The following is a 72,089-nucleotide window of genomic DNA, read 5'->3' as shown; positions in this document are numbered from 1 at the left end:
TATTACAATTTATGAGTGTTTTCTTTAAAAAAAGACCAAGTTCTTATCAAATGGATATAAAACACAACCCAAATGGGTTTGAGTGAAGAGTCAAAAAGTCATGACTCTTCAACTTTTAACATAAACAAACTGAGTCAATTGAAATAGGGTTTGTATACTAATAGTTTTTCATCCATATTTATAAACCTTTTGTAAATAAATAATGCACTAAGTGTGATAATTAAAGACAATATTATTACACTAATAACATGCATTTAGGAGTTTTATGCACAGTTATGATGAACCACAACTCAAATGGGGTTGAGTACCAGGTGAAAACGTTAAACAAGTCCTCTTAACACAACTTTTATTAAATAACCGGTGCAACAAAGATTATTATTATTACAATAATAGTTGTAATTAACTACCTATTTGATCCGTTTGAGATAAGAGACAAATCACATAGTTTAGCAACTCATCTTTTGCTTATTCTAGCATCTGTCAATTTAGGAAAACCAAGATTATAAAACATATTTCATTCCTATTCTTTGTAGGTTATCGAGAAAGTTTTGCTAGCCCTCAATGGTAGATTGAGCCAAATCGCCTTCCGTGTGACAACCATGGATGTCTCGGACTTGACCATGAGAATGGAAAGGTCGTCAACTTATGACTAGGACAAGGCCGCCACAAGCAACTTTTGAAGGTTTGTAAAATGAAAATAATCAAATTATCTTTTATCCGTTATATAAGGTTTAATGTCGTCGGGAAAGGTGATTTGATGAAGGTTATACGAAGCCACAAGGTATTGTTTCTCGAATGGTTGGTCTGCTATGGTTCGTGATGTTGGTCTGGAGGATAAAGATGTTATTGTTTTCCATGTTGTTGATGCTCAGATGCTAAAGTTCACTCATTTTAAGGCTGATTGTCTTTCCGGTGTTAAAAACAAGTTTTTTTTTTGTAGAGATGTTATTTCCCGAGAACGGTAACTTGGTAATTTATACCTTACTACTTAGGATGAAGAACCAACTGACCTTTTTATTGACGATTGCATTTATTCTTTATTTAGTGGTTGCCGAAAGAGTTTATGAACAGGTATTTCAAAACCGACACTTTGGACGATAAATTTACAATTCGTTTTGGAGGTACATACATGTGGAATGTCAAAGTGAATAGGCTCTGGGGATCGAACTACTTCATTCAAGATTTCTCACAAATCAATAAAGAACTTCATCTCATATCAGGTGATGTAATCGTTTTTGAGTTGGTTGCGAGACTTATTTTCAACATTCTGGTTTTCCGTCCTAATGGAATATAGTCTGTTGTTCCCGAGGTTGCCAATAGTGTTGGTGTTGAAGAAGAGGAAGACACATAACAAATGGATGTTAGTGAAGATTTGTTATTAGACGGCGAAAATCAAGACATGGAAGATGACATTGTAGACGTTGAACATGATGTGCCAGTCATTGTAGCGGATCCTCTGTTGGAACCAGACTTTGTTGACGTTCCACATATTCAGGCCGTTGTTCATCAAGCCAACCAATACGAACTAACATGGTGTCCATCTTTTCGTTTTGTAAGTTTTTCATACTCTAAATGCTTTATTTTAATATTATGTAACGCTTTGAAGTTTGTATTTTGTTTATTAGTTTTTTAATTTGTTTATTTTATCGGACAATAATGCAGCGGTTCCCAAAGGCATTTGCAGCAAATGTAGATATGTCTGTCCTTAATGAGATGGTAGTTCAAACTGAAGACGGGTTTTCAATGACACTAGAGATCCGGCAAGAAACGACACGTTGGAAAATGCTGCAGGCTGGGTTGGAAAATGGAGGTCAGTTTTTGCTGCGATATTATAGGGATCAAAACACGTTGCGAATTCTTAATCTGAACCCCTAGGTGATGTATCTATTGACAGATAGCATCAGAAGTAAACAACTAATATCGTTACCAAGCATGTCGTATGTGTGGTAACAGTTTTGGAACAATTATTACTATATATGTTTTGTTTACAAAAACTTAATGTGTAACGAACATTATGTCGATGTACTTTTGGGGCGTGCTCAAGTGTCTCAAAATATTAGGTTTAACAATCAAAGTTTAACGGTTCTACGTTTAAATTATTTTATGTGTTTAGTTGGTGTTTAGCCACCCGCGAAAGTCGCGGGGTCTTAGGCTAGTGTCTTTCTATTTTTTAAACGTTAATAACTTTTTTCATACGACATTGTATTTTTTAGAAAAATTGCACCGTAAAATCGAGTATCTTTTTATCTTTAATTTGTACACTATATTGTTATATAAAATATGAGATATAAAAATACCCAAGAAATTCTCTTAGATTTCTACTAGGTTAGAACCCCGTGTATTACACGGGTTGAATAAATGTAATTTTATATATTAAATAATAAAAAGGTGTATCTTTTTGAACCCCGTATATTGCACGGGTTAAATAAATGTAATTTTATATATCAAATAATAAAAAATAGTTATATCTTTAAAACCATGTGTATTACACATATTAAATAGATGTAATTTTGTATACAAAATACTAAAAACGTCGTATCTTTAAAAACCCCGTGTATAATCGGTTTGAATAAATCTACCAAATAATAAAAATATTACATCCTTAAAAACCTCGTATGTTACACATGTTGAATAGATCTAAAAAAGAGTTATATATTTAAAAACCATGTGTATTACACATATTAAATAAATATAATTTTGTATATTAAATACTAAAAACGTCGTATCTTTAAAAAACCTGTGTATAGTCGGGTTGAAAAATCTACCAAATAATAAAAAAATTGTATCCTTAAAAACTCCGTGTATTACACGTGTTGAGTAAATCTAATTTTACATAGCAAATGATAAAAATTTATATCTTTAAAAACTTCGTATATTACACGTGTTATATAAATGTAACTTTGTATGGTAAATAATAAAAAAATATATTTTTAAAAACTCTACGTTTTACATGAGTTGAATAAATATAATTTTGTATACCAATTAATAAAAAAAAGTTATATTTTTAATAAATTAGGATAACATTTAATATTAATTTATTATTTATATATTTAATATAAGATAAGTAGGAAAGAGAGGTACTTGTTTTAAAAATATATTAAATTAATAATTTAGATTTAAGGATAATATTTTATTAAAGTATGATAAGATTTAATATTAATTTATTTATTTATTTAGTTAATATAAGATAAGTATAAATTTGAGGATATCTTCTATGAATAACACGTGTTCAAAACTTGATTTTTTTATTATAGTAGATAGATGTTGTATAACAATTTTTACTAGATTTTTTGTACTAGATTTTTATGCTGGATTTTTTTTGTGCTACATTTATCATGCTATATCTTAGTGCTAATCTTTTTATGTGTTTCAAGATCAAAATACTATTTCATACTTAGGCAAAATATATTTTTTTAATGGATCCTTCACCTTAGTAAACTTACAAGAAAAATATTTATTTATTTTTTTCGAATTTAATAAGCACAAGGATTAAATTTGTTATCTTTTTATATCAAACGATAATACATATCCTACAATTACATTATCAGCATTTGATATATTTAAGCTATGTTTATGGTGGGAAAAGATCAAATAGAAAGTTAATTTTCGCTAGGAAGGATAGGAAGCCATAGGATTATGACATGTGGCAAATTTTAAAAAAAAAGAGAAAGGGTATTTTAGTCAATCCAACTCCTTCTTCTTCCTTTTTCAAAACCCAGTAAATTCAAAAACCCACCATTTTCAAAACCCACCATCTTCAACTATTTCTTCACTTTCTATCTCAATAATCACTACATTATAGTGTGATTTTCATCACCAATCAATGATTCAGAACCCGATCAACGTGTTCTTCAGCTTTTTTTGAAGAAAACCCAGTTTAATTTCATAAAAAAATCTCGTTTTTTCCGATGATTTTGGAGATAATCACTCGATTCATTCGATTTGAGCATTGATAAGTGTTTCTATCATTCAAATTTTGTCAATTGATGAAGAAATTGGCTTCGATCCATGTAAGAGATTCTTTAATTTCATTTTCATGATCTGGGTTTTTGATTTAGTCATTGCGTTTTACGATCTTTGCGGGGGTCCGGGGGTGGCAGCCCCCGGTAGCGGGGTCCCAGGGGCGGCAGCCCCTGGCGGGGTCCAAAGGGCAGAGCCCCTGGCTCATTTAGGTAAAACACATTTTTTAGGTGTTTTCAGTCCATTGCGTTTTAGAATGAGTCATTTTTAAGTGTTTTCTAGCCATTGCGTTTTACATATAAGACATTTCTTTGTGTTTTTGGTACATTGCGTTTTAGGTAAAACACTTTTTTATGTGTTTTCTGGCCATTGCGTTTTACAAATAAGACATTTCTGTGTGTATTCCGGCCATTGCGTTTTACAAATAAGTCATTTCTTTGTGTTTTTGGTGCATTGCGTTTTAGGTAAAACACATTTTTATGTGTTTTCTGGCTATTGCGTTTTACAAATAAGACATTTCTGTGTGTTTTCTGTCCATTGCGTTTTACAAATAAGTCATTTCTTTTGTGTTTTTGGTGCATTGCGTTTTAGGTAAAACACTTTTTTATGTGTTTTCTGGCCATTGCGTTTTACAAATAAGACATTTCTGTGTGTATTCTGGCCATTGCGTTTTACAAATAAGTCATTTCTTTTTGTTTTTGGTGCATTGCGTTTTAGGTAAAACACATTTTTATGTGTTTTCTGGCCATTGCGTTTTACAAATAAGACATTTCTGTGTGTTTTCTGGCCATTGCGTTTTACAAATAAGTCATTTCTTTTGTGTTTTTGGTGCATTGCGTTTTAGGTAAAACACATTTTTATGTGTTTTCTGGCCATTGCGTTTTACAAATAAGACATTTCTGTGTGTTTTCTGGCCATTGCGTTTTACAAATAAGTCATTTCTTTGTGTTTTTGACGCATTGCGTTTTAGGTAAAACACATTTTTATGTGTTTTCTGGCCATTGCGTTTTACAAATAAGACATTTCTGTGTGTTTTCTGGCCATTGCGTTTTACAAATAAGTCATTTCTTTTGTGTCTTTGGTGCATTGCGTTTTAGGTAAAACACATTTTTATGTGTTTTTTGGCCATTGCGTTTTACAAATAAGACATTTCTGTGTGTTTTCTGGCCATTGCGTTTTACAAATAAGTCATTTCTTTTGTGTCTTTGGTGCATTGCGTTTTAGGTAAAACACATTTTTATGTGTTTTCTGGCCATTACGTTTTACAAATAAGACATTTCTATGTGTTTTCTGGCCATTGCGTTTTACAAATAAGTCATTTCTTTGTGTGTTTGGTGCATTGCGTTTTAGAAAAATGTCATTTTTTAGGTTTTTTTTCATTGCGTTTTACGTAACTGGTGGTTTTCTATTGCGTTTTTTTTATTAAATTGCTGTACTAAAAACGCATCAGAAAAATTAATTTTCCATAAATTGGCTCATTTAGGTAAAACACATTTTTAGGTGTTTTCAGTCCATTGCGTTTTACAATGAGTCATTTTTAAGTGTTTTCTGGCCATTGCGTTTTACATATAAGACATTTCTTTGTGTTTTTGGTACATTGCGTTTTAGGTAAAACACTTTTTTATGTGTTTTCTGGCCATTGCGTTTTACAAATAAGACATTTCTGTGTGTATTCTGGCCATTGCGTTTTACAAATAAGTCATTTCTTTATGTTTTTGGTGCATTGCGTTTTAGGTAAAACACATTTTTATGTGTTTTATGGCCATTGCGTTTTACAAATAAGACATTTCTGTGTGTTTTCTGGCCATTGCGTTTTACAAATAAGTCATTTCTTTTGTGTTTTTGGTGCATTGCGTTTTAGGTAAAACACTTTTTTATGTGTTTTCTGGCCATTGCGTTTTACAAATAAGACATTTCTGTGTGTATTCTGGCCATTGCGTTTTACAAATAAGTCATTTCTTTGTGTTTTTGGTGCATTGCGTTTTAGGTAAAACACATTTTTATGTGTTTTCTGGCCATTGCGTTTTACAAATAAGACATTTCTGTGTGTTTTCTGGCCATTGCGTTTTACAAATAAGTCATTTCTTTTGTGTTTTTGGTGCATTGCGTTTTAGGTAAAACACATTTTTATGTGTTTTCTGGCCATTGCGTTTTACAAATAAGACATTTCTGTGTGTTTTCTGGCCATTGCGTTTTACAAATAAGTCATTTATTTGTGTTTTGGTGCATTGCGTTTTAGGTAAAACACATTTTTATGTGTTTTCTGGCCATTGCGTTTTACAAATAAGACATTTTTGTGTGTTTTCTGGCCATTGCGTTTTACAAATAAGTCATTTCTTTTGTGTCTTTGGTGCATTGCGTTTTAGGTAAAACACATTTTTATGTGTTTTCTGGCCATTGCGTTTTACAAATAAGACATTTCTGTGTGTTTTCTGGCCATTGCGTTTTACAAATAAGTCATTTCTTTGTGTTTTTGGTGCATTGCGTTTTAGAAAAATGTCATTTTTTAGGTTTTTTTTCATTGCGTTTTACGTAACTGGTGGTTTTCTATTGCGTTTTTTTTTATTAAATTGCTGTACTAAAAACGCATCAGAAAAATTAATTTTCCATAAATTGGCTCATTTAGGTAAAACACAATTTTTAGGTGTTTTCAGTCCATTGCGTTTTAGAATGAGTCATTTTTAAGTGTTTTCTGGCCATTGCGTTTTACATATAAGACATTTCTTTGTGTTTTTGGTAAATTGCGTTTTAGGTAAAACACTTTTTTATGTGTTTTCTGGCAATTACGTTTTACAAATAAGACATTTCTGTGTGTATTCTGGCCATTGCGTTTTACAAATAAGACATTTCTGTGTGTATTCTGGCCATTGCGTTTTACAAATAAGTCATTTTTTTGTGTTTTTGGTGCATTGCGTTTTAGGTAAAACACATTTTTATGTGTTTTCTGGCCATTGCGTTTTACAAATAAGATATTTCTGTGTGTTTTCTGGCCATTGCGTTTTACAAATAAGTCATTTCTTTTGTGTTTTTTGTACATTGCGTTTTAGGTAAAACACTTTTTTATGTGTTTTCTGGCCATTGCGTTTTACAAATAAGACATTTCTGTTTGTATTCTGGATATTGCGTTTTACAAATAAGTCATTTCTTTGTGTTTTTGGTGCATTGCGTTTTAGGTAAAACACATTTTTATGTGTTTTCTGGCCATTGCGTTTTACAAATAAGACATTTCTGTGTGTTTTCTGGCCATTGCGTTTTACAAATAAGTCATTTCTTTTGTGTTTTTGGTGCATTGCGTTTTAGGTAAAACACATTTTTATGTGTTTTCTGGCCATTGCGTTTTACAAATAAGACATTTCTGTGTGTTTTCTGGTCATTGCGTTTTACAAATAAGTCATTTCTTTGTGTTTTTGGTGCATTGCGTTTTAGGTAAAACACATTTTTATGTGTTTTCTGGCCATTGCGTTTTACAAATAAGACATTTCTGTGTGTTTTCTGGCCATTGCGTTTTACAAATAAGTCATTTCTTTTGTGTTTTTGGTGCATTGCGTTTTAGGTAAAACACATTTTTATGTGTTTTCTGGCTATTGCGTTTTACAAATAAGACATTTCTGTGTGTTTTCTGGCCATTGCGTTTTACAAATAAGTTATTTCTTTGTGTTTTTGGTGCATTGCGTTTTAGAAAAATGTCATTTTTTAGGTTTTTTTTTTCATTGCGTTTTACGTAACTGGTGGTTTTCTATTGCGTTTTTTTTTTTTTTTGATTAAATTGCTGTACTAAAAACGCATCAGAAAAATTAATTTTCCATAAATTGGCTCATTTAGGTAAAACACATTTTTTAGGTGTTTTCAGTCCATTGCGTTTTAGAATGAGTCATTTTTAAGTGTTTTCTGGTCATTGCGTTTTACATATAAGACATTTCTTTGTGTTTTTGGTACATTGCGTTTTAGGTAAAACACTTTTTTATGTGTTTTCTGGCCATTACGTTTTACAAATAAGACATTTCTGTGTGTATTCTGGCCATTGCGTTTTACAAATAAGTCATTTCTTTGTGTTTTTGGTGCATTGTGTTTTAGGTAAAACACATTTTTATGTGTTTTCTAGCCATTGCGTTTTACAAATAAGACATTTCTGTGTGTTTTCTGGCCATTGCGTTTTACAAATAAGTCATTTCTTTTGTGTTTTTGGTGCATTGCGTTTTAGGTAAAACACTTTTTTATGTGTTTTCTGGCCATAAATAAGACATTTCTGTGTGTATTCTGGCCATTGCGTTTTACAAATAAATCATTTCTTTGTGTTTTTGGTGCATTGCGTTTTAGGTAAAACACATTTTTATGTGTTTTCTGGCCATTGCGTTTTACAAATAAGACATTTCTGTGTGTTTTCTGGCCATTGCGTTTTACAAATAAGTCATCTCTTTTGTGTTTTTGGTGCATTGCATTTTAGGTAAAACACATTTTTATGTGTTTTCTGGCCATTGCGTTTTACAAATAAGACATTTCTGTGTGTTTTCTGGCCATTGCGTTTTACAAATAAGTCATTTCTTTGTGTTTTTGGTGCATTGCGTTTTAGGTAAAACACATTTTTATGTGTTTTCTGGCCATTGCGTTTTACAAATAAGACATTTATGTGTGTTTTCTGGCCATTGCGTTTTACAAATAAGTCATTTCTTTTGTGTTTTTGGTGCATTGCGTTTTAGGTAAAACACATTTTTATGTGTTTTCTGGCTATTGCGTTTTACAAATAAGACATTTCTGTGTGTTTTCTGGCCATTGCGTTTTACAAATAAGTTATTTCTTTGTGTTTTTGGTGCATTGCGTTTTAGAAAAATGTCATTTTTTAGGTTTTTTTTTCATTGCGTTTTACGTAACTGGTGGTTTTCTATTGCGTTTTACGCAACTGGGTTTAAATTTTTTTTTAAAATTTAGCAATAGTATACTCGTTTTAAAGATAAAAAAACGCTCGTTTTTTTTGTGCAATTTTTATAAAAAAATAATGTCGTATGAAAGAGTTTTTAACGTTTAAAAAATGTGGGGGGGGGAATTGGAGGAGAGAGAAACTATTTGCTTTGATTGACTAGAATGCCCTTGAACAAACTCACGCGCCTCTTTTTTTCCTTTCAATTTCCCTGATTTAATCTTAGCCCTTGATTAACTTAATGGATGGTCAAAATCACTTCTTATCCTTCCTAGCCAAATAAACTTCCTATTGTATCTCCACCCTGTTTATGGTCATCTGAAATATAAATAAAAGAAAAAAAGTGCCACATAATCAGTAGACGTTTCTACAATTACACTCTCACACACTCCTACACATCTTATAGGGTCACATGAAATGTGGTGGGGTGAGATAGCTTAAAAACGAGTTGATTGTAGTTTTAAAATATATGAAATGGAAATTGGAAACAACTGGGTTGGATCATGATATGAGGGGCATCCCCCTTTCACAAAGGTGTGTAGAAGTGTTTAACGTCTCAGCCGTCCTATAGGTAAGGTAAAAAAAATTTAAAAGTTTGTTTTTAGGATTTAACAAAAGCAATTATATGTATTGATTTCGAGGGATAATGAATGGTAACTTTATTTTTATAATAATATATAGTTTTTTATTATTTTATTATTTAATATATTATAATAGTTTATTATTATATTTACTTTTAATAACATATTTTTTCTTTTTTTAAACATATATTTCCTTTAATTTTTTTAATAATTGTTTTTTTTTTAAGATTTTGAGTGATGATAAATAGTAACTTTATTTTTATAATAATATATAGTTTTTTTATTATTTTATTATTTAATATATTATAATAGTTTATTATTATATTTACTTTTAATAACATATTTTTCTTTTTTTTAAACATATATTTCCTTTACCTTTTTTTAATAATTGTTTTTTTCTTTTTTTAAATATATTAATTTATCGATTAATTTGATACTTCTTTAAGAAGTTACGTTTATAACTTTTTTCTAAAAACTTAAATACGTAGTTGTGTTTGATTTCTTTCTTTGACATTCCGTTATAAGTTTTGTTAAAAAAAGGTTATACTCAAAATAAAGTATTTATTTGGTATCATAAAAAGGTACGATGATAAACTAAATCGTTCTAATGATTTAACTTTCTAAACAACATACTTTATTTTCAAATCACGTTTGTTTTACATTATCATTTGCTCGATTTCAATGCAACACGCGATATAAAAAAACTAGTAATACACTAATACATGAAAAGACACGAAAAGACACTCGGCGGTGTACAAAAATTAAGGGGATGGGCAATAAGGAAAAACATTAAAAAAATATCTATAAATAGAAAAGGCTTGTATTGATAAGAAAAAGATACAAACAGCTTATAATTTATTTATTTAATTTAATTATTATTTATATTCATGCATCTACAATCTTTCTGAATGACGATTTTTAGGGTGGTAGGGGCGCTCTTCAGTGATCTCTTTGGTGACTTCTTTTGCCGATTGGTTAGACGCCGCCAAGGGTTGTTCGGTGTAGGGCTATAAACGAGCTGAGTCGAGTCGAGCCGAGCTAGACTCGATTAGAATTCGAGCTAGCTCGGCTCTATCTAACTCGAACTAACAAAAAACCACAAAATTTACTACTTAAAAAGCCCTTAAAAATGAATAGTTTCATAGACTAAGGGTTATAATTGCCATTTGATTTAAATATATGGCTAAATATGCAAGTATATAAATAGTTAATTCACTTTGTATATTGTCTTTACCTTCTTTTATCGAGCCCTCACGAGCCGAGCTAGCTCGTTAACAATCGAACCAATTTCGAGCCGAGCTTTCTTCGAGCTTTTTTCTAGCGAGTTTCGAGCGAGCTGTGAGCCACGAGTTTTTTGAACAGCCCTAGTTCGGTGAACATGTTGCACGGTGACTAGTCACCAAGGTGAGAAGGGAGAGAGAAGGGATTAATGGTGGGTCGCATTCTCTTTCAACCAACCACACATTTATTTTATTTTTTTTAAAGAAAAAATTGTTTGGGTGAAGTACCTCTAGTGATTGAGTGAAAAGTGGAGAGTAAAGAGGAAAGTTCACATGACATGAGGTGATTGACTAGACGAAGAATTTACCACTCCTCATTTGTTAGAGCATCCCCTACACCCTTAATAAAATGAAGCCAAGCAAAATGCCAGGACAAGGTACATAATACAAATCATTTACTTACCACTTCACGTTTTATATATGATGAAACAATGGTTAACCGAAGTGGTTAACTCACTGGTCTCGTCAAGTAGGGTTAATCCCTTCTTTCCGAGGATCGTTGGCTGGATCGTCCGCTGGTTGATCTCCTGCACAAGGAAACAAACCGTGACTCGTAACAAGGAGGATGGGGTGGGGGGTGCTCCTTGTTACCACTATCCGGCGTGAGAATCAGTAATTTGCTTGGGAAGCAAACTGTGATAGTAGTAGTAGTAGTGAGAGCGTTGTGAAGAGATACCTCAAACCTGGTTTGGGGTGAGTATTTATAGCCGAGGAGTGAAGGAGGGGACAGACTGACGACGTGCCGCCTTTATGCAGGTGTGTCAGGCTTGTCGGTTGTGGAGGTGAAGCTACGTCCTACTGCAGTGTCAGTCTGTTGCTTACGTATGGACTGACAGGCGACTGCCAGTGGTGCCACTTGCTCTGTGGTGCCAGTGGTGCCACTTGCCTTATGGACAGGATGCGGTGCCGGGCCACATCGCTGTCTGCGGTAACTGTTGATGTTCCCGCGTTCCCTTTCTGACGAAGACATATGTGGGATGTGGTGCCAAGCCGCATCGCCACTTGTGGTGACTGTTACTGTTGCCCAGATCCCTTGTCGTGACGAAAATGTTCATAGGATGCGGTGCCAGCCGCATCGCTATGTACACCCGTTTTCATACACAAGGTAAGGCTTCTTCTTATCCCTGGACTGATTAGATTCGAAGGGTGCGTCCGTGCGTGCCCGCACGGACACAGATAAGTTCTTGCTGGTGGGGGGTTTTTGATAAGGGTAATAGTCACTCGCGGTCAGTTGACGCGAGATCTAGGACCATACCCCTTCAATATATTATTTGTTTTATGCTCAATATGTAGTTAACATTACAAATAAACATACAAGAGAGGAGAGGCACAATTCGGGTACCACTTCCGGGTCCTTATCCGATGAGGGTAAATGGTCGTCATTAATTCGGGTAGGGTGTATGGCTTGTGTTTACAGGTATGCATACCCGTTTAGGGTAGTTGTGGTAAGGGTGTGTCATTGGTGGATAAAGTAAAAGCCTGGGACCTTTAGTTCTAGGGTAGATGAAAGAAGTGTTGCCAGTTATTTAGTGGTATTAAGGTTAAGTCTGTAAACGAACCCAATGTTCATAAACTTGTTCGGCGGGAAGTTCGCTTATGTCCGTTTATTTAATAAACGTACAAACATGAACACAATATTTTGATTATTTAATTAAACAAACGAACATGAACACATTCTTTGTTCGTTCATTTAGGTTCGTTTATTTACATTTGTTTCAATTTAAATACATAAGAAGTTATATTTATATAAACATTAAACATAAAAGTAACTTTCTAACTATTTATAGAAATATAACTATTTGGTAATTGAACTTTCTAGTAATAAAATTGGTTTTGCAATGAAATTTATCGTAATCAATTATTAATTCATATAAAAAAGTTACTTTATGCTTAGTCAATTATGTTCGTTTGTGTTTGTTCAATTATATTCGTTTGTGTTGTTTATTGTTTGTTAAAATATGTTCGTTTAAGTTTACTTGTTTATGTTTGTTTACGTTGGTGAACTGTTCGTTCAGGTTTCAAACGAACACGAAATGCCCATTTTCTTAATAAACAAAAATATGTATTCGATTTTATGTTCGTGTTCGGTTAAAGTTAAATGAACAAACACAGACATGTCTTTGTTAGCATTCATTCGGTTCATTTACAGGCCTAATTAGGATAGTTGTGACTTGTCAGTAAAATAAGGTGACAATGCATGATGATGGGTTCAATGTTTACCGGTTTGATCATACGACCACATACAATCGGTTCGACAGATCACTTGATCATAACTTATAAAAACAATTAAAAACATTGCTTTTAGTTTTTTCAACAAAAGTAAAACATTTAATGAGATTTACAATTCAAACTGGAAAAGCAATTCTCCAGAAACCGAAGTGCGTAATCGTAATTTCATTTTCATGACTACTACATACAGGCCACAGGCATGATAAGCTTAAAATAAAACAAATTTTAACGTGAAATATGGTACGATTTCTTGCGGATGATAGCGATTCAACTGAATCTGAATCTCAGTGATAATAATTGAAAAGATTTTAATCGATTTTTTGGCAGAAAATCTCTGAAAAAGAAGGTTGCGGCTGAGTTTTGAATTCCTAAAGGGGTAAGAAATAATAATAAGTGACTGTGAGTTCAATTTCATGAAACGCGGGAGGAAACTGTATCTATCATGGTCCCATTTGTTCAACTTCACATCTCAACCGTCTATTTTGGGGTGGTCCTCCATCTATAAATGTTTTTGTTCTGATACGTTTTCTAAAAAGGTACAATCATTTTAATTTTAAGTGTTTTAACAAGTTATCAGTTTAGAGAATATTAATGGTCCTCATTCATTGTGATTCATAAACTAATCTTTATTAAACTTTTTATTTTTCTGATTATATTTTGGTTTAGAATAAGTTCAAGTTTCTGATTATATTTTGGTTTAGAATAAGTTCAAGTTTTTGAAAAGGGGAAACATTTCATAATAAGATTATGTTAAACATCATTGTTTTCGTAACCAGGCCGCTGGTTTGGTTACCCTTCAGACCGGTTGAATCCGCAAACCAGACCAGGTGGTGAACCGTTGTACCGGGTTCCAATGTGTTTTATTTTTTCTTTCTTAATCTTATTAATTTGTTCGTTTACTAGTCCAGTCTTCTTATTTGTTATTTTTAGGATTTCACGATTTATTAACATTAGAAATTCATGCTAAAATGTAATATAATTTCATATTTTTTTTTAAATTAGTTATATATATATACGTTTTAGAGTATTATAAGCAAAGTTGTTAAAAAACATCGCCTCTTACACCTATACTCATTTTCAAAGCGGGGTGAGCCAGTTGTGCCTTAAGTCAAGGCAATTGGGATTTAATTCTCCAAGTGGCAGTTAAGGCGCATATTCCTAGATTTCGTAGAGTTTCCGGCCAAATTCTCTAAACTCCGGCAAGATTTATACTTTTGTCTAACAAAAACTACTTTTCTACACTAATACATTGATATTTTATAACTTTTGGTACTAAATAGATGATATCAAATGTTGTATCATAGCTTTAGTTTATTTTATCTAAAGAATAGTATTAATTTTCTAATGCATAAAATATTTTAACTTTTTTCGTTATGCATTATTTCTTAGGTCCTTGCTTGTTTTGCGCCTTGCGCCTACGTCTCAAAGCGAGACCTATACGTCTTGAGTGCGCCCAGTGCCTTGTAACTATGGTTATAAGTTGTAACTTTGTTATTTAAAAACGATTTGACTAAGAACCGGTAAAATATGGCCCAAATAAACTTGATTGCCTCCAATCCATACCCAATAAACTTTGCTGGGCTACTCTTTCGGCCCAATTATATTGCACTTAATGATCCAAGCATCCAACTACCCAGTTCATGTTTAATGCGTGAATAACTGAGTGTATGTATGTCATGTCAAGTGAGTAACTGAGTGCATGTGTGTCTTGTCAACCATCAATACATGCGCGAGTATGTCATTATTACTAATAGACAATTATACAGAACAGGAAATGAAATTATGTGTTATATTTGTTATGTATATCTCTCCTCAACAATGTGAGGAGATTTGTACATAACAAATATAACACATACTCCTCATATTGAGGAGACATATACATAACAAATATAACATACAATTTCCTATTCTGTATAATTGTCTATTAGTTACAAATTTACAATACTATAATATATAAGATAAGGAAGCGATTAGTTAATACTATTGTTATAGCCACGATTTGGAGAATCTGGAGTGCGAGAAACGCGATGGCCTTCAAAGGGTGTTTTATCCCTGTTATGAAGACGGTGGAGTTAATTAAGGAAGACTCTTTTCTTTGGATCTGAAATAGAACAAAGATCAGGAAGCCGGCTTGGGAAAAATGGATAGCTTTTGATGTTTTAGACATTTTGTAATTCGTTGTTTTTTCTTTCTTGTTTTTGTTGTTCTGTTTTTCTTCCAGTTTCTTGCTGGCTCTTTATATTTATATATAAAGTGATTTGCCGTTAAAAAAAAAAAAAAGATAAGGCACCCTAGCCCCCCGCATAAGTCAGAGTTACAAACATTTTCACCATAACAATATAACTATTTGTAAGTGTAAAGTTTTAATACATGGGTTAGAATGCCTAAGGACTCACAATGAATGCTATAAGCTCGGAGGTATAACGATGAAAATGATAAGTTATTAATCAAGAACATAAAACCAATTCTACAATTACTATGGCTTTTATGGCTTCTGAAATAACACATTAACCACTACATTTTTACGTTTAAAAAACTCTATTCATCATCTATAGTGGGATAACCACGTTTTTGTACATACTGTACAAACCCATAATGCATGAAAAAATCATATCAGGCGAAAACATACATGCATAAGTTCAAAACTCAAGTTAATCAACACTAGGTGCCCATATCTATAAAGAATAATCATAGCTAAAACTTTTAAAGTATAAACTCATCATTTATACAAAATTCAAATACTAATAATTGGCGTGCAAGGTTCATCTACGACAAAATATGATATAATCATGGTGGTCATATACACAGATTTACTAACACTTGGTGATATAATCATGGTGTGCTCACAAATGAAAAACCAAAGGCAAGAAGCTTCATCCCCTGGAGTGGGCGTGTGCTGGTAATGGGTGAAGAGGTGGAATTGGATCGTTGCAAGTGGTGATGGGAACCTCTATTTATAGGGCAAAATTCTAATGGAGCACAGTCGTGCTCCATTAGGTACGACCTGTGCCATTATCTTTGTCTCTCTCAGTACTCGTACTTTTATTCAGACTTGCTTTGCACGGGCGTGATACATGCATAGGCGTGCATTAACGATTTATTTTGGCATGAGCGTGCTTCTCCATAATCTTTTTTTGGGGTTGTATTTGGAGGATACGGTTATACATTTGTTATGCTCGATCAAGCTTGGCTAAATATAGTGATTTCCTCGGGTCGGGTCCATGTCAACGTGACAGGTTCATGGTTAACCATTTAACACATTTATTTATCATTATATTCCCTTAATATGTGTTTTTTGTCGAAAAAAAAAACAGGTTGGGGTATGTTATGCTATATTCTAAAATTTAACCCCCCCCCCCCAACAACAAACAACAACAACAACCATACCCAGTAAATCCCACAAATAGCTGAACTATTGGTAGGGTCTGGGGGAGGTGGGATGTAGGCAAACCTTGCCTCTATCCTCAGAATAGAGAGGCTGCTTCCTGAGAGACCCCCGGCTCCAAAACAACCAACAGCTAAATAGACAAAAGAGAGATAAGTATATAGCGTAGCAGTAGTCAGATATATTATCAGCAAATAACATGTAGGTATAGATACAAGAAAGTCATCATACATGAGGTCTACGTAAAGTGAGAAAGAAATCTATCCCCCCTCCCTCCCCCCAAGACAAAGCTAGGGCACGTCCATACCCTCCCCTACAAGTCCTTAACCTTAATCCTAAGTCTCCACGAGCTCCTATCCTGAACCATGTCCTCGGAGAGGTGCAACTCTACCAAATCTTGCCTAAGTCGTTCATCCCAAGTCAACTTGGGCCTGCCTCTACTCCTCCTTCCTTCCACTGTCATGGTTTCCACTACTCTAACTGGTTCTGTCAACTGTCTCCTCTTCACATGCCCAAACCATCTCAATCTCTCCTCTTTTAATTTGTCTGATATACTAGCCACTCCTAACCATTCCCTAAAAACCTCATTTCTTATTCGGTCTAACCTCGTGTGGCCACACATCCACCTCAACATCCTCATCTCCGCTACCTCCATCTTACGTGCTTGTGTTTTCTTGATGGCCCAACAATCTGTCCCGTATAACATAGCCGGTCTAACTGCTACCCTATAAAATTTTCCCTTTAATTTTGTTGGGAACCTCCTATCACACAAAATCCCAGTGGCTGCTCTCCACCTACACCAACCAGCCTGGATGCGGTGGTATACGTCACTGTCTATCTCCCCGTCCCTTTGCACAAACGATCCTAAGTACTTGAACTTAGTCGTTTGTGGGACCACTTGACCCTCAATGGTAAGCTGGGGATCCTCGTTGTCATCTGCATCACCGAAATTACAATAGAGGTATTCAGTCTTTGAGCGGCTGATCCTTAAACCATTGCCCTCTAGGACTGCTCTCCATTCCTCTAGCCTCGCATTTAGGGTTTGTCTCGTTTCAGCAACCAACACTATATCGTCGGCAAAAAGCATGCACCACGGAACTGTCTCTTGAATCGACTTGGACAGCTCATCCAAGACCACCGCAAAAAGAAATGGACTCAACGCGGACCCTTGGTGGAGTCCTATTTCCACGGGGAAAGACTCTGTATATCCTACAGGCGCACGGACTGTAGTCACAGTCCTATCATACATATCCCTAATTAAGTCTATATACTTTCCAGGAACTCCCCTATCCTCCAAGCTTTCCCAAATCAGTCTACGTGGCACACTATCATATGCCTTTTCAAGGTCAATGAACACCATATGTAGGTCTCGCTTCTTCTCCCTGTACTTTTCCATTAGTCTCCGTAGAATATGGATCGCTTCAGTCGTTGAGCGCCCTGGCATGAAACCAAACTGGTTTACCGTAACCTGAGTATGGAGATGCATGCTGGACTTGAATCTGAAGATGGTAGTAAACTCAAGATGCCTATCAGCTACGTTGAAGATTTTCCCAATGGGTAGTTTAATTTGTTTATTAATTTGAACTCTGGTAATCTATTGATAGTACCTGTAAATTAGAATCCTAATTAATTTATCAAATCAATCAAAAGTACTGATTGTTGTGAATAATGTGATTTCATCTAGTAATAATAGTTAGAATGCAGATTCCTTTAGATAGGATGATAGGATATTGGTCAGTTAACGATTTATTCGAATTTTAACTAATACTAAAAAATTGGTTAAACCTAACAACCAAACTTAAAACAGAAACATATCCGATAACTGATCCAATAGCTGAATTCCCTATTCGGATTCGGTTAAAAACTAAGATCCAAAATCGCAAAAAAAAAAAAACAAAAAAAAAACAAAAGAAAACCCCCTACCCCACCCCACCCATGACTATGGAGATGCATGCTGGACTTGAATCTGAAGATGGTAGTAAACTCAAGATGCCTATCCGCTACGTTGAAGATTTTCCCAATGGGTAGTTTAATTTGTTTATTAATTTGAACTCTGGTAATCTATTGATAGTACCTGTAAATTAGAATCCTAATTAATTTATCAAATCAATCAAAAGTACTGATTGTTGTGAATAATGTGATTTCATCTAGTAATAATAGTTAGAATGCAGATTCCTTTAGATAGGATGATAGGATATTGGTCAGTTAACGATTTATTCGAATTTTAACTAATACTAAAAAATTGGTTAAACCTAACAACCAAACTTAAAACAGAAACATATCCGATAACTGATCCAATAGCTGAATTCCCTATTCGGATTCGGTTAAAAACTAAGATCCAAAATTGTGCTCAAAATATTGAACTTCTATATCTTAAATCTATACTATATAATAAAAGAAACCTGTTTTGAGACACTTGTCATTCTCTCATTTAATTGATTAAAATTATTAATAATACTAACAATAATAATATTTAATCTAAATTAATACAAATTTTTATTATTAATAATATTTAATCAAATCTAAAATCTAATCTAATACAAATTTTTATTATCAATAATATTTAATCAAATCTAATAAGAATTCACACGAATTCCAAAATAATAATAATATTTATGATAATAATTCCTTTCATCTCATCCTCTGCGTATGCATGTGCAGGTATATTGAGTTAGAAAAAAAAACTTAATTTCCTAGCCCAATTGCCACTTAATGATTATCGGTCCAACTCCTTTTGAGGACCAAATCGTCCCAACTCTCTTGTGTTCAACTGTTGGCGCATGCATGTTATTTGATCCGATTCCTCAAAACAAACTTCCGAACTTAAGGCCCTAATCCTCAAACCGCCCCAACTGCCAAATTAGTTTATAAATTACGTGAGAGCATGTTGTCTTCTTTATAACTATCCAAAACTCTCATCAAACCCTACCTGCAATTATACTAATCTGCGAGTATAAAAAATCTCTCTCTATCTCCCTCGCTGCGGAATTGGTCCCAAGATCACCACGCAATCGCTTAGTACAACTCACTCCGCAGTTTTTAATTAAGTTTTTGTTGTTTCGGTTTCGGTTCGATCTCAGCTTTAATTTTAGGTGCACTCGTGACATGAACTTGACTTGGTATGAAACTGTGACTTTGACTTGATACAGAAACTATGCTTATACGTACGAACACATGCTACTTGGTATAGAAACTGTGATGTGTATGTTATGTGATGTGCTTATATATGATGCTACTGTGATTATAAGGTTTTATGAATGGTACGAAAATAGTATTAACCTAATTTAAAAAATAATAAAAAAATCTATTTTGACTTAGAAAGATTTTTTTTAACAATAGATAAACCTGTGTAATACACAGGGTTTTTAATGATATAACATTTTTTTATTATTTGCTATATAAAAATAAATTTATTAAACCCGTACAATACATGAAGTTTTTTTTAAGTATAACTTTTCTATTATTTAGTATATAAAATAATATTTCTTCCACTCGTGAATACACAGGGTTTTTTTAAATATAACTTTTTTATTGTTTGGTACATAAAAGTACTTTTATTCAACCCGCACAATACACGAGATTCTTAAAGATATAATTTTTTATTATTTAATATATAAAATTATATTTGCTCGATACATGTAATAAAATGTTACTCAATACATATTACATGTAATATGTAATATGTAATATAAAATTAGTTTTAGGTGCATTCGTGACATGAACTTGACTTGGTATGAAACTGTGACTTTGACTTGGTACAAAAACTATGCTTATATGTACCAACACATGCTACTTGGTATAGAAACTGTGATGTGTATGTTATGTGATGTGATTATATATGATGCTACTGTAATTATAAGGTTTTATGAATGGTACGAAAATAGTATTAACCTAATTTAAAAAATAATAAAAAATCCATTTTGACTTAGAAAGATTTTTTTAACAATAGATAAACCTGTGTAATACACAGGGTTTTTAATTATATAACATTTTTTTATTATTTGCTATATAAAATTAAACTTATTAAACCCGTACAATACACGAAGTTTTTTTTAAGTATAACTTTTCTATTATTTAGTATATAAAATTATATTTCTTCCACCCGTGAATACACATGGGTTTTTTTAAATATAACTTTTTTATTGTTTGGTACATAAAAGTACTTTTGTTCAACCCGCACAATACACGAGGTTCTTAAAGATGTAATTTTTTATTATTTAATATATAAAATTATATTTACTCAATACATGTAATAAATGAGGTTTTTAAAAATATATTGTTTTTATTTAGTATATAAAATTATATTTATTAAACCCGTGCAATACACGGGGTTCTAATCTAGTAATATATATGATTGAATAGTATTAAAACTTAACAATATATCTTAAATAATATATGATTGAATAGTATAAAAACTTAACAATAAAAAATGTGGCACTGAGGTGTAGGTTTATGAATCACCCACATTGTGGAACTTGTTTTATATTTTTCTCCTATGTTTAATATTTTGAAATATGGCAAATATTATAAAAAAACACCATACTTTTTGGTTTTTCTCATAAAAAAGTCACTCCATAATCATTTGCATACAAAAAACACTATACTTTTTGTTTTTTCTCGTAAAATTTACTCAGGGGTCGTTTGGCAACTTCTGAATGGTGAAATGTTGAACCAGTAAAAGGTCTGAACCATTAAGTGCTGAACCAGTAAGAGGTCTGAACCATTAAGAGCCAATATAATGCTTAACCCTTCAGAGGCAAATGTCTGACCAATTTAGATTAGAGGTCTTAACCATTCAGACTCTGTATAATACTTAACCATTTAGAGGCAAATGTCTGTACCATTCAGACATCTGCTCACGAAACAAACAGTCTGAACCATTAAGTGCTGAACCAGTAAGAGGTCTGAACCATTAAGAATCCCATTAAAAGGTAAACAAACAGCCCCTCAATCTTTTTAACGCATAAAAGCCACTCCATATGTCAATTTGGAACAGAATTATGATCTTTTTGTATTAACTAACCTGTAATAAAGGTTTTTTTTATATGGCCTTACGGCCTTGGTGAAGGTCTACGACCCTCAGCCCACTTGTTAAAAGAAGAGAATCAATATTCTCATTCATATGTTTATTGGACTGATCTGTGTTGGGCTGATGGTGAAGCCTGGTAACTTTGGGCCTGTTACATCTTTGGGCTTATGTGCGAGTGGGATGCTTATTAAATAAGTGTTGTTTGTTTGAACTGATTTAATGTTTGTTGCAAGTTGTTAGAAACAGCTGGAAGTTTGAGGGGGAGTTATGAAACTTTAGAGGGATTCCGATCATCACATAGCATTCTTTTGGACTAAAGTGTAACTTTGAATGTGCAGCCATATAAAAGCAGTGTTATCAGTCATTTGTTAAAAAGAATTATTCCCCAAAATTCTCTCTAAGTTATTACCCTCTCACAATTATTTTTTCATCTTTCTCTGGTTCTGTACAGGCGATTAGAGTGGTGATTAGGGTTTCAAGTTCGTCTTTGTCGCTGTAATCAGCCGTTGTCTGAGTAATCGTTGTTGTTGTCTTCAGTTGCTGTTGTCTCCAGACGGAGTTGTCTCAGCCGATAGTCTTAGTGATTTCTTGTAGAAATCACGGTTGTGTTTCAGAGAACTTGTTATCTCTGTGTATATTTTTGGTTTATTTCGTTTTGTCAGTCCATAGATCTTACTGATCTGTTGTATTTGTTCATTGTATTACACAGATCTCATCTTCTTGAGATCTAGGGTTTGGAGGGTGTTTTTTGGTTTGGGTTAAATAATAAAGTTTCTGTCACCGTTTTGTCGCTTCTTGGTTGTTCTAAGTTGTTGATTGTCTAGTTTTGTTGTATTTTTCATACCATTTGACACCACTTGGCCATGGTTTTTCCATTTCTCTTGCTTGTGATGCTCTTTTGACTTTTCCACCCCCTTGTTCTTTCATTATCTCTCCCCATTGTACGTAACTTGAAAGAACACACTCATTTGTAGTTAACTAATTCCAACTAATTAACCACAACACGACTAATAATAATTATCATTTTAACTCACAAAACACCATTCCAAAACCCGTCCATCACTATGCACGACCAAGCTTGGCTAATTTTAGTGATTTTCTAAGGTCGGGTCCATGTCAACTCGACAGGTTCGTGGTTGACCCATTTAACCCATTTATTTACTTTATTTTTTTCTTAACGTGTGTTTTATGTTAAAGCATCAACATGTTAAAAAAAAGGCGAGCTAATTAGGTTATGTTTATGTCAATCCACGAAAATTCGGGTTAAAGGGTTCTAACACGATTTTTGTATTTATGTTAGATTAGACCCGTCAACCAACATGCACAACCTCTATAACACCCCTAACAAAAATGCATAAAACTAAGATGGAGAAAAACCAAAAATCATATACAAGAGTTGAAACAAATTAAGAAAAATTAATAAAATTTTCAAATTATGACTTGCTTTTGAAGAAAAAAAATTACGATAAAATTTTCAAATTATGACTTGCTTTTGAAGAAATAAATTACAATGGATAAGATACACATGATATTTTAAATCTTGTTAATATGTAGGGTACTTAAAGGTAAACTCTCGCCGCCGACGTATATCACAAAAATCAAATATATATTTTTCATCATTCTATAATCAAATCTACTATTTTTCATTTTTAGTAATTTATCTTCTTTTTCTAATCAAACGAAAACCGTGAGTAAGAAGTAAAATACTTATTATATCCATGTAAAAACTACCTTTCCTTGATAAAACCAAATTCCTATAAACTCTTCTTCAATCAAATCCAATCGCTATATATTCTATACCTTTTACTTCAATTATTACACTACTCAGTTAATAATACTATTTGTTTTTCCCATGGTGATGAGCAAAGGGGCGGCAATGATAGGTGGAGATGCGATTATCGGTGAGGCGGCACTGATTCAGCGACAGCATGCGCGAAGGTCACAAAGATGGTTGAAAGTGGCGAAGATATATAATGAGTTTGAGGAGGAGTGTGCTACAAGTAACGAGAAGTTGAAGCAGATTGCAGACGCCATGACTATGGAGATGCATGCTGGACTTGCATCGGAAGATGATAGTAAACTCAAGATGCTTGTCAGCTACGTTGAAAATCTTCCCAACGGGTAATTAGTTTAATTCGTCTATTAATTTGAACTCTGGTATTCCATTGATATTACCTGTGAATTAGAATCGTAATTAGTTTATCACATCAACCAAAACTAATTGTTGTGAATAATGTGAATTCAGTTCGTAATATAATAGTTAAAATGTAGATCCCTCTAATTTTAGATAGGATGGAGTTCATTGGTTCGATTAACTATATATTCGAGTAGACACGATTAAACATGTTTACTGAAAAAATACACATTGTGATTTTTTACTTTTTAAAAATAAATAAAATTATGAGGTTAGGATTCATCATTTCTTTTTCTTGCTACATAAAACATAAAACTGTTTTATAGATATTAGATATCAAGTAGTTAAACGAGTTGTATTCGAATTTAATACTTGTGTTATACGTGTCGTCAGAGACCCGATAAAACACGATTTGTCAGTAACATGTGATTGAGTTATATCAAAATATTCAATTAATTTACATTTGAAACCAAATAACATAAATCTAATAAATTAGGAAAAAGTTGAAAACATAGCCGTAGACTAAGGATTTTGGGCCCATCACAGCCCAATAACTGTGTCTACTTTGTTTGGTTCAAAGTTATGTTCATGTGAAATTGACAGATTTATGATTTATCAACCTTTTCTTCTATCATTGAAAGATGATTGAGCTAAATGTTATTTATCTCCATTGCTTTATTACAGTGACGAGGAAGGCGTGTATTACGCATTGGATCTTGGTGGAACAAACTTCAGAGTGTTGCGTGTGCAATTAGCAGGGAAGTCGGGCATCAAATCTCAAGAGTTTGTTGAAGTGTCAATTCCTCCACAGTTGATGGTTGGAACTAAACAGGTAAATCTCTCCATATCTTATCATGTTTTCATTCATTAGTATAAGTTTAATTATCTATATGATCTCCACTTGAAGTGGCAAAACATAACTGAAATGAACTTATCTTTTCAGGAACTTTTCGATTATATTGCAACAGAACTTGCAAAATTTGTTGGCGACGAAAGTGACAAGTTTCATTTGCCTCCGGGCCGACAAAGGGAGTTGGGTTTCACCTTTTCATTCCCTGTAATGCAATTATCAATTGCTTCCGGGACTCTCATGAGGTGGACTAAAGGATTCTCTATTGATGACATGGTAAATACATTGTTTCGCTATTTATCATTAACACTAATTAATATTAAGTATACCTTAATTGTTTTCTTAAACAAAATCTCATGTCTATCCCCCCATAGCATATAGTGCAATAAAACTTTTAAAAGTAAATTTTAGTTTTGAGAGTGATTATGATTTTCTAGTTATTTTAGTTGCTATAAGCAGTGTTGCAGAATTCGGCCTAGGCGGCCGATTAATCGGCGCCTAGGCGCTAGGCGTCCACTTACTGCCTAATTTTGAGCTAGTCGGTCAATTAATCGGCCATGGTCAAAGTCGGTCAAAGGCGGTACCTAGGCGGTCCTAGGCGGTCAAAAATCGGATTAATCGGACTATGTTAATCGGTCAAAATCGGTCCTAGGCGGTCAAAATTGGTCAAAGTCGGTCAAAATCGAACCATACTATCTGAAACTTGAAGTATTTATGTGAATTTTGAAGTATTATTTTTATATTATTAGGTATATATATATATATATATATATATATATATATATATATATATATGGTAGGGTTCATGAGTGAACAATGATTTATTTGTGAACAAAATGAACTTATCCTGACTATTGATTTTGTAGATCTAGATTTTTTCTTTAATGGCAAGATTGTAATTATCTTTTGTAACTTACAAGTATTTTAAAAGACACAAGGGTATAATTGTATATTTCTATCTTCATTTAATTAATTAATTTTTTCTCTCTCCTGATTTCTCTTTCCAATTAAAAGAATATTTAATTACATATTCTATATTTTTTTTCTCTCACATATTACCTAACTTAATATTTCATAATTTAAAAAAAAAATACAAACATTATCAAATATTGTTCCAGCTAGAACACAATTAAAAATATTTAATACATTCTCTATACATATATGTATTACATCAGTGTTTGATGAAAAGATGTACAGTGGAAACAATATGGAGTAATACACAAGTGTATAAGTCTGATATATATCGACATGTATACACTATGTACTTGAATAATACACAGGTGTATACGTCTGGTATATACCGACCCGTATACACATATGTACTTGAATAATACACAAGTGTATAAATCTGGTTTACACTAACCCTTGAAAACAAGATATAATAATACACAAGTGTATAAGTCTTGTATATACTGACCTGTATACACATATGTTAAAAATCATAATTTAATTAGGTTTAATATTTTATTTTAAAAGGAACATAACCGTTTATTTTATAAAAAAAAACCCTTCAATCTCTTATAATTAAAATGATAGAGAAATAATTAAAAATGAGAGAGAGAGTTAATAGAGGAGAAAATTAAGGGATTTTAATTAATAGTACTTATGCTAATGTCAATTTTACCCTTTTAATCTAAAAAATGATCAAGGGCCAAGATTAGTTCACTTAGTTCACTCTCAAGAAGTTGTTCACTCATGATCCTAATCCTATATATATATATATATATATATATATATATATATATATATATATATATATATATATATATATATATATATATATATATATGATAATGCTAGATAAAAAACCCTAAAATTCTTAGAAAACTCTGGAAACCCAAATGGGAAGCCATTTTTACCCAACCTCCCGACATTTTTTTTTTTTGAAAAAAATTACACATGTAATATACATGTTTTAGAGTGTTTTGGGCCAAAAAAAAACAAAAAAGCGCCGAAGGGATTTTTTTAAAAAAAATAAACAAATTTCAGCTCCTAACACGTGTTAAGCAAAAAAGACATAATTTCGCTGAAAATTGCTGAAACTTGTTTTTTTTTTTTTTAAATATCCCTTCGGCGCTTTTTTGATTTTTTTGGCCCAAAAGTCTTAAAAACATGTATATTACATGTGTTATTTTTTTCAAAAAAAAAAAAATGTCGGGAGCTTGGGTTTTCTCGGGTTTTTTATATATATAGGGTTTTCTATCTAGCCCTACCCTATATATATATATATATATATATATATATATATATATATAATTTTGAAAAAATACATATAAAAATCCCATTCCGATTAATCCCTAGGCGGTATCTCACTGCCCGACTAGCGCCTAGCGCCTTCTACAACATTGGCTATAAGATAACTGGTGAAGTTAACGTGTGCAACTTTTTTTTACGCTATATAGGTTGGTCAAGATGTAGTATCGGAATTAACACAAGCAATGAAAAGAAAAGGCATTGATATGCATGTTTCCCCTCTGGTAATTTCATTATTATCATGTTTCTTTATAGTTTTCCATTTTCTATACAAATAAATAATGTGGCATGTTGGATCCAGGTGAATGATACAGTTGGAACATTAGCAAGAGGTAGATACGACAACAACGACGTTGCCATTGCTGTAATTATGGGTACCGGTACAAATGCAGCTTACGTTGAACAAGCCCATGGTATACCAAAATGGCACGGCCCGCCACCTAAATCAGGAGAGATGGTGAGCCAAACTATAAACTGACCACAATACAGCCTTTCTATTAATAAGTTTGGTGAATATATGTTAAACTAATGTATATCAAACTTCATTTGTTGTGTAGGTCATAAACATGGAGTGGGGTAACTTCAGCTCGTCACATCTTCCGTTGACGGAGTATGATACTGCATTGGATATAGAAAGCTTAAACCCGGGTCAACAGGTGATTGTTTCTGCGTATGCTTTTGCTGATACACCATATAGATGTATATGGATTAGGATCAAATACAAAGGATCCTAATTGTAAGAAGTGTAAGAAGGATTTATAGAGTGACAAGTGTCCAATAACCTAAAAAAACCCACTACACAAAAAAACCCTACTACAAAAAAAAAAAAAAAAAAAAAAAAAAAAAACCTTAAACATCCACCACCACCAAAAACCTAAACCCCCCCCCCCATCACCCACCCCAAAAAAATATATACATATATATATATTTTTTTTGCCGAGGGGGTGGGGGGTGGGGGTTTAGGTTTTGGGTGGTGGTGGGTGTTTATTTTTTTTTAGATTTTTTTTTAGGTTTTTGGGGGTGGGGTAGGTTTTTTGGGGGTCTTTTTGGTGAGGTATAGTTTTTTTTTTTTTTTGCCCGGGGGGGGGGGGGGGGGTGTTTAGGTTTTTGGGTGGTGGTGGGGTGGGGTGGGGGTTTAGGTTTTTGGTGGTGATGTAATGGATTTAGTTTTAGCTTATTGGACAATTGTCACTCTATAAATCCTTCTTACAGTTCTTACAATTAGAAGCCTTTGTAGAATAACTTGACCCACATGTATATATATTGTTATTAACACATAATATTATTGACAGATGTATGAAAAAATGATTTCGGGGATGTACCTGGGAGAAATTCTTCGTAGAGTTTTGCTTAGGATGGCCGATGAGGCTGCTCTTTTCGGTGACACTATCCCCCCAAAACTAAAAACTCCATTTGTGTTGAGGTATATATATTACTATACTATGTTAAACCGTTTAAATTTGAATATCCAACACGAAAGTGATTTATTGATTTTATGTACATAGTATTTTAATCATACGAAACTGATTGTTACATTTTTTGTTATGGCACTCGCAGGACGCCTGAGATGTCTGCAATGCATCATGACACATCCAAGGATCTTAGAGTGGTCAGACACAAGCTAAAAGACATTTTAGAGGTACATTTTTTAAACTAGCCAAGCGATTTGTTCTGAAACTTACCCGTCCCATACATGTTTGCCACCTCTATGATTAACATAGTCGAGAAAGTTAGTCATTACTAACCCAAACACTTTGGTTGCAGATATCTAACACATCTTTGAAGACACGAAAGCTCATAGTCGAGCTTTGCAATGTCATTGCCACACGAGGGGCCCGTCTTACTGCGGCTGGGATTTTGGGCATTTTGAAGAAAACCGGAAGGGATATTGCCAAAAACGGGGAGACGCCAAAAACAGTGATAGCAATGGACGGCGGTTTGTATGAGCATTACACTGAATACAGGAAGCACCTGGAAAACACGTTGCACGAACTTGTGGGAGATGAGTTAGCAGAATGCATTAAGCTTGTACACTCGAATGACGGTTCAGGAATCGGGGCAGCTCTTCTTACTGCCTCTCACTCTCGGTATTTGGAAATTGACGGGTCATAAGAAAACCAGTTTGATTCTTATGTAACTTTGTTTAAAGCATCATTTGCTTACTTTTATATATTTGATCACATGAAATACTTTATTTAGAAAACAATGGTGTTGTAAGAGAAATTATTTGGAGATGAAAGTGGACTTGTTTTTTTTTTTTTTTTTAATGTTGTTTCTTACCAAAATTAGTCTCTTTTGAGGAAGTGATATATGTGTTTTGAAAATAATTATATGGTATTAAAATCAGAATGAGATAATGATGTGTAGGGGTGTGCAAAAAACCGAATTAATCGAACCATAACCGAATTAACCGACAAAACCGAACTGAAAAAACGAATCAAATAAAAAACCGGTGGGTCGGTTAATGGTTTTTTTGAAAACCGAAAGTAGCGGGTCGGTTATGGTTATCATTTTTTCCATACCCACCATAACCGAACCGAACCGACATGTAATAAATCTTTGTAGGATTTAGGACTTTTTACCATATTTTTGATATTTTATGTTTTTGACTGAAGATTTTAGTGCTTATTTTTCATATCATTTTGTGGTTTTGGTTGAATGTTTATTTGAATTTATGGAATGTATCATATCACTTTATTTAGATATTCGATAATAATTGATATTAATATCATAGATTATATTTATTTTTTAATACTATATAATATATTAATATATACAAATATGTAATAACAATTTATTCCATGTTAAAAAAAATTAAGCTATTTTTAGCTAAGCTAAATACATGGTTAACCACCCATAACCGACCCACTATAACCGTTAAAACCAAATAACCATAACCATCGTAACCGATCGGTTATGGTTATGGTTATCCAATAACCGACATCGCGGTTATGGTTATGGATTTTTATCAAAACCGACCCAAACCGACCCATGCACACCCCTAATGATGTGTAATAACACATATAGCAAGAAACACTATATGAAGGTGCTTATGTTGGTTAAAAGTTTTGAGAATCTTAAATGGATAAGATATGTATAAAATTCTTTTGATTAGTGAAAGGAATAAATGTTATTTTAGGATGTTATAATTTTACAAGTAACATAATAAATCATAAACAACCATAGGATGTTATAATTTTACAACCTTTGTAGCGAAGTGGTAGAACGAGTTCTTGCCATGGACGAAGGAACCGGGAGCTTCCCTCTACAAGTATCAACACCGAGCATTTTCCTTTTATGTTGTGCTAAGCATTTACTCCAAAACTGACAAGATGATGATATGAAACTCACTCCAAAACCGACAAGATGATGGATGATACATGAAACTCACTCCAAAACCGACAAGATGATGATATGAAACTCAAGAAACATTTGTATTAGTTTCACAAAATATATGTATATTGATATGCAAGTAATGATGTAATAACAAGATATCTTGAAAACAACTAACTTTTAGAGATTATATTTGTAGATCATTATGTAGTTTTTCTTCCTTTTATTTGCCCATGGAAACCAGCTTTAAACAAGAAATGAGATGGAGAAAAATAGGAAGAACAAGAACCACCATTAATCTCATTTTTGTACTTTTTCTCACTTTAACTTGGGCTGCGACCTGCCTTTTCTTTCAGCCTCAAAAGGCTGGAACTTTTTACCCAAAAGCAAGAGTAAAAAATGTGTTGAAAGCCCATACATTTCTAAAGTAATCATACATACTAGGTTTGTTCCCACCCGGGGGTTGCGGCGGGGAACTAACCTGTCTTGCGAAGGATTAATCAGTAATGTACATGTTTGTAAACTCGTACTATGAGATTAGGAGTGTACTTTTTTGGGAAGGCAAAAACTTCATTAATTTAATGAAGAGAGCGGCTCAGCCGAGAGCTGGAAAAACCGCAGGACACCAAATAAACATACACCAATTTAGAATAGACTCCACCAACCAATTTACATTTTCTTCAATAATGCTAAATTTGCACCAGATGTCCTAATCTATCCATCCTAATTTTCTTCTATTTTTGACCCAAAGATAGGATAGATTTTTTATTTCTTCAACCACTGATCTTATGCCTGGATGACTTCTTTGTAAAAGCAACTTGTTCCTTGTTCTCCAAATGCACCAAAAGATAGTGAAAAAAACCTTAAGCAAATTCGATTGTGCCTTTTTACCAAACAAACTACTGAATTACCTGGGATGCCTGTGCCCATAAGAAATCGCGGAGCCACCCATTAATAGTAATAGAACTATGAGAAAAGTTTCCTCCCATGATATGAGTTACGACTCCTTGATCGCTTATAAAGAGGGGATGGAATAGGAATATCTCTTTTGGCCAAGTTGAATAAAGTGAGAATCCAAAGTCTACCTTACCTTAATCGGAACCCAGTTATTCCATGTATAGCATTGATTCGACTGGGCAAACATACTCTTTACAATAATCTTCCGAACCCAAATCTGATGCAATAGTCCACGCCTATGAGTCCGCCCGGGCTGATATGCATATGTTTTGGAGAATAGACAAGCACCGGTTCCATTCATTCTGCTCCACAGGTGAAATAAATCCCCTCTTTCACTCACATCCCCAATTCAGAAGCCCATTAGAGTCTTTAAAGCATGCTGAGACATAAAGAGTTCTTTTTTTCGTTTTGTGCACCTGTAAAAAGAAAATATAAGTTTTATTATATAAACTTGATATTTATTATGACTCTTTTGAATCAAGACCATTTTCACTTTTATCTGCTTTAGAAACTAATTCTTCCAACGATACGACAAAAAGCAAATCATGCTTAGTATTTTAGAACTTCTAAACTAAGCATAGCATAAATGCTTAAAAGCATATAATTTGATCAAATAAAACTAACTTAATTCAACAAACTTACAAAAAATCAATCAAACTTCTCTAATTAAAAACATATATTCAAAACCACATCAAAATCAAACACATACCACCATTGACTCAGGTTTGCCAGGTGCATCTTTCTCATTCACATGAGAAACACAATACAATCCAAATCAACAATAAATCTAAACGCTAATAAAAGTCAATTAACAGTTCTCGAAAATATCTATATAAAATTATACACTATAGACATTGGTAAAATCATTCTTAGTATTAATGTTCAACTATATATTTAAAAGATTTCCAATCATCTGATAATGTTGTTTACTTGTTTATATGCACGATGTGAAACAAATAAACAATATGTAAAAATATACTATCAGTTTATACTATACAATTAATTAACTCGGAGAATCATATGATATCCATCTTTTATTTTATCACTTTTAACTAATAAAGTCAATTAAAAAGTCCTAATTACTGAAATTAAACATGACTTTGACGATATAAAGTGAATGAAATGGCGAGATTAGGATAAAGCATGCCGCCATCGCCGCACTTGATTTGTCGTTGTCATAGTCGGTCGGACACCGGATAACCCGTGAACGGTAAATGAAATCAATTAAGGGCAATTGCCTGTGGTAGGTGGCATTGGTGTGGTTTTCATCCCCTGTAGATAAATAGATAGAGACATAAGGTGGTTGTTATTTAACCCATGAGATCAAACACAAAAAACTTGTAGACAAAAGGTCAAATGTTAAATTATTTCAGTTTGTAATACTAACACATCAGAGTTGTAATCCACATATCAAATTTTGGATTTACACACATGTTTTAAGATGAAACTGACCAGGAAAGAAAAAAAATCCCCTAATAGAACATGAAGCAATAAGTTCTTACCAAAGGGTGAATGCCGAAAAAAATTTCAAGAATCCTTGTTAGTTTTCATTGTTCTTGATCAAAAGTGCCGACAAACTGCAAAAATTATTCAACAAACTTCTTGATGTTATAGTAAATTATTAGTATCATAAAAATCCAAAATAGAAATCAATTAATATAGAAAACAAATCTTTCATAAAAGACTTGTTTGGCTGTGTTAACAACGCAGAAGATGAAGATGAACAACTCCTGAACATATAAGCAAATCACGTATTAACAAAAAAAAGATGCAGAAAACCATCTTACTTAATCAAAATAGCAACCGGATTATCCAAACCATCAATAGGCACAACAGACGTCGAACCCAAACCATATATCCGCTCTTTCTTCGCATCATCAATATCCAACACAATCGGAACCGACATATTAACAACCGACCCGTATCCCAACCAGAGCGAGCTGAAATGAAGAGTCTGGAGGAACTCGGATTCCAGTGAGCGGACTCGCACACCCCTCACTCAACTCAGCACATGAACCCATTCCAAATCAATCCTCGAAAGGTTGATCTTACCGACCCTATCTCTTCCCTCTTCTTTAAACCTTTATTAATTCACAAAGGTTATGTCTCATCATTTGCATTTACTAAAACATGAATCTTGAGCTCTCCTTTTTTTTAACCCCAAGCATCTACAATCACACAATCCACGATTGAATCCAGTGGAAACAAAAGTACAAAACCTCAAAAAGGAAGCTCGAATTCAGAATAAATTAAATCTAAAAATCACATGCAACAAAAAGAAATAAAGATGAGCATACCTCAAGTGAAATCGGAGTGGTCGGAAACCTTAACAGCGACGCGAGATGTGTTAATGTTGAAAACAAAGTGATGAAAACTATGGTGGTTGGTCAAACCACCATAGTCTTCATCATCGTGAAACCAACACCACCATCGTCAAACCACTCCCCCGTCCATCCCCAATCCACCATCAGCAACCCCAGATAACCTTCACCCAATTATCCTTCATCACAGCTTTCCTCTCTCTCTACGACTCTTTTAGCTTCACTACCACTATAGTTTATGATATAATTTTCAATTTATGATATAAGCACCAAATTCTCATCTTCTAAAAGTAGTACAAACGTTAAGCTAAAATCTCACATATATAACAAACCATTAATATTTTTCAGTTAGTCTCATTCTCAAGTTACCCAGAACAAAAAAAAAAAGTATTCTGCTACTGACTCCTATTTCAATTTTTTTTTCTGTGTCAACAATTGGTGAAAACTAAAAGTAAACCGAAAACTATATGAATCATCAACAAAACTACAATCTAACATGTCAAGTTGGCCTGAGAGGCATCGATCAACACAGATCTGAAACATGCAAGCCTTAATCGGTTCAACGGAGCTTCACTAGAACCCTAGGTTTATTCGTCGGAAGTTCAAGTCGATACGAGAACACCAATGCACCCACCACCGACGGATTCGCCTCTTAATTTGTCACCGTGACTACTGCCGTGATCGGTCACCACCAGACACCGCTCAATCACATGTCATTTCCTCATGCAGGTCACGGAAAAGCAGAATCCGGCCGCCCTTCAATATCTCTCTAACGATGAGTTTAGCAAGTGATAAATGAGGCTGCACATTAGATAAACACCTGTAATCATGAAAGATCTTAGGGTAATGACGCGTGGTCAATGACGCAGATGTGTGGCTGCTACCACTATTCATTCCCATACATATAATATGCTTGATGACTTGATGTCAAGTATATGAATAGAGTCTTGCTAATCACACACAGCCAAAATAATTTTCACACTCCTAAGCGCTCCGCTTTGGCCATAGCGCGGCGCTTAGGGCGACAAAAGGTGATACGAGGTTTCGAATGACTGAATGAGTGACAAACTGACAGACATAAAGGTGACGAGGTTTCAGTCGCCTCGTGAACCCTAAGCGCCGCGCTTTGGCCATAGCGCCGCGCTTCGATCCCAAATTCTGGCTTTAAATCACTGGCCAGACAACAGATTCATCACTCGAATTGTTTTCTGTCGATCTTCTTTGCTCTATTAGTTAAATTTTTTGAAAAAACGATGTCGTGGTTCAGTAACTATCTTTTCGGTGAATATTCTGACGAGTCAGTTGTTCCTGATTCTTACGAGGGGACCGCTATTTCTGACTCGTTTGAGAAACCGGTGTCGTCCAACTTGAGGGAGACAGAGGTTGTATCTGGCATTCGTTATCGTGATAACACGGTGCAGCTGGATTTGAATACCCCTGTGGAGGACCCTTACGCACAACAAGGTTATTCGAATTTCGGTTACGGTGGCGAGTATAGCTTTGTACAGCAGGAGTGTTATCCAAACGACAGTTACGGTTGTCAACAAGGTTATTCGAATTTCGGTTACGGTGGCGAGCAAAGCTTTGTACAGCAGGAGTGTTATCCAAACCAGAGTTACGGTTGTGAACAGAGCTTTGAACATCAAGTCTATTCGAATCTCGGTGACGATGGTGAGCCGGAGGATGTGTCTGTTGACGAGGAAGGTTGTTACCCGGTTACATTTTCGTTTGATACAACGCAGACCTTTTCGTCACGTAAAGAGTTGGTGCGTTGGGTACAAGACACGGCAAAAGACAATGGTTACCTCATTGTGACAAAGAGGTCGAATAAAAGAGGAGAGAATTACAAGATTTGGTTTCAATGTACTTTTGGTGGGGAGCATAAGAGTGTAGCTACACAGAGGAAAACGGGTAGCAAGAAAATAGGCTGCCCGTTCGAGATGATCGGGTTTTCGGAATCATCCGGAAGTGTTTGGAGGATCGAGGTGACGAAGGCGAAGCATAACCACACTCCTATTGAAAACTTCGAGGGTCACGCGTATGCGAGAAGGCTTTCTTCGAAGGACAAAAAACTGGTTAAGGAGTTGGCAGAGCAAGATATTCGCAACCAAAGTATTTGGCGAACGCTGACAAAAAACAATCCGGCTAGAAAGCTTATTCCGAAAGATATACACAACGCTGTTCAGAAGATCAACGCCGAAAAAAATGTCGGTAAGTCTCCGATGCAAAAACTTGAAAACATTCTTATCGAAAAAAATTACACTTATTACATGCGCACGAATGAGATATCGAACGAAGTTGAAGACGTCTTCTTTGTTCACGAAAAATCATTCACTATGTGGTGTGCCTTCCCGCATGTGCTAATGATTGACGCCACATACAAAACGAACATGTACAACCTGCCATTTGTTCAGGTCGTAGGCATGACGTCGACAAACAAATCGTTTACGGCTGCATGTGCTGTAATTTCCGCCGAGAAGTCAGAGAACTACCTATGGGTGTTGCAGAGGATCAAGTCTATGCTGGCAGGATGTATGGAACCGCGCGTGATTTTAACAGACAGGGATTTTGCGCTAATGAACGCGTGTGAACAAGTTTTTCCAAAAGCGCATAAGTATCTTTGTCGGTTCCATATTCAACAAAATATTAATAAGAACAGCAAGAAGAAATTCTCTGACAAGGAGTGGAAAGAATTCGTACGTACATTTTGGACATTGTGCGAGTCTACGACCGAGGAAATATACATGTATAACTTGGAAAACTTTGAAGCACAGCTGAAAGAAGCTGACCGTGAACGTGAGTATTTCTTACATAATTATGTTCAAATTTTATATAATAACAAAAACTGACTATTTACGTTTTTTTAATTTTAGAGGTTTATGATTATATGAAGAAATCCTGGTTGGATCCGTACCGTGAAAAGTTTGTATCTTGCTGGATTAACCGAACTATCAACTTTCACCAGACTACGACCAACAGGGTTGAGAGCATGCATGCAACATTAAAAAGTCACTTTCCAAGTCATCGCAACACACTGGATAAACTTGTACTGTATGTTGATCATGTTGTTGCTAAACAATACACCGAGATTAGAAATACCTTTGAAACAAGCCTCCGAAAAGTGATGACGCACCACAAGAATCAGCCCATGCTTGCATATATTCTCAGAAAGGTTTCAATATATGCGATTGAGCTTTTGAGTATGGAACTAAAGCGTAAGGAAGACGGGTTGAGAGCCTACGGTGCAAGCTGTGGTTGCCAACTTTTTACCAGCTGTGGTTTGCCATGTGCCTGTCGTTTGGAAAAGTTGGAAAATAAAGGTAATTATTATTTTTGAACTTTCTCGTTATGATTTTGCCACCTAATTTGTTTTCATCCACAGGTCAGCAAATCCGGATCACACACATAGACGTGTTTTGGAAGAAGCTTGACTTCAAGCCTGCAAGGAATAAAATAGAGGATATTGATGTAGACGCGGAATTTGAAAAATTGAAAAAACAGATCGATCCAACACCCCCTCAAGTGAAAAGGAGCTTCTTTGAAAAGTTTCAGCAAATCCTCAATCCAGGGAACAGTAACAAAAAACCTCCTGCTGTTCTGAAGAAAACTCGTGGTCGACCAACATTGAAAACGCAGGAAGAAAGAAAGGTTGAAGCTGCTAGACAAAGCTCTTACATTCCGTCAGAAGAAACTTGGGTCGATGCCTCAGACGATCTTCCCCGTCACAGCTCGTACATATCAGCCGAAGATTCTAGAAGAGAAAAGAATACCAAACCACTCAACCTACACCCTGATTTCCCGAATATCAAGCTCGGTCCTAAGACGGATATAGCGATCCGCAACTACGCATCTCAGATTCCCAAAGTGATCCATCCATACATCGTTAAAATAAAGGACGTGAAACCAGATGGTCATTGTGGATTTAGAGCGGTGGCTGTTGGGTTAGGAGTGAAACAAAATTCATATTTGAAGACCCGGGAACAGCTTCTAAAGGAGTTACGTATGAACGAATCGCTTTGGAGGCAGGTTTTCGATCCGGAAAATGTAGGACATTATGATGAGCTGGTTAAACGGATCGATTTCAAGGGGGTGGGACGAGCAGGTATCGAAAATTACATGTCGATGCCTGAGACGGGGTTTCTTATTGCCCAACGATACGGTGTGATTGTTCACACCTTTGACATTCGTGGGAGCGATACAATTTTCCCTATGCTGGGCGGCCCAAACGAAGCTGAGGAACCTCACCTGGTAGTTGCGGTTGTGTTCGTCGACAAGGGGCATTTCATACATGTAGAGCTTGGAGGTTGTTATCCAATGCCTCCCCCAAACCTACTCTGGACAACGAACAGAACAGAGCGGGCAGCAGCCTGGCATACATTATACAGGGATCAGACCAACACGTACGAAATGCTTACGTATCGTGCCCCCGACCTTAGTGCAACCCCATATGTTCACGATGTATCTTAAATGTGTTTAATAATAATCACGTTTGTGTTTGTGTATCTTAAATGTGTTTAATAATAACCACGTTTGTGTTTGTTCAATATACGCGTTATATCACGTTAAAAACCGAATGTCACCGACACGACCCAATCGGAACAAAATACGCACTTGTACGACCCGAAATGACAATATACATCATAATACTACAATTAATGAAAAAATACATCATGTTCATGTACGGTAGGCGGCTGATACACATAACACTTCTCACAGGAGTACTTGTGATTTCAAACCTAAATGATACGAGATAACGGAATAAGACATCACACGTAACCGATTTGATCCGGAACTTGCCGTATAGTCCATATATATTAAAAAAATGATGTATAATGGAAAAAAGGCAAATTTAGACTATTTATTGACCCGTTTGTTAATTAAATACAATTTTAAAAAATTTAAAAAAAGCCCAAAACGCCCCGCTATGCTCATAACGCGGCGTTTTGGAACCAAAGCGCCGCGCTATGGCCATAGCGGGGCGCTTTGGACCCTCGTTATACACTGAAGCGGGGCATCTTCCCCCCCACTTCACCCAAACAACCAAACACACACACAAGGTGCGATTCACACACACTCGAGCCATTTTCGAAGATTTTTTGAGCTTTCAACCGCATAAAGGTTCGATCTAAACCCCTTAATCTTTCCTTTATCTTTGCATTCAAAAATATTGGTTGATTGTTGTTGATTTTGAGCTTGATCCGCTGCTGTTTGGGTTCTGTTCTTCAGAATGAAGAACCAAAGCGCCGCGCCGAGGCCATAGCGGGGCGCTTTGGTTCATGTTTATTTTTTTTTAATTTGTTTATTAAATAATTTGTTTAATTATTATTATTTGTTTAATTATTATTATTTGTTTAATTATTATTAGTTAATTATTATTTGTTTAATAATTAATTGTTTAATTATTATTATTTGTTTAATTATTATTATTTGTTTAATTATTATTAGTTAATTATTATTTGTTTAATAATTATTTGTTTAATTATTATTATTTGTTTAATTATTATTAGTTAATTATTATTTGTTTAATAATTATTTGTTTAATTATTATTATTTGTTTAATTATTATTATTTGTTTAATTATTATTTGTTTAATAATTATTTGTTTAATTATTATTATTTATTTAATTATTATTTGTTTAATTATTATTAGTTAATTATTATTTGTTTAATAATTATTTGTTTAATTATTATTATTTGTTTAATTATTATTATTTGTTTAATTATTATTAGTTAATTATTATTTGTTTAATAATTATTTGTTTAATTATTATTATTTGTTTAATTATTATTATTTGTTTAATTATTATTAGTTAATTATTATTTGTTTAATTATTATTAGTTAATTATTATTTGTTTAATAATTATTTGTTTAATTATTATTATTTGTTTAATTATTATTATTTGTTTAATTATTATTAGTTAATTATTATTTGTTTAATAATTATTTGTTTAATTATTATTATTTGTTTAATTATTATTATTTGTTAAATTATTATTTGTTTAATTATTATTTCCTTATTTATTATTAGTTTATTAATATTTTTTTAGTTATTATTATTTGTTTAATTATTATTATTTGTTTAATTATTATTATTTGTTTAATTATTATTTGTTTAATTATTATTTTTGTTTAATTATTATTATTTGTTTAATTATTATTATTTGTTTAATTATTATTAGTTAATTATTATTTGTTTAATAATTATTTGTTTAATTATTATTATTTGTTTAATTATTATTATTTCCTTATTTATTATTAGTTTATTAATATTTGTTTAATTATTATTATTTGTTTAATTATTATTTGTTTAATTATTATTATTTGTTTAATTATTATTATTTGTTTAATTATTATTTGTTTAATTATTATTATTTGTTTAATTATTATTATTTGTTTAATTATTATTATTTGTTTAATTATTATTTGTTTAATTATTAATATTTGTTTAATTGATCAACGTGCAGGGATGGATTTATCTGATGAGGAGATTGAGCATATGGATGAGGGATTGGTGGGGGACGAGGAGGAGCCGGCATGTCCGTATCTTCAGTTTCCGGTTGGGTCACGGGCGAGGGGGAGATGCGCTAGGTTGCGCACCATACCGATTGGGGAGCACGTAGGCATAGACTGGGAGCTGCTATCTACCGTGGGGGAGATCGAGCGGGCGCGTGAGATAGTTGGGCTAGATACTCCTTGGTCGCGCCTATTTGAGTTAGCGATGGAGGACCCGTACCCGGAGCTTACGGTCGAGTTTTGCTCTACGTTTACATACGCGCCGCATCCGGCGGATTACGTGGAGGACCCTTTATTTCCGGTACACGAGGTTACATTCCGTCTGGCCGGTCAGCAGTTTGAGATGAGTGTGCGGGAGTTTGCGTCCACACAGGTTTGTACACTGAGCCTGAGCTTGATACTGATTTATATACGCAGGCTGTTACGATGATGGACAGACAGACGCTTATTAGTTTCTGGAGGGCCATTTCCAGGGTTCCCTTTGGGAAATCCTGGCAAAAGGCCACCACCATTATAGATCCCTTGTACCGATACCTGCACCAGGTGATTGCGTCGACTATCGTGCCGCGGGGTTCCAGCAAGGAGAAGGTCAACCTTAGTGACCTTTTCTTTCTTTACTGCCTACTACGCCGCCAGCCCTGCGATCTAGCAGCCAGCCTGGCAGAGTACTTTGCTACTGCATACCACCGGCAGCTCCGCGGGTTTCTTCACACTGGCTCGTTTATCACCGCCATTGCACGATCGCTAGGGATCGTGCCCGAGCTTGATCCGCTGCTGTCCGATCCGGTCCCGTCATCCAGGTTGGGCCGCGCGTCAGTAGCCGCTATGTAGATCACCCGTACCTTTGATGTCGGTCTGCGGTTCAGGGGTGCTGACGGGCTGATTTGGCAGCCAGAGGTGTTGCCGGAGGTCATCCCGGTTGTTATTGAGGTGAAGCCTGGGGTGTTAGCCCCTCCTGATGTTCAGCGGGACGCTCGGCGGGCTCAGCGACAGGCTCTGGGCATCGATGAGCCTGAGGATCAGCCTGAGGGTCAGGCTCAGGCTCAGGCTCAGGCTCAGGATGATCCGGCGCAGGAGGACCGGGTCGAGGAGGTCCACGTACCACCAGTTCAGCCAGCTCCTGAGCCGCCACAGTACCCGCAGCACGTTTACGCTGACCTACCTCCGGTAGCGCGTGAGGTGGCTCGGGACTTCGACCGGTGCCTCAGACGTCAGGGCGCACTCATTGACTGGATGGTCCAGACGCTCGTTGAGCTACGAGAGCTCGCTGCGTTGCCTCCACGTCCCCTCCCACCGTCCCCACCGCACGAGGATTAGTACATTCGTTTGTTTGTTTAGTGTTTTGTTATGTATTATGTACTCAGTTGTACCTTTTTGTTGTGTATTGTATGTACAAACTGATATATATATATATATATATATATATATATATATATATATATATATATATATATATATATATATATATATATATATATATATATATATATATATATATATATATATATATATATATATATATATATATATATATATATATATATATATATTGCAGTTAATCTTCTATTTACATCACGTTGGTTCTGGATTGTTTACGTTTAATTCTTATGGCTTTCTGTATATTTTATTTAACGTGTTCGTTTTATTTAACGCTCGTTGAACTTATGTTATACACCTTCTATAAAAATAATGACGTAACGACGTAATTATAAAACAACGTTAATTTAATAAAATAACAACGTTTTAATTCAAAAAAGGCAACATTCAATCATTCAAAAACAAATTCCCATTCACAACGGCAAATCTCACATAAAAAATTTTTACTCTAAAAATCTCTACCATACTAATTCAACCAAAAATCCCTACCAAACTAACCCACATCAACCCAAATAATCCCCAACCAAGGCTGTTGTCTTTTTTGCACATCCAAAGCGCCTCGCTATGGCCAAAGCGGGGCGCTTTGGCTTGGTCAACAGACAAGGACTGACAGAAGTCAGTCCTTGTCTGTTGACCAAAGCCAAAGCGCCCCGCTTTGGCCATAGCGAGGCGCTTTGGATGTGCAAAAAGACAACCAGCGTGTGCGAATAGACCCAGCCATATGAATAACGCAATAATCATGTACCGAAACTATAAACATAATCCGTTTAAGCAGGTGTAAGGACGACTTTTACCCTATATAACAATCGCTTAGGGTGGAATGGACACAAGGCGGGCTCAAGGGGGAGTGAAATAAAGCAAGAAGTATATATTATATGTTGGTAATTTTGGCTTTGAGATTGTTAACATTGAGGTTTATAACCAATAATTATATGTATACAAAGATGATATATGAATAATAGGATCCATAACAATTTTTTTCGTTTAAAAAAGGGCCCCAATTTTGCTATCCGCTTTAGACCTAGAAAAATTTAGAAAATTTTGAGCTGGCCCTGAATGGACACCCAAGGGTACTATCCTAGACCCGACCAATCATGCGGTGTCATGTCAATTACACTTTAAAGTATCCTAGAACCACAAACCATTGGCGCCATCTACCCACAACTACCCTAGAACCTTTTTTCTTTAATTTAAATAAACTAAATGTAATAAAATTTTAAATTTCATTAAAATAAAAAAAAGTTACATAATTCAAATTAAAAAAATGAAAACTACGACAACTTTTTTTTTAAAAAGATAAATATCCGGTAAATAATTTGTTGGCCAATTATATTTTTCAGCACGTTTTCGTTTGCGGGCTATAGCGATTTTTTGTACTCCGTACTCTAAATGGTCGTGTGTGGCCGAGTATACGTCTCAAAATCTTTGTCCATCGTCCCTTCGGCGATACTTTCACGTTGTTCCTTAATCGAGGCTCTAGCTTCCAAAATATTTTGTTGCCTCGCTTCCATCAACGCTTACATCCTCGCTTCCTTCATTGACGTCTACGCTTCTATTTTCTCGTCTAATCCTCCACTTTGGCTTGACGAACCGGGTGGTTGTTTACCACTTTTCTTCAGTTGTGTTGGACTGACTTCCTCGTTCAAGTTTGGCACTGACGTATCGGTTGTCCTATAATCTTCGGATGCACCGAAGTTAGCCAAATCCGGTGATTTTCTCTTGTTTGAACTTCCACTGGATTCTTCGTTCAACATCAAGATCTTACTATTTTGCGAAATCTTTAACAGCCTTTCACGCCCCAACGTGCTTGAAAGCTTGTTTGTGTTTACCTCGGTAATCTTCAAGCGTCTTTTCCATAACATCCAAATCGTTGCACCCGCTTTTAAGTATGCTTTCCTATAGAGTTAAAATAAAAATATATAATGGATGTAATTAAAAGTAAATATAAATTGTACCGCTTGAATAAGAAAACCGTTGAACCAATTCATTTAGATAACATCACCGACCATCTTGTTATCATGCAAATGAGAATTTAACAAAAGGGCAAATTAGACTTATAAAATTCATCAGTTGAAACCAAATTTCATGTGAAATAGAGACAAAGTTGATGAGGATGATTTTTCACCTAATCTTATTCTTAGTGATTTTAAATCTTATGTTAGATGCCCTAAACATTACATGACTTAAGGAATAAGTAAGGGTTCATCAGAACTTATATTTCACAGAAGTTTCGTGGTACTTATTCCAAATGGAATATTTAGACATAATTCATTTATCATTTAACAATTGCCTACTTGTATCTAAATATGTCTCCTATGGTCCACGGTTTTAAAGAGATCCATTCATATATATACTTAACATGATGTCTATTAAATATGTCCCTAAATTTTCTTATGATATTTGGACATTAAGGAAATCAAATCAAGTCTAACATATGTATGAAAGGTTCCCACGACACATACATCATTGAAACTTCTCTTGTAGCATTCCTAGAGATATTAAAGATCAGTTGGAGCATTAAGTGTTTTTATCTTAACTTGCAAGAGGTAGGGGAGTGAAAACCTAAAATTACCCTCAATTGCCACTTCTTGTATAAGACACTGCTCCTTCAACACTTTCCTCATCAAAGTCTAATACTATTCTTATAAAAGTTTCATTGTTGGTTAAATGTGGACACTCAGATTTCTTACATAAACTAACGTAATCCTCAACAAGAGAAACTACAATGACTAATGCCATTAATTTGTTTCTCTATTAGAATCTGTTGGTATTTAAATATTGACCTGACCCTAAGCATGCTGAGTTCCTAAAGACTTCTAAGGTCCGTAGGAGCAGTAAAGTCTTTATCATGACTTGCAAGGAATACAAGAGTCGGGGGGAGAGAGTCATTAAATTTTACTCCGAATTTAACTCCGATTACATTTCTTGTACACCATACTGCACCAACTCTTACACACCTAGAATCCTGAAAATGATAGCAACCTAACCAAGAGCTAATCCATAAACTGAAACTCCTAATATACACAATAGTCAACTCAGGAAGTCATCTAGGTTTAAAAGCCTACTAACTTTGATGATTACATATCCTCCCTGACTAAAGATGAAATGGATATTGGAAAGTTTACTGATCCTACCTCTTCTAATTAAGCTGTTGGTGTCAATCAATCTTGTAAATGGAATAAAACTGTTTTCTAGTAAAATTATTTTATGTGTTCGAGTAACGTTTGGGATTGAATTACCTAAGAGTGTTTATAACTAAATTAAATCCTAATATAAACGTTAAGACACAAAGAAGCATGAAGGATTCTCAAAGGTTATATTCATGAGGAGATAAATTATCAAAGAATCTTCTTACTTGTCTTACAGAAGTTTCTTTGAGGATCATCATTGTTCTAGTAGTTTAACAATTTAGAGCTACATTAGATGGACATTAGAACAACTTTTCCTAATAACTGACTTACATATTTAGATGTTCATAAAACAACCTGAAAGTTCTAAACTGAAGGTTAAAGAACACTTTGTTTGTAAGCCAATAAAATCCATGCAAGGGTTAATGCAAACATCAAAATGTGATGAAATCTAATGCAACTAATTTCATCAAGAATCAGGTGGATTAATGCACCTACCTCAAGATGAGTGCGAGCAACTAAAAAAAACTTGTCTCTAAATAGATGACATTCTATTAACAAGTATATATTACATAAGTCAAAGCATTGTTGACACATGCTTTGATATAATAGATCTTAGAGATATCTCTTACATGATAGATATCATAACATACTGAGATAGACCCAATGGGACATTAGTTTTATTCCATAAGTTTTACCTTTAATGGGTCCTTACACGTGTAACAAACAATATTGCTCTCCTTAAGAGGAAAATAAGATCAATGACATTATTTCTTTATGCTTCATTAATTAGAAGCCTTATGTAGGTTCAGGTGTATACTCGTTTAGATATTGCTCACATTGCAACACACTGGATATGTCTAGATTAATGTTAAATATCTAATAGAGTATAACAATATCTTTAAAGGAAACGAGAGACTATAATTTAAAGGAAAATGAGAACTCAAAACGGTTGATTACTCTAACTTTGTAATATTCAAATATGAAAAAAATGTAATTTCGGGGTATATTTATATGTCAGCAGACAAAACCGTTCTCATGGAGGAGTCATAATAAATTGATGACAACAACCTAAGTTATAATGACATAATAGGTTGCTAATCATAAAGCAGTTGTCACTAAATGTTGTTGAAAATTTATCAGTGGACTCATAAGTTTATTAACTCCATATAAATAATATATTGAAGATTTATTGTGAATAAGTCAACTACCATGTCTCCTTGAATGGTAATAGTTCGAAAGGTGTTGCATTAAATTTCAATATGTGATTAATTATTCGTTTATGAACGAATTGAGGAAACTAAATCTTTGTATCGAATACATTCATGATATGCTTAATGATCCTATAACTGAAGGTCGATTACCATAAGTATTATTAAGAGTGCTCATAATAGAGACGGGTTTTAACTAATGACCATGTACAACTGCATATCGTACTATGAATGATTAACTATTAATTAAATTTTCCTCGTCAGTTTTGATTTTGTATGTCTCTAAGATATGTTCTGCTAGCGTAATGACATATAAACAAATATAAATATAAATATAAATATAAATATAAATCAAACGTTTAAAGGGCTTACTTATTTTAATCATAACTGTTAGGTTTTAAATTGAGGCTGTAGTATGACTAATGGGGGTCATGAGTTGAATGATGACTTAATGGTTGTATTTCTCTTCTACGGTTCTTGGTTTAAAGCGAAAATGAGTATTAACGTCTGATCAGACTTATCTAATACTCATAAGATATGATTATTTGGCTAAGTGGAAGAATGTAAGATTAAATATACAAATTATGTATTTAATCATCTAGCCATCATTATCATTTATATTATATGGATCAAAATAATAATAAAACCTTATAATATATTAGTTGGTAATTGTTGATGGACCGTATTACCCTTATTAACTAATAAGGTTTCCCCTTGGATGTATTTAAGGAGATGACTAGAGAGGGTTTTAGGTTAGACTCGAATAATAACATCACATATCTCGACCTCATTTCTCTCCATAATCACAAATTTCTAACCATAAGGAATTCAGTATTACCATCATTCACATAAAAGGGAACCAGATCAAGCTGACTGACATGTCGAACTCCATGGCTACTTCCATTCTAGATTCTCTGTTGATCTGAATGTTGTAACAGGTATTATACATGTTTTCCATTACATACTTGCAGAACTGATCAACAGTATATTAATATTTTCAATAAACTAGAAAAGTAACCCGTCGCGATGCGGCGGGTACTCGCTTAATAACTCTGGTCCTGTGCTACTGCCCCTATCACATTTGATGCAAGCCCCGAAGGGTTGGTGGTAGGGCCTTATTATACTTCTGGATCTCTACCAATAAGCCAGTTGCCAGCTGGCTTTATTGCTTCTCCAACATAAGGTAATCCGGGAGCGTTTTCTCCCTTAAGTTTCTTGCGAGGCGGACAAGCTCTGTCTACATGAATATGATTTCCACCCACCTAGAGAACAGAACACAATGCTTCAAATTATGAAATTTCTCAGAATATAGTTACATGTTATATGCTGATAAGACAAACTATATATGAAATTACGTAATATTCTGGAAGATTTGATGTTTTTTGGTGGCAATAGTGCAATACAGAAACCAGAAACAATCTCTATTTTCATGTTATTTTCAATTACTAAACTATAAATTGTTCTATACAAAATTGATAGCTAATCAAAACATAGTTGTCAAAAGCGCAAAGCACGCGCCTAGGCGCAAAAATAGGCTTTTTTTTGAAAAAAAACGGTGGTCAGGCGCAGTTTAAAAGTTTTAGAAAAACACAGCACCGGTTCAACCAAATTCCAGTTCAGAAACTCATTTTTTGCACCCCCCTGCGCGCGGGTAGGACTTGTGGTAAAACATGTCATAAAGCTGTAATGGAGTAGTAAAGGCTTTACCTTATAAACAACCGCTCACTTTGTTCCCACACCAATGTGGGACAAAGTATTTACCACCTTTTGCGACTTTCATTCACACACCCAAAACTTCCAACATATAAGGCCTAAACTTTTGAACTAACTATTAGCTTACATGGTCTTAAATGGCACATATAATAGTTTTTTTTATTTTATATGTGAGTGTTTTGGATTTTAGGGCCTAAATGCATTGGATCTCTTCATGCTTTTTTTTTAAAACCAAGACTATACGTGCATGTTGTGGAGGGGGCATAAGATTACAATTTGGTTACAAATTTTTATTATTGTTAACTAAATGTAAATGGGTTGGTGAATGCAGAAATTCATACATTGTTTTCAAGACCAAAGATTCTGCCCAAGCTTCTTTGTCACATAACAATATAACATGGCAGTTGTAAGTTGCTTTCTTAAAAGGTTAATATTTTTTCCCCATTTTGCACATTATTAGTATGAACTTTGGCTATACCTTGAGAGCATGCATATGAATATAATTTGATTTTTCAGAAGATTACAGTTTGTGACAGTCGTACATATATTCTCAATATTTTGATTATATGTTGTCAAAGACGCAAGGCGCAGGCGCGGCGCATTGGCCTCGCCCGGAGCCTAGGCGCAAAAAGCATGGGCTTTTTTAAGAAAAAGCGCACATAGAGGAAAAAAATATAAAAAATATGTTATGCTTTGAAAATAAATAAGATATATTTGACCAGTTTTGACCCGCATGTACATGAAGCATCTCCTCGAGCCTCAGGCTCAACTTTTATGATCAAGCATACAACTTTATAAACACTATAAATTTAAATAAGAAATCTGATCTATCTATTCATATAACCTGTAAACAGCATCATTGATTTTCTTCTTGATCACACCACCCTTTCTTGGAGTTTTATCCTGTAAAAAAACAAATCAAACCAATAAACTACACATTTTACATCATCTAAACTACTGTAAATTCAAACATATTAAAAAACTCACATCTAATTAGGAATAGATCGAATTCGAACGGATTCTATATCTCCAAACTGACTAAACTCTTTCAGCAATGCCTTCTTCTTCACCTTCAAAGGCAGATTCCCAACAAACACAGTTCTTGAAAGCTTTTCTTCATCATCAAATCCCTCTTTCAAAACATCCAGCCCCCTCCTCTTCTCCCCAATATACTAAAAGAAAAAAAAACTAAAGACATGATAAAAAAAACTAAAGCATATTGTATTGTTTACTAATCAATCCGTGGTACCTCTGAAGCACGATCTTCGGATCATCAGAGACTTTGAAATCGAGCTCAAACCATCGTTGGATCTTGGGATACAGCAGCGGACTCGAAACGGTGGAACGGTCTGCGATGGCGGTGACCTACGGACGAGTCATGAACTGTTAATTCCGGCTGTGTGTTTCAAAACCTCCAAACTGGACAACCAGATTGCAGACGTCCTCAACACCTTCACTATCTGGTTTCAAAAACCCCAAACTGGAACCCTAGTGCATCGCTGCCAATCTGGTTGTCGGAGTCGTCGCCATCATCACCGTCATCCGATTGGGGTGATCGGCTTCCTCTTCCTTTCATCGGTTTCTCTCTCACGTCGTTCTCTCTCATTCTGTCTTTCTCTCTCTAAATGTGTGTTTATGAGTTTAGGGTAAAATGAGTAAAAAGGAAGAGGCGTCGCCACAACTACGCCGTAACTCCTCCACCGCAGACGTCGGTTGCTGGCAGCCCTACCCTACCTCCCCGTTCTCTCTCTGCCTCTCTGGAACTCTCAATTTACACACGTATGAGTTTTTGGATAAAGTGAGAAAGTTACAACCACTTTAAGCCATAGTACATGACACAATGCACAAAACAAACTTTAAGCTTGAAGTACATCTGATGCTTAGAAATGTTTTGTAAATTAGAGTGATATATAATATATAATATATAATGTTGCATTGTTTTGGAAAAAAAACTAAACAGTAAAACCCAAATCAGCAAAATGCTGGAGAGCCTCTTTGTGGATAATTTCAGTTAAACATGAAGCACGTCAAGCATTGGAAACCGGTTGTGAATAATTTCAACTCGAAGCTGTCGGGGTGGAAAGCCAAGTGCCTTTCCTTTACGGGTCGTGTTACACTTGCTAAAGCGGTCTTAGGAAACCTCCCGAACTATTTCCTTTCTTTGTTCAAAGCACCGCTGAAAATCATTAATGTTTTGAAAGGGATTAGGAGGTTCGTGTGGGGTGACAAAGTAGGTAAAGGAAGATTAGATGGGTCGCATGGGAGAAGTTGGCTTCCCCTAAGAGAGCCGGAGGCACGGGTCTCGGTAGTATTCGTATTACTGATCTCTTTCTTCTCTCAAAGTGGTGGTTCAAGCTTAAAGAGTCCATCATCTCTTTGGGTGAAGGTCGTTAAAACCATCCACGGGAATTCGACTCAGGTAGGGATTTGGAAAGACATCGGATCTGCGGAGAAAGACTTGGCAATATAATCTAGATATAAATTCGAAGAAATGTTCTTGGTAGATAACTGGATGGAGTGTTGCCCGTTAAAAGATGCATTTTCCAACATCTTTGCTTTGGCTAGGGATAAAGACACAACGGTAGCTCAGTATGCTAGGCATATTGGAGGCTCGATTCATTGGGGGTGGGATTGGTTGAAGGATAGTCAGGTTGTCAAGGGGCAACAAGTGGGACTCTAATGAACCAGCTTCAAAGTATTAATATCACAGATGTAGCAGATAAATGGGGATGGGACAGTGCGGGTGACGAAGGCTTCTGTTTTTCAAGATGGCAATTAGGATTGGTTCTGCTGGAACAACTGGACGCGCCAAAAGTCAAGTTCTTTGTGTGGAAAGCAATTCAAAATTGTGTCTCTTCCAAGGTCGCCCTGGCAAAAAGGAGTGCAGATGGATAGTCTCTTATGACGCAGGGGTGGTTTAGGGAGCAAGACTGGAGAACACATTCTTCTACACTGTGTTGCAGCTAAGGCCATCTGGTGGCAGGTTTGGGTTTGGCTCAAACTCCCTTTTAATGTCGAGGTCGTGTCTCTGTGGGAGTTGGGAGAATGGGTGTCAAATCTGAAAGGTTCAAAGACCGGAGGAAGTTAATCGCTGCAGTGACTGTAACAACAGTCTGGGAGATCTGGAAAGCACGTAACGACAAGAAATTCAACAATCGGTGGACACCGGGTTGTATTTTTTGCGGGCTTTTCAGCTTTTTGCTGGCACGTTTCTATATTCCATCTTTATTTCAGATCAAAGTCCGACGTTTCATAAAAATAAGCTAGAAAAAATTGGAGAGTTTTTTTGTTATAGCAAAACAATTTTATATATATATCTTAAAACAAAAGGTCGGTGTCTATCACATCAAAGCCGCCGCCTTTGTTATATATAAGAATGTTTGCTAAACAAATAATCAGATTGTTATTGTAGTTCGGTTGTTTTCTTGTCACTTGGTAAAGTAGAGGTCGGGAATTCTAAAACAATATTTTAATTTTATGGGTAGATGCTCACATTTGGCACTTCTTTTTCTTAAAGAGTGTTTTAATTTTATGAGTACATGCTCACATTTGATTCTATTCTTTTTCTCAAAGACGATACTCACATTTGACTCTAGAGTTACTAACCTAATTACTAATTACTAAAACTAATTATTTACACATAATTTCAAATTTATGCATTTATCATTGTAGCCGCAACGCTTATATAGATTATACCGAGTTAGATCAGATACATCAAAACACACGTTTTTATAGACGTTGCCGCCGCAACACGCAGCTCTGTCAACAATCTAGTTTGGAGTAAATGGTATTCTAGTAAAACTATGCATGATGTTGCTTGTACAGATGTCCTTAACCAACAGGTGATGTTAAATAAAATGCTATTGTTTTGTACAATTGAGTTTTAAAATGCTATAGTGCAGATCATTTTACTTCATCATGAGGGTTAAACAAAACAGTCTGTATTTGCATGTATAAAAACAACACTAACACCAAAATAATCAAAAACTCATTTGTAAGAAGCACCAAACCAAAATCTAATATTCTGCAAATACTGAAACAATAAAACAACCATCTTTGACTTTCAACATTGAAACACAAAGACAAACATGAAGTTGATTTAAAGAGTCTAGACAAAAATTCATGAAAAATAGATTTCAGCTCACCAACACTGATACATTTCCTTTTCATTTCCTACCATAAATCCTTGAAGCCTGTCTGTTCTTCTTCTTAACACCAGACTTTGAAACCTTCAAGCTCCTGTTCACCGCACTTAGTCTTGCAAGAGCTGCTTTCTTCAAATCCGGTCTGTAGTAGTTGTCAGCAACCTGAAATACATATTTACATGATATATGTATAAATCAACTCCCATTTTCAATAACTAATGATAACATGAAACAAATATAAGCTGCGATAAAAGGCTAACATTTTTATAGACAATATTTTCTAATAGGTTACCTGGTTGACCACAGTCTTAGCCATGCGGTAGAACTCTTTTTTGAGAATAGACTTGTGAAGTAAACTGGCGGGTTTGGCCTGTTTCTTGGTCTTGGTTGTTGCTAGCAGAACAGATTGTTCCTTTCCAGCTGGCTGAATGGTAACAGTCTTCTTGTTAGCAAGTCCTGGAAAAAATCAATCCAAAACAAAAAAAAAAATGAAATGTATAATCAGTAAATTAATGTGGAAAATTAATAACCAAATAGGGTGAAAACAACACAACTAACACTGTATGTAATCTATAGTTATTAAAGTGAGCAATCGCCCTGAGCCCCACGCTTTTTATTAACTATGATGCCAATAATCTTCTACATAAATATTAAAGCGAGCACCCATGTGCGCCTAGGCGCAAATAAAGCCCTGGGCCCAACAAATCGCCCTGAGTGCCCATCGCGTCTTTAATAACTATGATGTAATCCTAGCCACTTAACAAGCTACTCTTGATCGACTTGCAAAATTCTACTATGTATTGAAAAGTAGGACCATACTTATAAAATGAAGTCGAGTTTAGAAATGTGCTATCAGTATCTTTTTAAGCTAAAGTAGCTCTATATACAGGTCTGTTAAGGCAGAACACACTCATTTAACTATAACGTGTATCATTACCAACAAGCAAAGCTCAAGTTTAAGCTCTCTTAAATGTAAAAAACAAGATAAACCCAATTGCACTCCTAAACACAAACATAGTAGCTCAAAAATGCCTACATATCTTAACATGATAAAGTGCTAGCTGTTTAAACAAGCATTACTGTATACAGTTTAAAATTCATATTTCAAACATTGAAAATTTTCTTCACAAACGGCAACAAGTGTTCCATTCTCAGTGAAAAAAACAGTAAGCAACAGTTCATAGCATAGCATACAAGTCCAAATAATCCAACAATAACTTTGCAAATCATAAACAAAACGAGTATATTGCCAAAATCACAATGATGAATCAATTGAACAGTTTTCCTCAAAATTAACGATGTCTCACAGTTGTAAAATCAGTAGCTACATACTAAATCTAAATAATAATATTCTAAAGGCTACAGGCTAAATCTGATTATTAACATCCTAGATGTTACAATTTCTTCGTCACAGATTGCAATCAAAACACAAACGTAAATAAAAAAAAACAACCATAAATCAAATCATGACAATAGTATAAAAAATACGGTTGAAAATTACCAGAATGCTTGTAGGAGTTGAGATTGTAAAGGTTATTCGGCTCCTTGCTGAACTGAACGCTCTGATTTCCATTACCGAACTCCTTAACAAGAAACGAATTGTTCTTCTTCACGATCTCCCAAATCAGCTGGCCTGGAACAGTCGTCATTTCTGCTACTACTTGAGCCTGTGTTAATCAACAAAGTTTAGATGAAATCATACATTGATATACATACAATTTGAGATGAATTGACATTACTCACCGTCTAGGGTTTTGCTACGGCGGCTTTCTTCGTTACGAGAGTGGGGAAGAGTAGAGCTGGTGCGGTTTTATATTATGTTGAAACCCTAGCCCAGTTTAACACTGGACCGGCCCGGTTCGATTATCTTTTGGGCTTTTGAATGCACGACTCAATATGTGTCTTCTTTCTTTGATCAATTATTTTACACTAAAATATATATTAAACTAGTGGGTTATCAACCGTCTTTCGTGGCGGGTTTAAAACATAGATAAAAATAGGCAAATTGTGGCAGGACATTTTACCTAACAATAAAAGAACCACATCACGACGACATAATAGAAAGTCACATTAAAGTTATCGGTTTAGTTCATTACGGTATCGATACTGGTTATATAACCATAAAGGCGAATACCTGTGGCGGGTTCGGCATATCATATTTGTCAACTAGTTCTTTGTGTTCAAGTAACTCCTTACTTAACCAAGTATTATAATCATGGTAACCTTATGTGTTATCCTTTTTGTGAAGAACATTTGTTATAAATTATACATGGATTAGTATACATGTTCATGTATTGGTTAACCATTCTTACTAGTTCTTTTACCAGCCGCACGTTGGGGCGGCGCCACCGTATGCGACGCCGTATGCGACGTAAACCGATTCGTTTTCGAATTTAATTTACGTTGAAACGTAGAGTAATCCGAATTCAAACCGTTAAATGAAAATGTGTTATATTTGACTCAACTTGTTTCTAAACAAAATTTACGTCAAAATATAGACAAACTCGAAACGTACATAAATAAACATGTGCGGCATCCCCGTACGCGGAGTGATAAAATATAGGCTACAATTGACCCGACTTGTTTCCGAACTAAATTTATGTCGAAAGTCGAAACGTATTTTAACTCAAATTTATACCGTTGACTAACAACGTATTATGTTTGACCCGATTTGTTGCCAAAAAATTTACGTCAGAACATAGTCCAACTCAAAACATACATAAAAATAAACACATCTTATAATTGACCCGACTTGTTTCCAAACAATTATCATGTTAAACCGTAGATGAACTCGAATTTATACTGACACGCACTTAGAAATAAAAACATAAGAAATTAGCTTACAAAGTAGAGGGTTAACTTTGACATTATACCAAAATTGGAGGTAGAGTAAGTCGTATACAAAGTAAAAGGTTATTTTTGACATTATACTATAGTTGGAGGATAGAATGGTTGGATGGCAAAAGCCACCGACCATTGATTTTAAGGTTATAGTAATTCGCGTTATCAGATTTGAAGTGATCTAACAAACTATTCTTAGCTTGAGTTGCCACGCGTTTTACACCGGTTTGCATCAACGATGGCGCCAAAGCGTCCAACTAATTTCTTAAAGGAGAACATAATTCTTTTGCCACATACAACTTCCACCAAGCTTCCGATCTATTCGTAATTAAATACCATTATTATTGCCTTGTTTTAGGAACAACATTAGACAAGATTAAAGAATATCTTTTGGCTAAAGTTAGTTCAAATATGTCCCTTCGGTCTAACGATATAATATTCATACTAGTTTAAAAATCCTATAACTAATATTCATGAAGATAGTTTTGATGCGAGTTACGTCTGATATCATCAAATGATAACACAACTTCCACACCATTAACCGTCCCAATCAACTTAGTAGTAATCCGTGGATTATCTCCTTTATCCTTTTTTAAACTCGACATCCACTCTATGATTTGATCCATATAGATCCATCCACCCTGGTAAACTGCAAAAGAAAAAAAATCAAACCGACCTAGCCTATTAAAGCAATCATCTATACCATACGACGAAAGTCTTTCAAATTTATCAACTTCTCATATAAAAAGAATCTTTCTTAGGTTCTTGCTATTTCGTGTCTTTCTAAGATACACATCCACTCTATGTTGACTAGGATACCTATATATTCTCTTTGATTAATCCCATTATGGTACTGTGTTATCATCAAATACTAATTCCAACTCATTACCACTCCCCCGCCCCTCTATTTCTTCTTCCTCGTCTACTTCTTCTTCCTCGTCTAGTTCTTCCTCATCCAAAAGATCATATTCTATATTTGAGCCAACCGGCTCCTCTACAACGAGTTGTTTGTTTGAACTCTTTGAGCTTCCTTGAGTGGGTTCTGCTTATGCCTTCCCTTTCTTACCCGGTGGGTCACGTGTAAGTGTTATTTTACCTACAATATGCAAAAACTTCTCATTATTTATAACTACAATAGGAAGATGAGGGAATCGTGCTAGGCAACTGCCTGGCAGTTTCCCATTGGTCATGCCAAATTACGATTTTATCCCTAGTTTAAAATTACGATTTCGCCCTCAGTTCAAAATAAAATTTTAGCCCACCCCTCCCCCCCTTCCCGCTCAAAATTACGGTTTTGCCCACAGTTCAAAATAAAATTATGATTTTGCCCTCAGTTAGAAACTACAGTTTTGCCCAAAGTTTAAAATAAAAATACGGTTTTTTCCCCAGCTAAAATTTACGATTTTGCCCTCAGTCAAAATATGATTTTACCCCAATTTCAAAATGACGATTTTGCCCCCAATTCAAAATTAAAATCTTGCAATCGATTTTTTTTTTTTTTTTGCAAAACTATGGTAGTGTTTTATTTTACTTTGTTGACTCAGTGTAGTTTTTATTCGTGACAAACGACTGCCTAGCACTCGTTAATTGTTCTTGACAAATTATTGTTTTGCGGTTTTGCCCCCAACTCTAAGTTACGTGTTTGCCATCGTTTTAGTTTTTTTTTCCTTTTTAAGCAAAACTATGATAGTGTTTCAGTTTAGTTGGTTGACTCGATGTTTTTTTTAGATCGTGTTATGAGTAGCATGTACAAGTAATCGAAATACATGCATACATGTTATCAAACGAAGAAATATTCAGTTTAGCGTCCTGCAACGCGGGCGTCGCATAACATTAGTAATCAACAAATAATATTATGCAAAACTCGGCTAATAGACTAATTATATTCTTAACCTAAGGCTAGAGGGTATGGTGCCCATCCTCCCTTGGAGGATGATCCGTCACATAGGCGTCACGTCATAGTCCTCCCAAGGATGGTCCATCCCACAAAACTAGTGGAAATGGGAGGATGGTCCTAGATGATCCTACCCCACCACTTTTATGTTTTTTTATTTTTTTAATCTTCTACTTTTTTAACAAATAAATTAACAAAATATTTTCATTAATATTGAAAAACATTACATAAACTTAAAAAAACATAGACTTAAAAAAAACATAGACTAAAAAAAACATAAACTTAAAAAAAATCCTAAAAATATATTATAAAAAACTAGTAGTCTTCGTCCTGCATGTGGTCGTCTGGTTCGTTTTGAGCGTTGTTCTAAATGTACTCCACCAAGTCCGCTTATAGGTTATAATGTGTGTACTCGTTATGTAGAGCGAACATGTTCAAATCTTGTTGTTCCCCACTAACTGGAACAGAATTTCCGGTAGACGCGTGTTCGTCGTACTCGCATATCACTCTACCTTCGTCTTCAACGACCATCTTATGAAGGATGATACAAGCGTACATAATGTGTCGTAACCTCTTTGGTGTAGCCGAAAGTGCTGGATGTTCAATGATATGCCATTTTTTTGTAGAACACCAAAAGCCCGTTCAATATCTTTTCTCGCACCCTCTTGATACTTTGCAATTTTTTTTCTTTTTTTCGTCTGTCGGGTGCGGAATAGTTTTAACGATTGTCGAGTATGTTGGGTATATTCCATCTGCTAGGTAGTAACCTCGCCTGTATTCCACCCCCGAAACTGTAAAACTTGTGTCTGGACCTGTTCCCGCCACTACATCGTCAAATATCTGTGACTGGTATATGATGTTAAGGTCATTGAGCGAACCAGGTAGACCAAAAAAAGCATGCCAGATCCAGAGATCCTGTGACGCAACAGCCTCTAGAATAATAGTCGGATGTCCATGATCTCTCCTAGTATACTGACCTTGCCAGGCAGTTGGGCAGTTCTGCCACGGCCAGTGCATGCAATCAATGCTCCTGAGCATTCCTGGGAAACCATGTCTCTGTTCGTGTGCTTGATATAATTTTTGAACGTCGTTTGCGTTCGGTTTTCGCATGTATCTCTTGCTATATAATTTGACAACCCATTCGCAAAACTTGTGCAAACATAGACGTGCGGTTCTTTGACATCCCTAAATACTCGTCTAATGCATCGAGTGCGTAACCGTATGCCAGTTGGCGAATGGCCGACGTACATTTTTGTAAATTACTGAAACCCCTTTGCCCCCTTGCGTCGTATCGCAGTGTAAAAAACGGATCAGACTGGGCCATGTCGCCTGTGATACGTAAAAAAAAGTCGACGACTCATGCGGAACCGACGTCGAAAAATCTCGTCTGTGTACACGGGTTCGTCGGCAAAATAATCGGCTACTAGTTTATTGTTGGCGGCTATACATTTAAAACGAAAAATATATGAATTTATTTATAAAATACATTTTCAAATCTATATAAAACATTGGAAAAAAATAGTAACGTACCTTCTTGGTCTCAGTTTAATTTTGCTCGTCTAGTTAGCCGTTGGGACGACGCTTCATCACCCGCCACGAAGAGCTGAGCCGCGTTCATAATAATGTTTTCCATAAATGCATTTTCTTCAGAAGATGATGAATACCACGTAGATGAAGAAGATGAAGAAATGGAATAAATGAAAGAAATGGAAGAAGGTGAAGTCATGGTAATTTTTTAGAGAGAGATGGGATGGTAGTGGGTAAAAAATAGTATAAAAATTGTTGAGTTTTTATAAAAAGGGAAGATGGTTTATAAAATGAGAGAGAGATATGAGATTGTATTGGGTGAAAAGTTATAAAAAATGGTATAAAAGAGGTGAGTATTTATAAAAGTAGGAGTGAATTTGGTATTTATTTTAAAAATAGCCGTTACATTTTAAATTAAAAGTTGAATTTAATTTTTTTTTTATTTCAACGGTCATAAACAATCTCGTTCCCCGCATTTTTTGTCGTTTTCTACCCGTCTCAAACGTCTTGATGTCGACGGAGAGGACGGGGACAGGGGGGATGGTGTGCTGGCGGCGTCGGTCCTCGACGCGTATGGGACGTACCCCATACTGCACAGCCTAATTGTTTGAAAAAAAAAAGTTTAAATCTTAACAAGATGCGACTTTCAATAACCAAGACAATATAGCTTTCAAACCAATTTTAAGGTGTTTCCATCATTCTACTTTTTAACAAAAACATTATCAATAAGCCGAACTTACATAATCCCAACCCTTTTCGATATATCAAATCCATATAAGTGTGTCATCCCCACACTTGTTTCCAACAATACTCACCCCGAAAACGGTGCCATTTTTTATCGATGTCCGAAGGTCGGTAAAAAACAAGTTAAAAATTCGGTCCTAAGTACCTATACTGGCGAGGATAAGTAGGGTTGTCTCCACATAACACGTGGTTAGTGTTTGATTGTGAATCCTGTGGATTAACTATATCTATTTGTTTTAATTGGAAAATTGTTTATAAAACACTTACTTTGATTGATTTAAAAACAACTTTGAATCAAAGGTAATCTACTCCAGGTTTCGGATTTGATAAAACACAACTAATATTGTTAACCTAGTGGGAAGCCATTAATGGTGACTGTAAGTATGGCTAATTAAGTGGTAGACGAGGAATCAAACTTAAAAGGTCATATATTCACAGGTCTCCAATCCAATTATATGAAACATGAATTAATAAACAAATCATAGACCAAAAAGTTCATCAATTTTGTCACACCCCCAAAATCCACTATACGGAGTATCACCGTTTGGAGCCGTGACATGACCAGGATCGAGCCACCAATCATATTGAACAACGTAATTAAGTAAATAAAACCAACCACAATACAATTGGTGACCAAAAGAAAGTGACCGACTTTAAGTTAACAGCGGAAGCATAAAACGTAAGTCCAAAACATAAGTTCATAGTTCATAAGTTTAAAGACCAAAACATAAGTTCCATAAATTCATAAAGTTTATTTATTAAGCACGGGACATAATAGTCCATATCCCACAACGACTTCCTCCTTGTGCAAGCTCCATAAGCTTCTAACGACCTGTAAGGCATGTAACAACGAGTCAACAACAAAGTTGAGTGAGTTCACGGTTGGTTGTTTAGTTTTAAGTTGTTTCCGAAAACATGGTTTGTCTTTCGTTGGCTTAATTGTCGTGGGGGTTACCCCATAGTTGAAAGTATGATTAACCAGTTCCTTCTTTATTACCCAAACCATATCCATAATCAGTGGGGGCTTCCCCATGTGAACTACTAGACCGTTACCATATCGACTACTAACGAAAATAAGTTGTGCCCTACATCAGTGTCTATCATCACTGACAGTTTGCCATAGTCCATTAGTACACGCCCGTCCGACTGGCACGATGTGAGATTTGTTAAACCTAATAGCGCTATTAACTAATGACCCGCTCGCCATTGGCCTCGGCGATTAAGTCGATACAAAATGAGGGACTTCATGATAGAGTTTTGTCTAGTAAGTTTTAAGGTTGTTGTCCTACCCAAGGAGGACGAACGTACGTATTCTACCCAAGGAGAATACGCAGGATTAATATTGGCATCCTACCTATGGAGGATGGCGGTACATATCCTAACCAAGGAGGATATGTAGGTTCCGTTTTAATTCTTTAACCGCATTCCCAACCACCGGGAATCCCATGCCTTAGAAAGTGTGTGAACTCACCTTTGGTTGCTCGGTTTGACTCTCAAATATAGCTAACAGTCAAGGTCGGTCAATCACATCCTAATATGATTACCAGTTAGTCATTTAGTGGTTTCAAATAGAGCACAAAGTTCCTACACGTATCTACTACATAACATGCATTCACTTTAATAGTTCACGCTCATATAAACATTCCACCTATAGCTACTCAAGAACAAGCATACAATATTACACAATAATACTTTCATTGACATATAATATGTTAGATCATCCTCAGATAACATACTCGACATTTAGACACGCAAATTACTACTTATGTCATTTCAGCTTTAATATCCAAAACTGGGCTGTTTTCGGGCATTTTAATAAAATAGTTAACTTACTCTAACAAGTCCCAACTTTTTACAGAATGTGCTAAGCGATCCAAATATTATTGTGTGAAAATCTCGGGATCCAATTCATTACCAATATTTTATAAAAAATCATTTACCGGACTGTAATCAGATTCATCACTTTCTGACTGCAGTCCACGGAACAATTTGTTTAAAAATCCTCGTAAGTCCGATTTATGAAATTCCAGTGGGAGAACTACTACGACATCAGTTTCCATCTACAGTACAAATTTCATGACCTAATTCTACACAGATTTCAAGTTATGAGGAAAAACATAACACATATTTTCTGCAGTAAAAACGCAGCTTGAGCTGCTGTCCAAAAACAGACCTTTAAAAATAGTAAACGAAGTCCAAAAATTATGATTCCAGTGCCATTAGAACCATATTTCAAAATAGCATGTTATAGACTCAAGAAAATCAGTTTTTCCTTAAGTATTGACCTGTTTACAGCCAACTGAAGTTGGCTGTAAATGCTTGGACAGAAGCTGTTTTCAGCTTATAGTGTTCTAACGCAAGTTCTATTTGTTCCGTTAACATGTTTAGTGATCAACAACGACATTTAACATCAATATTAACAAGAAAATCATCAGGTGATCAATCGAAATCAAAACAACTTCATACTAACATCACTTCATCACATTTCAACAATATTTCATCATTAAGTTAGCTCTATGCTCAAGACTCTTGCACATGATCTTTTAGTGTTCTTGAGATATCAACTTAATATAACTATTAACCACCATAAACATGGAATAAACAAGGATTCAAGAGACTTAATACTAGCTTTTATGCTAGGGAAGATCAAGAGTAGAAATGAGGTGGTTAATAGCAAACGAAGAAGGTCCTTGATGATCCGAAAGCTCAACGCTTCACTATACACCTTCTAGCATCTTTGTATATGTGTGGAGTGTATGGAACTTGATTGAAAATGGTGGTTGTATGGTGGTGATGTTTCAGCCGAGAATGAAGGGAGAAGGAGAGAAGAAGTTCTAGTGTTTGTGAGGAATGAGTATGATGAGTTATGGCACTTATGGTCATATATATTGTCCACCAACATTCATTTATCCATAGGTTAATATGTTTAGTAGTAGGAGACAAGATCCTATTTAATATTGAAATAAAATCTTATTAAATAGGCCACGTGTTGGCCATAGACTAGGTCCTAACTATTAGTTAGTTAATCTAGTTCAAATTTAAGTATTAGTTACTTACATTAGTTAGTAGATATTTTTTTTAGTGGGTGTTATGCTGTTTAGGGATCATAACTAGCTTGGAAATGATAAAGCAATGCTTCTAGCATTATTTTGGTGTTTCGGGTAGTGTCCGGTTGTTCGGTTTGATACTGGTTCGTTAAAGTGCTAAGTTATTCCGTATAGTGTCTTTTATGTATCTTTTTGTAACATTTTTAATTCCCAACACTTGGGAAAGCATACAGGATTATTTAGTCAATTTTCTGCACAATACTAGTATGTTAACAAACACATGTAAGTATGAACAGAAATCAGAACGCAGTTAAGTAATTCAGCACAGTCATCAAGCACTTTAATTAACATAAATAAATCGTATGGTTACATGAAATTTTGAGGGTTGTCACATTATCCCTCTGTTAAGAGAATTTCGTCCCGAAATTTAGCATGTTGGTACTGAGGAAGCTCGTTAAGTTACGTGGTTTTCCTGCTTTTCGTGGATGTCACATCATCCCCCCGTTGATTTGGAATTTCGTCCCGAAATTCTGTAGTAGCTTCAGCCTCAGTAGTGGTTGCACTTTTCTTAAACAGCTGGGGGTACTTGAGTTTCATTTGGTCTTCTCGTTCCCAGGTATACTCTGGGCCACGACGGGAATCCCAACGAACTCGGACGAGGGGTATTCTGGTGTGCTTGAGAATCTTAACGTCTCGGTCTGTGATTTCGACTGGTTCCTCGACGAATCGCAACTGGTCGTCGATTGTGAGCTCCTTTAAGGGAACTATGAGGGTCTCATCTGACAGACACTTCTTCAGATTCGACACATGGAAAACATTGTGAACTCCGCTGAGTTCTTCAGGTAGATTCAACCTGTAGACCACCTTGCCAATTTTCTCAATGATTTCGAATGGTCCGACATAACGCGGATTGAGCTTGCCTCGTTTGCCAAAATGAACTACACCTTTCCAAGGTGAGACTTTGAGTAGCACCCGATCCCCAACCTGGAACTCGAGTGGCTTTCTTCGCTTATCAGCATAGCTTTTCTGACGGTCACGAGTCGCCGCCATTCGTTGTCGTATTTGAGCAATCTTCTCGGTTGTATCTACTACAAGTTCTGGGCCAGTGATTTGACTGTCACCAACTTCTACCCAACATAGAGGTGATCGGCACTCCCGTCAATACAATGCCTCAAACGGAGCGGCCTGGATACTGGTGTGGTAGCTGTTATTATACGAAAACTCCACTAATGGGAGGTGCTTCTCCCAGCCATTACCAAAGTCAATTACACATGCCCGAAGCATGTCTTCAAGGGTTTGGATGGTGCGCTCAGATTGCCCATCCGTCTGTGGATGGTATGCCGTACTCATGTCTAATCGAGAAACAAAGGATTTGTGCATGGCTTGCCACAATTCAGATGTAAAACGTGGGTCACGATCAGAAATGATGGAGGTTGGCACTCCATGCCTTGATACTACTTCCTTTAGGTAAATGTCTGCTAGAGTAGAAAACTTATCTGTTTCCTTCATAGCCAGGAAATGTGTAGACTTTGTCAGTCGATCCACGATCACCCAAATGGTATCATTTCCGCGTTGAGATCTAGGCAGGCCAGTAACGAAATCCATGGAAATTTGCTCCCATTTCCATTTCGGGATCTCTGGTTGTTGGAGTGGGCCTTATGGTTTCTGGTATTCGACATTGACCCTAGCACAAGTCAAACATTTACTAACGTAGGTTGCTATGCTGGCTTTTATACCAGGCCACCAGTATGTAGTCTTTAGATCGTGGTACATCTTATCCGAACCAGGATGTACTGAATAACGAGACTTATGTGCTTCATCCATCACAAGCTCGCGTAGGTCTCCATACAGTGGAACCCAGATGCGCACGTTAACATAGTAGGCGTTGTTTTCCTTTTGTTCTAGCTGTTGCCTCGATCCTCGTAGGGACTCAGCCCTGATGTTTTCTGCTTTCAATGCTTCAACCTGAGCATCGCGAATCTGAGCGGGAAGGTTAGATTGGATGGTAAGCTGTAACGCACGTACACGCTTAGGTATAGTATCCTTTCGACTGAGGGCGTCGGCCACAACATTGGCCTTGCCCGGATGGTATTTGATAGCGCATTCATAATCATTCAAGAGCTCGACCCATCGGCGTTGTCGCATGTTTAACTCCTTTTGCTTGAAGATATGCTCGAGACTCCTGTGATCGGTGTAAATGGTGCACTTGGTACCGTACAGGTAATGTCTCCATATCTTAAGTGCGAAAACAACTGCTCCCAATTCCAATTCGTGCGTAGTGTAGTTCCTTTCGTGAACCTTAAGTTGGAAAGATGCGTAAGCAATGACCTTGTCACGTTGCATTAACACGCAACCAAGTCCTTGGATGGAAGCGTCGCAATAAACCACAAAATCTTCTGTGCCTTCAGGCAATGAGAGGATAGGTGCGCTACAAAGTCTATCTTTTAAGTGCTGAAATTCGGACTCCTGTGCATCACCCCAACGATAGGTGACACCCTTCTGAGTCAGTGAAGTGAGAGGTTGCGCAATCTTTGAGAAATCTTTGATGAATCTTCTGTAATATCCGGCCAAACCCAAGAATTGGCGGATTTCTGTTGGTGTACGGGGTGCAGGCCAGTTCTTGATCGAGTCAACTTTGGATGGATCCACATGAATCCCATCCTTGTTTACCACATGGCCTAGAAAGTGGACTTCGCGAAGCCAGAAGTCACATTTCGAAAACTTGGCATACAGCTGCTTTGTTCGAAGAAGTTCCAGAATAAGCCTCAGGTGTTGCTCGTGTTCCTCCTGACTCTTAGAATAGATCAGGATGTCGTCGATGAAGACTATGATAAATTTATCCAGGTAAGGTTTGCATACTCGGTTCATGAGATCCATGAAGACCTCAGGTGCATTCGTCAATCCGAAAGGCATAACCAGAAACTCGTAGTGCCCATAACGAGTCCTGAATGCTGTTTTAGGGACATCCTCGTCTCGGACTCTCAGCTGATGGTATCCCGATCTCAAATCAATCTTAGAGTAATAACTCGACCCTTGCAACTGGTCGAACAGATCATCAATGCGTGGAAGAGGATAACGATTCTTCATGGTCACCTTGTTGAGTTCGCGGTAGTCAATACACATTCTGAAGGTACCATCTTTCTTCTTCACGAATAACACTGGAGCTCCCAAAGGCGAAGAGCTTGGACGTATGAAAACCTTTTCCAAGAGTTCTTGTAGTTGTGTGGACAGTTCTTCGAGTTTTGATGGAGCTAGACGATAAGGCACTCGAGCTATGGGCGCTGCTCTAGGAGCTAGCTCGATTTGAAACTCGACTTGTCGATGAGGCGGAAGACCATGTAATTCCTCAGGAAGTACCTCAGGAAAGTCGTGCACAATAGGGATGTCTTCTATCTTCCTTTCTTCCGAGGATGTATCAGAAACGAGGGCTAGGATAGCTGTGTGGCCCTTTCGTAAACACTTTTGAGCCTTAAGGAAAGAGATAATGCCCACAACAGCACCACTCTTGTCGCCATGAATTACGAGGGGTTCTTTACCAGAACGAGGGATGCGGACAATCTTCTCGTTGCAAAGAATTTCCGCTTGCTGATGAGATAACCAATCCATCCCAATAATGACGTCAAAACTATCTAGAACGATAGGAATAAGGTCGATAGAGAAGGTCTGACCAGCTAGGACGAGGTTACAGTCCTTAACTATGTCTGTGGCTTCAAGACTTTTACCGTTGGCTATTTCTACCGTGTGTTTGGTGTTCAGAAGCGTTGGAGTGCGCTTAAGCATTTGGCTAACTTATAAGGACACACAACTACTATCGGCACCCGAATCAAATAAAACAGTAACAAAGAAGTCGTCCAGAAGAAACTTACCCATCACAACGTTGGGATCGTTCCTTGCATCACCTTGACCAATCACGAAGGCACGACCTCGGAGGAAATCACGGGTGAGATCAGCCGCTCATCATCATGGTTGAATCTTTTATGGTTATTTGGATATTGTTTGCATGAAAGGTTTGAAAAAATTAAGGTTTGGAACACGGAAATTCGTCCTTGCATGTGTATTTGTCAACTGAGCAAGGTGGCGCCATACCCAACATAAGTGGCATTGGGCATGAAATTTATGTTGTGTTATGTCAAAACTGGCGCTAGGTTGCTCCAGACCAGCGCCTGATGGGGCTAGTTACTTGTTTCTTGCTCGGTTTTATCATTTTCAACTCCAATCTTGCGTATGAACTTCCAAACCTTCATAATGCTTTCCTTTCCGAAAACCTTCTATTAAGCCCAAAAGCCATTCGTGAAGCCCCGTGGTCCGTGCGTGACTACACATATTTTTACAATGAAATTACACACGAATTGGTTTTAAATTTATAAAAGTGATTATTACTTTTACATCAAAACACACACGAAAGGGCAAGTGTACCCTGTCATATATGTAGTAAAGTATCGGTAAGAACCAAGTATCGATCCACGGAAATGGGCGGAGAAATAGTACTAGACCTTTGCCACTAAATTACCGGTAAAAACATACGTTGTTTTGGTTTTAATTAATCTAAAGTAAGCATAAATAAATACTTATAAAACATAGTAAATTATATATATAAATAGCCTTGCTTAATACACAACCACAGCATGTCAACTAAGTCAGTTTTGGCACTAGAAGCATTCGGTCAATTTTCCATTTCGAGACAATTAGTATCCCTTTCGGGAATCCTAACATGACAATCATTCGGAAAGTTAAAACGATAAACACACTTTAACCACCTAAAATTGTTCTTTAACGTGCAATTGATAAATGTCTATGAAAATCTCCTAAAAATAAGTTAGTCATCCGTTAGGAGTTTTCTAACCTCACTTAATCAAGGAAAGCAACACCGATAAACACAATGCAACCACCGAGACAAGCATAAACTAGATTAAATCACAACCGAGTTCATTTTACAAATCTTGCACATAAATTCACCAAGATAGCAATTTTGGCCGAAACTACTAACTAAGCTAACAAATCATGGCAAGAATTCATAACAACACCATCTAACCCGTTAGAGTCCTTCCGTGAGGGCAAGCTCTCTTGATTAATAATAATTGCATTTTATTAAACCACTAACCCGTTAGAGTATCATGGTGCCTACATTTTAACTAAGTTAAACTAGTTAACCAAATTAAAAGTTTACTAATACATGATTAAATAAGCTTCATTTTGCAACTATCTTACCTAACCAAGCACCAATCATCCAACACAATTACTTATAATCAAGAAATCAATATCAATAACAAGGTTGCAAACTAATCATCAAAGATAGTCATAGAAAATACTTCAAAATGTCATTACAAACATAGATTAACATACTAATCAAGCAAGGGATTGTTGTGTTTTTGCCCAAAGGCTTACATTAATACATAATAATCAATCTAAATGCTTGAAATATAACAAAAGTATGGAAAGATTTGAGAAACCAAACCATAAACAAGCATAAGAATGAGAATCTGGATAGTAAATGAGCAAAACCGGGCAATGTGGCTTGAATCCGAGTGAAAGCAGCAGCCTTCGGAGCCTCAAAATCGCCTGCAGAGCTCCCAAAATGTCCAGAGTTACGTCTAAAATGGTGCTGTTCTGTTTAAATGCTTTTTCGAAGTCGCACGGCCGTTCTTCCGATCGCACGAACTTGCACTTTAAGCATTATTGGTGGTGGGCCACCATACTGCGTGACGTCACAGATCGTTGACTGGTCTTCGGTCAAGCACGGTCGTTCTTGGCTTGGCACGACCGTTCTTTTCCGGCATTTGGCTTGCACGCCTTGACTTGTGGTCGTTCCACTCCGAGATGTTGTTTGATCTCGGATCCGCACGACCGTTCTCCATGAGGAACGACCGTGCATTTTCGGGTTTGCCTTCATTGCCTTGCACGGTGAGTTGCACGCCTGGTTCATCGCCGGGACTTTCTTGTTTGTCGGATATGCACGGTCGTGCATATGGCCGCATGACCGTGCCAAACGCCCAGGTCAGTCTTTTTCCACAGAATCTTCGCAGCTTCATCGTTTTGTCCGGAAAGTCCTCGTTTTTGGTATCATCTCGTCTGGTATGCTGTTTTAGGCCTGTAAACCAAAATGTAGATAATTAAGTATCCGAATGACGGTTTTACGGCCGAAAACGCATAAAATGGGGGTAAAACGGGGGACTAAAATATGTGTAAATTAGCGAATATCAAATCTCCCCACACTTGAACCTTGCTTGTCCTCAAGCAAGCAGAACTAAAAAGCAATAAAAGACGGAAAGAAACAAGTACGATAATTTACACACTATTTTATTTGAAAACTACTATAAACGGTTGGCCGGTTTGTCGAAAGACATCATCAAAAGACTAAAACCCAACAAGCATATGCAATTATAATAGCGACAACCAAAAAGCCGTGACTTCACATTTAATTGACTCGACATGTTAATCTTCACACGACTCACAATATTCACACACACTCGGTTTTATTTATGAAACATACATAAAATGTGTATGTGCAAACACTCAACGCCTAGTCAATGAAACATGTAATATCATAAGCTTGTCATAAGATCTCGTCTCCACCAACTAACATGCAAATAAGTGTAAATCAAGAGGTCTTTACGGGTTGTAACGTTAGGCTTGGGCGAAGGGTATGGAAGTAGACATATAAAGTGGCGAAAATGGTTAAAACTCGGTAGTAGCGTTTAACTAGCAACAACGTAAACAACTATACATACAAATGCCTTAAAAAGGCGACTATTGCGCAATCGAGCTTATCAACGAAATTTTAACATTTAAGTGTTCAAAATTGCTCGATTTTATCAACTTCACCCTATTTTAGGGTGTTTTATTTTCTGTTTTCTTTTTTTTTTTTTTTTTTTTTTTGCAAGCTATACAATAAACTGAAACAAACGCTAGTTAAACGATTATTTTGCCCGAGTTTCAACACTAAAAAGGGTTTAAAAACATAAAAAGGCTAAATTTGGCTAAGTGGGCGATAATGTGGGTAAACAAAGGTAAACGGGAAGGCTCGACATGGTTAATCCTAAAGGGTAATATAAGGTGAACGGGAAGCACAACACAAAGAATAAGGCTTACAACAAAGGGGTAATCTAAGTGCCTCTATCACTTTTACACGAATTCACAAGTTCATGGTCTTAACAAGCATACTAGTGACAAATTCTAAATTACACATAACATCCGGCTCACTCCTATATCCGAAATGAACAAATATATAACAATCGGCTCAAATATGCTCACGTAACGGATGGAATGGGTAAAAGTGTGAAAACTATCATGTAAGTCTTTCTTTGTTTGTCACGCTTTCCGGTTTTTCTTTTTCAAAAATATTTTGCTTGTCGAGTTTTTATCAAGTCCGAGGTTTTCTAAAACACAACCAACCGGTTTATTTACTAATATATATACAAAAATACAGGTATTTTTGAATGATTTTTCTGAATTTTCTGATTTTTTTTTATATATATATATAAATGAGGACAAACAAAGTTAACAAAGTTAACCCCCTCCCCACACTTGAACTTCGCATTGTCCCCAATGCGAAACCCGAAATATAGAGAAAAAGGATAATGGTACTCCCCTCAAGATGATATCTGATGAATCGAGGCTTCCAAAGCTGCGTCTGTCATATGCTCCTGTGAAATACTTGATAGCCACAATCTGCAAATATGTCATATGGTACAGCGCAACAGAACAGTAACAGAATAAACCCAAATAAACCATAATTTACATAAACACTACTAGTTCAAACAAAGACATAACAAACAGTAAATTGTTTTAAAATACAAAACAAACCGAGGGTGTAGGAAATAGTACGCAAAAAATAACACCCGAAATAACAAGTACTAATAATAACCATAAAAGCCACCAACGAAAATCACCACCAACGCTTACTCGTCAACATCGTCATCGTGTCTCGTGAAGGACGGGCCTGCACCACCGTAACCAGGAGGGTTCCACGGTGGGAACTCTGGAGGGTTCTGGAAGTAGTTGGGATATGCATGGCGCATCTCCCCAAATAGGTATGAAAACCCGGCACTCACTCCCTGATACAAGCCCTCCTGGCTCTGCCTCAGCTGATCCTGACTGGTCCGCAGCTGATCCTGACTGACCCGGATCTGGTCCTGGCTGGTCCTGATCTGATCGATATACGTACCATGTTGTTCCTGCGTGACCCGCATTTGCTGGAACTGCTGATAAAAGTCCGGCCAATCCTGATGCTGGTAGAACTCGTGGTGCTGCGGCTGGTGTGGCGGTGTGTGTGGCTGGTGCTGCTCGTGCATCTCTACATCTTCTTCCTCTTCCTCTGCTGGGAGCGGGGGTAACGGGTCCCAGACCTCGTTATTCAGCCCCCTCAACCTATCCCCGTGATCAGTCTCAATAATAACCCCCATCGCTTTCAGCGATCTGATGTCGACATGCACCCCCTCAGTAATCAGGGTGAGACTCTGAAGTACCTCATCAGTCATAAGATGCTCATTGTAAGCAATTTCGGTCACATACTGACCGCCATGTATTTGACTGCTAGGAGTCCTCCCTGAACACTTCATAAAGTATTCAGCCATACGCGCCGCTAAGTTAATTGGCGCCTTCTCCACCAATGCGTAAAGAAAAATCAGATCTGGTGTTGGACAGTTACCAAGACTGTCCATGCGCCCGCATATAGTGTGGCTGAATACATGGTGCATCACTCGCACCAGAGGGTCTTTAAGTCGCGAAGCTTTTGACATTCTGGGGTTGTATGGATCCCCAACAGCATTTACAGCCCAAAACTCATCCCTTGCTGCATCAGACGGGAAAGTGAACTGCTCTGTGAAGACACTGGCATCATCCATGTCTTCCCTAGTGTAAATACCGAGTCTCCTTCCCAGACGACCAACCGACCACCGGTGCCATCTACCACACAATCGAAAAGCTATCCGCTCCTTGTGGCGGAATTTGGGTCGTCGAGCAGCAACTGGCTTCTCGTAAGCATACGATGCAAAGAACTCGATGGTAAGCTCCAAGTAAACGGGTCGGTTGCAACCAACCAAATTTATTAATGGACGACTCATCATATTTTCCAAACGATCATATTGATTCAGTTCTTGCATCACTTCCCAATCAAGCCATCTTGGGACTCCGAATTGCCCCCTCCGGGCCCATAATTCGTCTCTTTTTGGAATGCACAAAGCTTCACGCTCGTTGTTAGGATCGAACTGTAGGAAGGGATGATTCATCTGTAATGGGGAACATTGTTAGAAAGACAGAAATAGGAGAAAATGGAATTGAAAACAGCCGAGCAGCAATTTATGAAGTTTCTGTCCAACTGATCTGGGCAAATGGCACGAGCGTGCTTCGACATGCACGGTCGTGCATATCCGCGAATTAACAGTCAAGCCCAGTGAATGTCGGACACGCACGACCGTTCCTTAAGCGGAACGACCGTGCAACATCGGACACAAGCTGATATCGTTGAACCACCCGGAGACGCACGACCGTTCCATACAAGGAACGACCGTGCCACAGCAGACCTGCAGTTTTTCGGACCCCTGATCTAGTAACAGCCTGATTTTTCGCAAATTTCAACAAGTATTTGGGCTAACAGGGGTCGGAATCACAATCGGGTGTTCACGATACTTCGATTTAACAAAGGTTAGGGTTTCGATTTGTTTATGAAGAGAACCCTAATAAATCCCTTGTTGAATCGGAAGAAATCTACCTAGAAAGCAAGAAAACATGAAATCTAACACTAGAGACGTACCGTGCGAAGTTGGGTGCGAGATCGTGCGAAGAATCGTGCGATTTGGCGTAAAAACCGCTCTGGAACGGCTGCAGCTGCTAGGGTTCGCGAATGAGAGACTTGGCTGCAGATGAGGGTTTATATATTGTGCAAAATGACAAAACTGCCCCCAGCCTGCCGCACGGTCGTTCGCCGATTGGCACGGTCGTGCGGAACCGGCGATTCTCATTTTCCTCGGTGATGCACCGAGGGTGCGACCCGCCGTGCCAGATCCTCGAAAACGCACGGTCGTGCGGATCGTGGCACGGGCGTGCATCAGCTGCAGATCAGAATTTTCTGCAGAATGCATTTTCAACAACTGTTTTGGCCGTTTTTCGCCATTTTTTTTCGACACGCCAACTGTTCTAACAATATTGCAACATAGAACCTTCGCTCGGCACGAATAGAAACTGTACAAACTATCGGAAACTACCTAACTAACTTAAATTACGCTAAAACTAGAAAATAAATCCTAAATGACTAAACTACCCCTAAAGCGCAAAATACGCTCTTGCTGCATTTTTGATCCACGAGTCAGCAGCGTAGACTCTCTCCTCCCCACACTTATGATGTGTGCGGGGTTTGGAGTTCAATAACCTCCATCACCGACTCTGTCGGCCCGGCAACGTATAACTTCAAGCGATGCCCATTTACTTTGAAAATAACGCCGTCCGCGTTCTCTATTGCAACAGTCCCATACGGAAATATCTCTTTAACCGTGTATGGGCCTGTCCAACGTGAATGGAGCTTTCCGGGAAATAAGCGCAACCGCGAGTTGTAAAGAAGGACAAGATCGCCCGCTTGGAATTCTTTGTGGTCCTTCAAGCGTTTATCATGCAATCTCTTCGTGCGCTCCTTGTATAACACGGAGTTCTCATAAGCGCATTGTCGCAACTCTTCCAACTCGTGAATCTGGAGGAACCGGGCTTCACCTCCGGCTTTTAGGTCCAGA

The 72,089-nt window shown here is 36.1% G+C and overlaps 2 protein-coding genes and 1 long non-coding RNA gene across 3 annotated transcripts; 1 reads left to right on the top strand and 2 right to left on the bottom strand.

Moving 5' to 3' along the window:
* Window positions 1–23,026: 23,026 nt before the first annotated feature.
* On the top strand, window positions 23,027–28,744 carry LOC110886544 (hexokinase-1). The gene is made up of 9 exons (XM_022134356.2): window positions 23,027–23,500; window positions 24,198–24,345; window positions 24,457–24,639; window positions 26,766–26,840; window positions 26,918–27,073; window positions 27,174–27,272; window positions 27,909–28,039; window positions 28,174–28,255; window positions 28,381–28,744. Exons 1-9 carry the CDS (start codon window positions 23,232–23,234, stop codon window positions 28,726–28,728), a joined length of 1,491 nt encoding a protein of 496 aa, XP_021990048.1. The 5' UTR covers window positions 23,027–23,231; the 3' UTR covers window positions 28,729–28,744.
* A 17,469-nt stretch (window positions 28,745–46,213) lies between these two features.
* LOC110886543 lies at window positions 46,214–48,941 on the bottom strand. The gene is made up of 4 exons (XR_002562864.2): window positions 48,420–48,941; window positions 48,158–48,342; window positions 48,015–48,073; window positions 46,214–46,719 (listed from the first exon to the last, which is right to left on the bottom strand). It is a non-coding gene; the product is annotated as an uncharacterized LOC110886543 (long non-coding RNA).
* A 2,206-nt stretch (window positions 48,942–51,147) lies between these two features.
* LOC110886542 (60S ribosomal protein L28-2) lies at window positions 51,148–53,205 on the bottom strand. The gene is made up of 4 exons (XM_022134355.2): window positions 53,059–53,205; window positions 52,817–52,982; window positions 51,608–51,771; window positions 51,148–51,477 (listed from the first exon to the last, which is right to left on the bottom strand). Exons 2-4 carry the CDS (start codon window positions 52,962–52,964, stop codon window positions 51,337–51,339), a joined length of 453 nt encoding a protein of 150 aa, XP_021990047.1. The 5' UTR covers window positions 52,965–52,982; window positions 53,059–53,205; the 3' UTR covers window positions 51,148–51,336.
* Window positions 53,206–72,089: the final 18,884 nt, after the last annotated feature.

The sequence above is a fragment of the Helianthus annuus genome, chromosome 10 (assembly GCF_002127325.2).
Source record: "Helianthus annuus cultivar XRQ/B chromosome 10, HanXRQr2.0-SUNRISE, whole genome shotgun sequence".
Taxonomy (NCBI): domain Eukaryota; kingdom Viridiplantae; phylum Streptophyta; class Magnoliopsida; order Asterales; family Asteraceae; genus Helianthus; species Helianthus annuus.
The sequence above is the reverse complement of the archived record's forward strand: the minus strand, read 5'-3'. Positions and strand labels throughout refer to the sequence as shown.

What these genes read in the sequence shown, in the direction of transcription:
- LOC110886544 (XM_022134356.2), top strand. Translation starts at nt 23,232, where the DNA reads ATGGTGATGAGCAAAGGGGCGGCAATGATAGGTGGAGATGCGATTATC. An exon ending in CACCTAAATCAGGAGAGATG is followed by an intron (nt 27,074 to 27,173) that starts GTGAGCCAAACT and finishes TTTGTTGTGTAG; the next exon opens with GTCATAAACATGGAGTGGGG. An exon ending in GCTTAAACCCGGGTCAACAG is followed by an intron (nt 27,273 to 27,908) that starts GTGATTGTTTCT and finishes TATTATTGACAG; the next exon opens with ATGTATGAAAAAATGATTTC.
- LOC110886542 (XM_022134355.2), bottom strand. Translation starts at nt 52,964, where the DNA reads ATGACGACTGTTCCAGGCCAGCTGATTTGGGAGATCGTGAAGAAGAAC. An exon ending in CAACTCCTACAAGCATTCTG is followed by an intron (nt 51,772 to 52,816) that starts GTAATTTTCAAC and finishes GATTTTTTCCAG; the next exon opens with GACTTGCTAACAAGAAGACT. An exon ending in CTAAGACTGTGGTCAACCAG is followed by an intron (nt 51,478 to 51,607) that starts GTAACCTATTAG and finishes TATGTATTTCAG; the next exon opens with GTTGCTGACAACTACTACAG.